Consider the following 72089-nt stretch of genomic DNA (forward strand, 5'->3'; position numbering starts at 1 on the left):
ATGTTAACTGGCTGGATACTGGTATAACCACATTGCTGTATACACCAGGAACAACTGGTTTTTCAGTCAAAATGGCATGCCAGAAACTGTGCCTGGCCCTTGTGAAATTGACATAAAGTAAAATGTATTTTCCATTTATAAAAATTTAATTTTTTTGAATGAATGAACAGAAACACAAGTACACAAGATATACAGATAAATACATAAAAATGGCAGGGGGGTACAATTATAGTGCTATCCTATACCTGTCTCCTCAGAAGTAGGTCCCATTATGTTCAATAGGATTTACATATGTATGTATACATTTGCAGACTTAATTACTAAAGAAAAGAAAATATGACTATGCTGTCCCAGTATCCATTTAGTGAGAGGAACAAGTAGCCTTACATACAAATAAATATCTCTGGGTCCTTTGAGAAACTTAGTAACTCAGAGTTGCATCCCTAGCTGTCCATCCATGAGTAGAATTGGCTTCCACTCACACAAGGGGCCTGCCTTCTTCCTCCTGCAGCCCTCTGTGAGCCATCAAAATCTTCTCTGGAGGCTTGGGAGGAAATCTCGGTGACAAGTGGGAGGAGGAAAGGAAGGTGAAGTCCTGTTTATTTATTTATTTATTTATTAAATTTCTATACCGCCCCATAGCCGAAGCTCTCTGGGCGGCTCACAACAAGCAAGACAACAAAATACAATTAAAACCACTTATAGAACAATTTAAACATACTAAAATACAAATGTACTAGCATACTAAGATGCTAAAATAAGTTGAGATGTTAAAATGTTAAAATTAAAATTATTAAATTATTAAATTTATTAAAATGCCTGGGAGAAAAGGAATGTTTTAACCTGGCGTCAAAAAGATAATAATGTTGGCACCAGGCGTACCTCCACAGGGAGATCGTTCCATAATTCGGGGGCCACCACTGAGAAAGCCCTTTTTCTGGTTACCATCCTCCGGGCTTCCCTCTGAACGAAGTGTACGGGTAGGTTCGTATTGGGAGAGACGTTCCATCAGGCATTGTGGTCCCAGGCCGTGTAAGGCTTTATAGGTTAAAACCAGCACCTTGAATCGGGCCCAGAAACATATAGGCAGCCAGTGCAAGCGGGCCAGAATCGGTGTTATATGTTTGGACCGCCGGGCCCCTGTTAACAATCTGGCTGCTGCATTTTGCATAAGCTGCAGTTTCCGAACCGTCTTCAAAGGCAGCCCCACGTAGAGCGCATTACAGTAATCTAATTTAGAGGTTACCAGAGCATGAACAACTGAAGCGAGATTGTCTCTATCCAGATAGGGACGTAGCTGGGCCACCAACCGAAGTTGATAGAAAGCGTTCTGTGCCACCGAGGCTACCTGAGCCTCAAGTGACAAGGACGGTTCTAAAAGAACGCCCAAACTACGAACCTGCTCCTTCAGGGGGAGTGCAACCCCATCCAGGACAGGATGAACATCCACCATCTGGTCAGAAGAACTAACCACTAGCAGCATTTCAGTCTTGTCTGGATTAAGCCTCAGTTTGTTAGCTCTCATCCAGTCCATTGTCGCGATCAGGCACCGGTTCAGCACATTGACAGCCTCACCTGAAAAGGACGAAAAGGAGAAGTAGAGCTGCGTGTCATCAGCATACTGATGACAACACACTCCAAAACTCCTGATGACCGCACCTAGTGGCTTCATGTAGATGTTAAAAAGCATGGGGGATAGAACTGACCCCTGCGGAACTCCATACTGGAGAGCCCAGGGTGCCGAGCAATATTCCCCATGCACTACCTTCTGGAGCCGACCCGCCAAGTAGGAGCAGAACCACTGCCAAGCAGTACCTCCAACTCCCAGATCAGCGAGTCTCCCCAGAAGGATACCATGGTCGATGGTATCAAAGGCTGCAGATAAATCAAGGAGAATCAACAGAGTTACACTCCCCCTGTCTTTCTCCCGACAAAGGTCATCGTACAGGGTGACCAAGGTTGTCTCTGTGCCGAACCCGGGCCTGAAACCCGATTGAAATGGATCCAGATAATCGGTTTCATCCAAGAGTGTCTGGAGCTGGTCCGCAACCACTCGTTCCAGGACCTTGCCCAAGAATGGAACATTTGCTACCGGCCTATAATTGTTAAAGTTTTCTGTGTCCAGGGAAAATTGTCTGAGTGGAAGTCCCCTCGTGCAATATTGCATTCCGCCTTCAACTTGCCAAAATATCAGTGTGCCAAATCCACGGGTCTATAAACTGTACAAAGATCTATAGATCTGCTTCTCCCCACAGGTATTTGAAGCTCATAAATCTTACTTGTAAACATTTTAGCACATCCTCCTTGTTCATTGACCTAGAATTGCTACTAAAATACAGACTATGGTTAACAGGTCGGTAACTAATACTGCATTTTGTTTAACTTGTATCTTTATTGCGTTGTTTAAGGGTTAATTTGGATCTCATACCCAAATATATATTTAATATACCTTTTGCAATGTCTAACCAACATTGTCTTACCCACCAAAAGTGACTAAAAGTATTATTTCACCTCCAAAATATTTTAGAGATATTTGGTTATTTTTTTTGCTATTTTTACTGATGTATGATATCACTGATACAATATTTTATAGGAATTCTCTCTTGAGGCCACAAGGTTTTTTCCCCATGTATGCATATTTCCCATTTGCCTCTGTCAGGGTAATTCTAAATTATTTTCCCAGTTATGGCTCACAAGATTATTCACATGGTATATGGCAAGCAATATTTTATAGACAATAATCCATTACTTTTTTCCTTGCATAACAATCTTCTCAAAAAATGTCAGTGACCTATTTATGTTCCTTCCTCTTGTGGCATTCTGAATAAAGTTTCTGATTTGTAGGCACTGGGGGGGGGAAGGAAATAAATGCACGTTGGGCCATCTTTCTTTCAGTACCTAAAAAAAACACTTTTAAAATATTTGATCCAACACTCTTGGTAAATATTGGATAAGAAGGAAAGAACTGATGAGATCTCATTGTTTGTTTCTCATTTCCCTTATGAAAGGGAATATGTCGGTTTAAACTACTCCAGTGAGCGAAGGAAAATAGCTAGCAGTGCTGTTTGACTAAATTTGCACAGATGTTGATGGAAGAATTCATTCAGTGCAATTAATAGGTAGATTCTATAGCAGTCCTGATGCTGTCATTTGAGTTTTGTACAAGCTCTTGCACAAGCGGAAGAACATTTTTTAGATGTAGTATCAATCAATCGATCAATCTTTATTGCCTAGCCATAGGCCATTGCAAGTTGCACAATTACAAAAGTTATATAAAACAATGATTTAAAACATACAACGATAAGTTTCGTGAGATATACAAGATGGCTGTCTTAAAACTCCCCTAAAGATTACTGAAGCAGTTGGGCTACCTGTGTCGCCCGAATCTTTTGCGCCGCACAGGCAAAAAGAGCAACCCTGTATGTGACCATAGGGTCTTCATCGGCTAAGAGAAAGACAATGGTATCCTGCAAAGACCTCCCCCTTGCCATCAATTCGCTCAGTATATTGGTCCACAGATGTGCATATAGGGGGCATTCTAGCAAATAGTGAGAAAGGTCCTCCACCTTATTAGCATCAGCTTTTATCGTGCAATTCTCTAGTACCCTTTCATCAATGGAAAACAACTTCTTTACGTGTAGAAGGACATCTTTGAATGCAACACTATATTTTTTAAAGCAACCCACTTTTTCTCCGTCTAAGGTTTAGATTTTATAGCACGGGCCACAAACTATTGCCTGAGTAGAAGTGAAACTGCTTAAGTGATATTATGAAGCATTTGCAGAAAGAGTGGTAGGTTTCCCATGGGCATCTGGCTGACCACTGTGAGAACGATGCTGGACTAGTTGGGCCACTGGCCTGATCCAGCAGGCTCTTCTTGTGTTCCTTTTTATGCACCTTCATTGTTTTCTTTTAAAGACGTAATGGGTTGTGAGTCCAAATATTAGGCTTGCATGTCCGGGTTTCTCACACCCCTCCTTCCCCCTGCAGCCCCCTCCCCTGAATATGAGGTCACATTCTTTCATGCTACTTTTTTGTTCATGTTCTACAAAACTCTGAGGGGTTGACAAACGTCTGCTTAGGTCTTATTTTTGCACCTTGGAACATCAAGTTCATGATATACTGTTGGGTTCTAGTTTCATGAAAATTATAATCCATTTTTCTTTTTTAAAAAAATCAAAGAGGCAAGAAGTAAACTTTGCAATGTCACCCTTCAGGTAATTCCAAACTTTGTCTACTTGCTGAGCTTACCTACTCATTATTATACAATTAAGCCTTCTGGCAGTGGGCCTTGCTTTTTAAATTGCAAAGAATCTCCACTTTCTTGTTTTCATTTAAAAGAACCTTTGATCATGCTGCTTTCACAGGTGTTCAGATGCAATCTTTTTAGGGGGTGGGGTGGGGAAACTTTCATTTCAAACTGGGGTGTCTACTCCTGTCTTTGGTGGTGGAATGTTAATATCTGGCATTATGGGAGCTGAGCAGTATAGATCATGTATTTGCTGGAGAGATATTAGATCTATTCATGGCATCCATGCTATTACTCATGAATTCAATTTTCCACTCTCAGGAGTTTGTATCTCACATATATGTCTATACAACTCTTCTTTTTCAATGATGATCAGTTTTGTTAGTGGATGCACAAAATGGCTGGCACATCTCACGCTGGATCGCAATTTCGCCTTGCACTGAAGGTGATAGTTAATTGACTTGGAATTAAATGTGTGGTGTGAAATCAGGTGGTGCCTTTTTTTAATGGAAGGATTTTTTAAATTCTACTATCGGTCTTTTGCAGTTGGAACAGAATATTTTACCTCACATTCCTAGCATTTTGCTTAGCAAGTATGTTCTTAGGGATCTGCTGTTGATCTTTAATGCATTTCCTGCTGTTCAGCTGGAGAAATCTGAGATGTTGGAAAGGTATGTTTGTGTGTGAAAGGAAAGCATGAGATAGCCTGTGCTATTGTGGATAAAGTTCGTGTGAATCCTCCACTCCCTGCATATATATACACTGACATAAGGATAAGCCATTGGCTGGAATCTCACTGTGGGGTGGTTTCCCAGCATCCCATAATTTCATTTATATAGAGTTGTCATGCATACGAATGGGGTGACATCAGTCTTTCAAATAAAGTATGTAAACCTTTTATTTGGATTTGCAAAAGCTTTTGAGGAGTGTGCGTGCACATGCTTGCATTTGTGACCATACATATAACTTTGAAATTGAGGAACATAGTGAGCCAAAATGAATTGACTCTCGGCTGAACATCAGGAAAAACCTCCTAACTGTTAGAGCGGTATGACAATGGAACGAATTACCTAGGGAGGTGGTGGGCTCTCCAACACTGGCGACATTCAAGAGGCAGCTGGCATCTGTCAGGTATGGATTCCTGCACTGAGCAGGGAATTGGACTGGATGGCATTTATAGGCTCCTTCCAACTCTACTATTCCATGATTCTGTAACTCCTTGTATGGAATGAAAACAGTTATTTGCCTTGAAGTTATGAACTACTGCCTTTCAATAATGTTTTGTTTTTATGATGTATTATGTTGTTAGCCACTGTGGGCTCCCTTATGGCAGGAAGGATGCTTATCAATAAAATAAAGGAGAGGCTACATCTGAATATAAAATCTCTTGGCCCTCAGAACTCGCATGACTGTGCATGTTCCCAGAAGTTGCTCTAACAGTGTAATATGCTGAAGGGATAAATTTTGTAGAGGATTATTATTTAATATTTCTCTAACTGAAAATGGAGACTGGCTATAAGAGATCCTCTTATAACCACTCATCATTTAGATCACGGAATCCTTTTCGGCTATATGTGGAATTTGTTGCTCTCTGGAGAACCAGGACAAATGCTATTAATCTGCATTTGCTGTTATATTACTGGCTAACTTGTACATGTCCTCTTAACCTTCTGTACCATAATAAAGCTGTGGCTTGCTTATCACCCAATAAACTGTATCTGTCTTCCATTCAGCTTGTCTAGCAAATACTTTTATTGGTTTATCCTCTGAATTGTATAGTCCATCACACTCAATAAGTACCCCACAACCTAGATGTTTTAACAACATTATTGGCCTGAAGAGATAGGAAAATTTGTTGAAGCTGGAAAGACCCGAGAAAGAATGGAAGTCTAAGAAATGCACATACTGTCCTAAGCAATCTCTCCAAGATCAGCTCCTATTTTGAGGAGAAATAGCTGGTGGTAGTACACTCATTTGCTGGTAAATTCAAGTTGTGGTGTGTGTGTGTGTGTGTGTGTGTGCATGTTTTTAAGTTAAAGCCTACAAAATTCCTCTTAATGGAGGCTAGGAGTAGTAAACTCCCTCAAATGAGCTGATGGATGAGTCCACATTAGATCTCTGGAGAACACTGTTTGGACTGAACCATCCAAACAGCAAGGTCACATAGCATGTGCACACTGAGAAGTGTTTTTGTGGATTCCACAGCAGTGGAAACCTGTTCTTTAGGAAATCTGATCATTAGGAATGAGACTCTTCTGGATGAGTACCACTGTGCTGGTCTATGCTATCACACAAAAGGAAGAGGCAAGTGCCAAGGCTTCGGGTAGAGGATCAGAAGGACTGAGGAGAGATCTTCTCCCATTATGGATTGCTTGATACCTGGACCATCTGTCCAATTTGACAGGTATATTGCTAGCCTCTGGGTTAGCCAATGTGGAGCCCTCCAGATGCTGTTGGACTCCAACTCCCAGCAGTCCTAACAAGCAAGTCCAATGGTCAAGGATGATAGGATCTGTAGTCCAACACCATCTGGAAGGCCCCACATTGGCTGCCCCTCCTCTACCTTAAGATCCTTAAAGCTACTTTCTCTTCCATGAAATCACAGTACCTGGCTGCAGCACAAATCAGCTGGGCCTTGGCTGCTAGTGTGTGTTGGACATTTGGCAGAAATGCTATACAAGAACAGCTTTAATAATTAGTTCCTAGATCAGCCTTTCCCAACCTGGTGCCATCCTGATGTTTTTGACTATGGCTCTCATCATCTTTGACCACTGGCCATGTAGGCTGGGGATGACTAGAGTTGTAGCCTGCAGGACACTGGGTTGGGGAAGCTCACTTAGCTACCGATCCAAGTCAGACACAAATGTGAAATGTTTATCATCATGTTTTAACTCTGTTGCTCCCATCACACACCCTTCCAGCCCCTGTCCTGCTTTGGATCAGTTCAGCTCTGCTAACAAGGTTGACTGGAGCAGCATTTTTAAGATTGTTTCTTTTTTTCCCTTAGCACTTTGATGTTCAGATGAAGTACAGGTCACTTTAACTCCTTGCCCCCTTTCCCCATCCCCATGTCTTTACTACTTTGAGTAAAACTGATTCGGAAAAACACTTACAAATAAGTAGATGTATATGTGTGTTGAGACTAAAGTCACTCATACTGTGAATACAGGAATGCAGTTTCTTTTTTAAAGGAAAGTCATGGTTCAAACTGGAGCTTAATTCTTGGGCAAAACAGTTTCAGTCAACAGATCCTTGATGGCATTTTACAGATTTGTTTGAAAAGTTATCATAACTTTAATCAGTCTACATTCCTGTGCACTTACAATTATTCTTTCAAAAGCAAAAGGGCTCCTTTCAAAATTTCAATCTTTGAAGAGATTCCAAAGTATGTTGCACCTTTTTTGCTTTTTGTCTGACAAGCCAACGTTTTCCTTGAAATGACAGAGACCAAAGATGATTGCAGCACAATAATTTCATTTAAACTAAATTACATACTTAAAAAAAGAGAAAAATAGCTGCTTTTATTAAGTAGCCAAAACATATTGTAGGAGTGCTTCATACAGGAAGCCAGATTTCGACTGGACATCAGGAAAAACTTCCTAACTGTTAGAGCCATACAACAATGAAATCAATTACCTAGAGAGGTAGTGGGCTCTCCGATACTGAAGGCATTCAAGAGGCAGCTCGACAGCCATCTGTTGGGAATGCTTTGATTTGGATTTCTGCATTGAGCAGGGGGTTGGACTTGATGGCCTTATAGGCCCCTTCCAACTCTACTATTCTGTGATTCTATGATCTGTGGAATGGTTCACACCATGCTTTCCTGTCCACTTGATAAGACTCCCAAAGTCTGTTTGCACTCATACATTTATTGATTGATGTTAAAATGTATATGCTCTATTCTTCAAATGCATAACCAGAGTGGCGTAAATACCATAATATAATGCTGCACTCCTTCCGCTTGCTGGCAGCCTTAGGGCTTGATGCAGCCAGCGTTGCATCCACAGCCCCGCTACTTGTGCCAGCTAGGGTTAAGCCGGGGACCATTAAGACTGGAACCATAGCTTTTACATGATGGCAGGAGGGCTGGGCTGGTCCTCTTGCACTGTGAACAAGTGGGAATACTGCTGATTGTAGGTGCCACGTACCATTTAGGCAGGTGTATTGGGGTGTTCTTAATCAGCATGGCTTTCTTTTAAAAAAACAAGCCAGCCAGGGACAATCAACTACACTTAATAGCCCTGGTCATAAATTTGGGTGAAGATATGTGGGCTTAACATGGGGAAGTGACAGGGGCACATACATGGGCCTCACTCCAATGTCGGTGTGCACCCTGGCTCCAGTTTTGCCCTTCTCATATTGAGCACAAAGGTCTGAAAGCAGATTCTTATTATTATTACACTTCTCTGATTGGATGGATTTATTTTGCACTACGCGCACTTAGCCCATTCTTCCATGAAAAGTACAAGGCAGTCATTCTGTAAGCATCTTGATCACAATGCAGTGATTAGTAGAAATGAGAAAGGATTTGTCAAGAAAAAATCCTGCTAGACTAATCTCTTTCTAATTGGGCTACTATATATGTGGATTGTGGGAATGTTTGTGGATGTAATTTAACTTCATTTCACCAAAGCACTTAACAAAGTGCCCCATGACATTTGGGTTAGCAAGCTGCTTAAAATGTGGACTACATGATAATGTCAGGTAGAGTCATAGCTGGTTGGAAAACTACTAAAACAGTGCTGACAAAAGCTCCTAATCAAACTGGAGGGAAGTTTCAAATGGGGTACCATAGGCTCTGTCCTGCACCTGTTTTCATCATGGACTTGGGTGTGGGGAAATCATTCCCTTCCCCAGTCAAAAATCTAATCTTATAATACAAATGACTTTTTATATATAATTAAGGTTCTGAGATTTTGGGTTTTAATGGTGAATTTCAGTTATCTTAATTTTATTATTATGAAGTCCTTGGGAATTCTTCATAAACCAAAAGAAGGAACAGAAATGGGAGAGCCCTCCAACATGAAATAAATACAAACAGGAGGGCCCCACTTTTCAGCGGCCCACTTTTTGGCGTTCCGCTAATACGGCAGCTAAAATTAGAGTAAGGCCCCACTCATACGGCGCTTGTTCCACTTTTATGATGTTTTTCGGGCATAAGGCGCCATTTTATTGATGGAGTTCCACTTTTTGGTGGGTTTCGCTTTTAGGCAGGGGTCTGGAACGTAACCCGCCATATGAGTGGGGCCCTACTGTAATATGAAAGAGTGGAAAGAGTGAGGGTGGGGGAGCCATACACATTACTTTCAATTAACCACCCCTTTCTACTCACTCCTGAAACTTATCCATGGGAGGTTACTCCCTCCTATCAACTGAAAAATTCACCCCCTTCCTCACATCAGCTTCAAAGCCTAGGTGATAATAAAGTTAACATATCTGTGAATATCAAATGACATAGAGTGATAACATTCATTTCAGCCAATGGTTTTGCTTTGCAGACTGCTGCTCGGTATTACAGTCTCCCTTCCTGACTAAACGTACGTCCTCTTCAAATTTAGTGGCTGACAGCCCGTTTGAAGAGTTGTTTTGTTGCTTTTTTCTTTATTACCAGCCTCTTTTATTTGGGTCTCTAAATCAGTAGCTCAAGAACAGTCCATTCTTCAACACTACCTGCTGGAAACATAAGAGTAAAACTGCTCTAGAGTGAGCTATTCAGTTAATCAGATTTCACTGAATATATTCACGAGGCTTTTTAAAAAATAGACTGGATATGGAAAAATCAAATAACCTGCTTGTTCTATCTCGGCTAGGCAAAATACCTAAAGGCATCCTGACCAACTCATTTTATTAAATACATTTGAAAATGCATGAGATGTTATGATCTTCAAATGTGCTCAGTGGGACAGGCCCAATTTTTATGTCTAGAGCAGACCATTAATATGAATGACCTTAGCTCACAGATCACCCCATTAATTTCAATGGAGGAAGAAATCCATACAAAAAACAAATGTACCTGCAAATCACCTTCTTACATTGAAATGACATGGGCAGCTGATGGAAATGGGGAGCTTCATGTGGGTATCAGATTTTCTGTGCTCATAAGAAATCACTGGATTGGAGGCAGAGGCGATGTTAATCATACTAATCCTTATCAACACTCGTGATATTTAAATTTCCTAGGGCTGGATCCAGATAGTCATGTTCAGATGAGACCCATTGAAATAAATCACATTTAAGTTAGGGAGCAATCTTAACTCCTATCTGGGAGTGGTGGGGCTGAACAGAGCAGTGGAGTCATCACCAGGGCAAAAGGTTTTACTGTTATTGTGCCAGCTGTAGGCTGGCTCAGAAGAGAAGCCCAATTCTGGCCCATTGACAGTAGCTGGACCATTTAGGATCCAGTGGATCCTCCTTGACTGGTTGAGCCTATCCACTCCAGTAATGCCGTTTTTGGATTTCCACAGGTGGGGATACTGCCAGTGGAAGTTTCCACCACCTGTGTTTTCAGTGGGCACAGTGAGAATATCCATGGCAGATAACTCTGCCACATCTAAAATGTCTTGCAGGAAAAGTGAAAAAGGAGTTTGAGAATTCAAAACATGTGTAGTAACAGTGCGTGCAGCCTAAATTTATGCATTCTTTCTCAGGTTTTCTAAATTAACTGGGCTTGCTGCTAATGAAAGATAACATTGCATCCCTATTGCTCAATTCTGTTCATGTTTTCTCATTAATCTTGGTCACCCTTTCAAGTCAGATTGGGGCCTTAGCTATTTTAACTATTGGGCATAAACCTTGTATTAATGGAATTTTCTTCTGTCACCAAATTTCTCAGTGCCACTTTAAAACACAGAAACATTTGCAGCACCAGGTTATGCAATAGTCAAGCATTCCCAGACAAGATTTCCAGGTGTGCAGTGGCAATGAGGGTCATTTCACAGAGGACATTTTGCTTACACAGATGAATGAACAAGCGCTAGGAATAAAGGACACTTAGAAGACAAAGGGACTCTGTCAGCATAGTGAAGAAGACAAGCTGTAGGATGAGGAACTCTTGAAGAATTTACAGAAGTGGAAAAGTATGAGAATCCAGTTTGGGGGGGAAAGCCACAGTTTTCGTTCCACAGGAAACCATACAGAGGCACAACAGAAAAAGAATTTGAGAAGCAGAACCATGCACAGTAACAACACAACGATAAACTCATTTTCCACATTTACGTTAATTTTTATTTAGGGATCTGTGTCCTGCCTTGCATTATACTAATCATTATTGTCACTATTTCATCACTTAGTTGCATGCAGCATGCTTTTCTCTGTAGTATGAAACCTTACTAATGCACCCACAGCTCCATGACTGGCTTGAATCTATTTTATTTTAGTGGGTAAGCTTTTGCATACATGTTCTTTAACATGTTGTTGCCTGTCCTGCACGTTCAGAGCCAGGAGTGTGTTATACATAAAAATAATAAATAATCTGGTATGAGAATGTGCTTGAAAACAGGACAGCTGGAATTCAGAAGACGTGATCTGTCACAGGACAATTCTATGCATATTTTCTTACGAGTAAGTCCCACTATCTCCCAATACATTTGGAACTGCAACCTAAATCATACAACATTTTGTTTCTCATCTGGATTCCTGTAGTTCTACAGCTTGTAGCTTTGTGCTGTTATAAATTCTGGACATCCTAATGGTAAGTATAGGTAAACTATAAGCAGCATCACAGCTAGAAGTCAGGGTAAGCACATTCACTGTTCTGCCAGTTCCAGTGCATCTCAACCTCTTTTGAAAATGGGGAGACACAACGCTAGTCAAATCCCACCCTTCTTTACTGTAAAACCTGGAGGAAGCAGCTCCAGTGCATTTTTTTTAAAAAAAAATGCTTCAAAGAGATTTCACAGCTGATTGGCAGATCAACCTGTTCCCCCTCCAGGTGTGGCTAATGGAAACCCTTTGATCAGGTGACTAGTATGTTTACATCCTCAGTCTCACTAGCAGAGCCTTGCAGGCAAAGAGATACTGGCAGAAAACATAGTTTAACTGAAGTGTACATCTATTGCCCCCAAGCAAGTCACCTGATATATGGTTACATAAGCGAGCCTATCACAATGAAGACTAAAGGTATTTGAGTGCATTTGAGTCCTCTTGGATTAAACTGATTTTCTGGTTCCATTTAAATTGGGGTTCAGGCCTGGTTTGGGCACCAAGACCACTTTGACTCTTGGTTTACCTGGATCTCTCAGCAGTGTTTGATATCACTGACTATGATATTTTTCTGGAATGGATGTCTGAGATAGGTGTTGGCAGCATGGTGATGCAGTAGTTCCACTCCTACCTGGACAGCTGACTTCAGAAAATTGTGCTGAGGGATTTCTGCTCAGCCCTGTGAAAATTATGCTAAGACCTTCTTCAGGGTTCTGTCTTGTTACTCAACATCCATATGAACCTGAGTGGGGTTATCTGAAGTTCTGGACTTCATCAGTATTTCCATTAATATGCAAGTAGCACACAACTCTATTTTTCCTTGTTATGTTAACCAGGTGTGGCAGTGGATATGCTGATCACGGTAATGGACTGGCTAAGCAGTAAACTGAACCTCAGTTCAGACAATTCTGAGACTCTCTTAGCAGGCAGTTCCTCTGTCTGAATAAGCGGTGCTCAGTCTTTTCAGGAGGTTCCACTCTTCTTGAAAGTTCAGATTCATAGCTTTGGAGTTCTCCTAGATCCACGTCCACCACTGGATGCATATGTGGCCTTGGTAATGCTGTGTCATCTAGCAGTTTAGGCTGATAGTCCAGTTACTCCTCTGATTGTGGCTAAACTGGCTTCTGTAGTCTATATTCTGGCATCCTCCTGTCTGCCTTATTGTAATGTGCTTTATGAGTGGCTGCCTTTGAAAATTGCCCAGAAACTTCAGCTAGTGCAGAATATGGCAGATAGAGTGTTGATAACGCACAGGCAGTTTGATCATAGTATGTTGGTCCTTGCTCCCCTGCACTAGGTTCCAACTTGTTTCTGGGTCCAGTTCAGAGTGCTGATTTTACTATATAAAAAGCTACATAGTTTGGATCCCCAGTACCTGAAGGAACACTTCTTCCCCTATGTGCCTACCTGGTCCTTGACACCATCTATAGAAATTAGGTGTGAAGGACAGTAACAAGAGAGAGAGGTTTTTCAGTGGCAGCCTCACCAGTGGAAAGTTTTCCTTGAGGAATCTCATCTGGAACCGACATTAATGCCATTCTTGTGCCAAGCAAAGACCTTTCTCTTCTCCTGGGACTTTTTAAAAAGAATTTTTAAAAATATTATTATTTTGCTCAAGTCCTCCAGAGGAGATGGGGGGGGGGGACAGCAGAGGGCTGCATGGGAGAGGGGAGGAAGGGGAATCTCAAAACTTTCACTGGTGTGAGATTAGATCTCACCCATAATAAATAATAATTAATGGGAAGGCAGCAGAGAATGCTTGTTGATTTAAAGGGAGGTGGGGTTTAGCTTTAAACAAGGTTGCTCTTTACAAAAATAGATGTTTGTTTATTTATTTATTAAATTTATATCCTGCGCTTCCTCCAAGAAGGAACCCAGGGTGGCAGATGTTGCCAACACCAGTTGTTGGTTTGGACAATGAGCTAAAACTGGCTACAAGTGAAGCAAGCATAAATGAATGTGTTAAAACAAAGTTACTTAAGCCAATAATATAGGAATACCCTTCAAGGATTTGAAAAGCCTTTGTTGTTGTTTTCTCTCTATATTTGCGCTAGATTGTTATTACACTGTGAACTGGGTCGACTAGACTGACAGCAGTGGCAGTCAATAGCAGCATGTCTCATGGCTGATTGTGCTGAGCGGGAGTGGAGGGAGGAGCTGTTGCTGTTTTGGGCCTCTGTGTGTGATAGAAGTGCTGCACCTGTGGCATTTGTCTCCCAAACATCTTTTAAAGGCTCAGAGCCAATAGGAGCAGGAGGACTCCAGGTCAGGAGACAGTGGGCATGGTAGTGGGGAGAATAAAAAGTTTGGTACCAGAGGTAGTGTATTGGGTCAGTGTTATTGTGACGGATTATGTCTGTAATCTATTGTTCTTCCATTGATTATTTAGGGCTGCCTGAGAAACAGATTCAGGCATGCCCCCTGTGGGTGTTTCTTTTCCTGTTCTTTTCCTTTCTAGGATGTTCAGTAAAAAGCAAGCAGCAGAAAACTCCACTTCTGACTCACGTGTCTTTCTGGTTAAAGGGAAGCAGGAGGATGTAACACCAGCCTATAGTGTTTGCCATCTTGGGAGGTGAGGCCTGTCAGCCCATCTCTGGCTAGCTCATCCTCAAGGTGAGGAAGGAAATGTCTGCCTGCCTGTGGTTACCTGCACATCTCAGTCAGTGCCTCTCTCAATCCAGCTCTGGCAGCAGAATTACTTTCAAATGCCCTCAGCTTCCACCTACCAACACACTTGAGTAGAGGGTGACTTTAGGGGGCTTCGTGTGAAGGAGGAGGTGTGGAATGGGCTGCTGAAAAAGATAAGTAGCTGGAGCGCAATGGATCCAAGAGGAGCTGGTAGGGGGTTTGGCGAGTGGAGCAAGTAGGAAGGGCAGAGCCCTCATAGTAGCTCTACAATGTCACAAGTAGACCTAAAACAGAGTCTTGAAGTTTTCCCTTACTTCCTAGCAGGTGGTGTTAAAGGTTTCTGCCAGTCAGCCATGCCCTCCTTCAGGAAACCTCATCCCCCCCTTTTTTTTTCCTGTTTCTACAACTGACACAAATGCAATGGTTACTGAGTGTGCTCAATCCTCATGGGACTATTTTTGTTTCCTATTCCCTAGTTTTTTATTGTTTAAAATATTTCCCTCCCTACTTCTGCAAAACTTGTTATACCAAACATGTTGATGCTTCTCTCTTTTTTGTCAGTGGCCACATTGTTGTTGGCACATGCTCTCGGAGTCTGCAAATATAAGGAGTGATGGCAAGTGCTGGATACAGTGGTCTTTTTGAAGAAAACTTCCTGCATCTCACTAACTAGCATTGCCAGGTCTCTGGGTTTCATCCAGAGACTGTTCTTTTGTGGGGGGGAGTCCTCCCTGGGTCTCTGGGTGGAGCACCCCAATTTCTGGTTTCTTGCCGACCAGAGGGTGCAACAACAGGCCCAAATCTCCAAGGAGATTAAGGCCCATTGAGGTGCCCCCCCCAGCTTTGGAGCTGGCTGCATTTGAGTGGCAGGGCAAGGAGAAACCTCCTCACCGCCCCATAGAATGCAGCTGGCTCTGAGGCCAGGGGTATGTGTGACAAAGGGCCCATATCTCCCTTCCCCAGGGAGATTTAGGCCTGTTGTCACACCCCTGTGGCTCCGAAACTGGCTGCATCCCCTCACATCCCAATGGAATGCAGCTGGATCCAGTGCCTGCCCCGTGATATCACTAGGGCCCGCCCCTGAAATCTTAGGGTTTGGGATGCTTCTGATCTGGCAACCCTATGACCCTAATGCACTCTGCTTCCAGGGCTACGAAAGAAAAAGCAGAACTAGCAAAAAGAGGCATGCATCTCAGGGAGAGTCCCCTGCAGTTCAAGATGGCTTGCAGTTCCACCAATGGTATGAATTGTAGGTATGGCTGTGGCCTGTGTCAGCTCTAACAGAAATATGCATGGAAGTGTTTCAAAGCTACAGTTGAAGGCTTGAAGACCTATCACATTGGCCATGGGGATATTGGCAAAAATGGCATCCCTGTAGTGGTTTCTTTGCATGCACACCCATCCTGAGGTAATGTTTAGAATGGGCTTTAGATGGGTGACCAGCATCATATGCACATCTATATCTGCAGCTGCCAGGAACATGGAGCAGAGGCATGGAAACTGCAATGACAACCACCTTTGCAGGCAAGCCATTCTGACTGTAACAGCAGGGTGTGTGAACAAGCCCATGTCAAAGTTGCCATAGGAATGCTATTTATGGCATAATTTGTGCTCCAGCCCTTAGTGTGGCTTTGAAAAGTGTCCACATACATTTCTGCTGGAGCTGATACAGGCCCACAGCCATGCCATGAGCAGGGGCTGAAAGCTATCTTGTACTGCAAGAGTTTCTTTTTGAACAGAGTGGCATGTTCCATCTGCTGACATTACTTTATAACTTGTCTCCCTGTTCAGGGCCGGCTCCAAGCATGCAGGGGCCCTTGGGCATCAGCTTGCCCTGGACCCCCGGTGTGTGTGTGTACATGTGTGCATGGCCTCCCCGTGTGCCCCCCACGGCCCCCCTACCTGTTTAGTCTTTACCATTGCCCTTAATGAAGATGGCGGCCGCGGTTTCCCTAAGGGGAATGAAGCCTCTGCCACCATGTTTGTTGATGGCACACATGTGTGCTATGCGCGCACATCTCTGCCATCAACTAAGATGGCGGTGGCAGCTTCAGTACCTTAGGGAAGCTGCGGCCGCCATCTTCATTAAGGGCAATGCTAAAAAGCCTGCTTACAGGTAAGTGGGGGGGGGCACGGATCGCGGAAGGGGAGCGAAGAGCCCCTCAGGGGCTCCTGTAGCTCCGGGGCCCTTGGGCCAGTGCCCAACCTGGCTGCCCTTTAGAACCGGCCCTGTCCCTGTTGACCCTAAACCCTGGAAAATGCCCACTTTGCTCAAAGGGTAGGCTAGCCTCCATCCCTACTTGTGTCTCCACCCTTTTCCTTCTATACATTTGCCCTCCAACACTGACTTCCCAGAATCAACACAGAGGATGTCTCTGCCTTCAACAGTTGTAGACAAGACAGAATTTCAGCAAGTGACATTTTTTCCCTTCCCAGAGATAGAAAAGATTTTTATGCTTCATTTTATGCCACTGTTAAAGGGACACAGGCTCTGTCTTTTACTGAAAATGGCAATCCTACCCCAAAGTCCCATTTATTTATTTCCCCCCACAACTCCAACCACTGAAAGAAATTACCCATTCTGCAAAAAAAATAAAAAAATAAATCCAGTATTTAGTTGCTAGGATGAAGAAAGTTATGTACATGGCTGCAAAAGACCTCCAGTCTACTAAATCCATCTGGGTGAGTTGTTTTTTCGAAAGAGAAATCTTGATGCTCTGCTTATAGGAGGTTGTCAGGCAAAAGAATGCCTTCCATGGTACAGTATATTATTTTGAAACACTACCTTTCTCTCCATTTTGTTTCATACACATAAAAAGATTATTTAGCAGAAGTGTGTGTGTGTGTGGGGGAGAGAAAATCTGAACCTTAAATCTTTAGTTTGGCTTTGGAGTTAGCACAGTATAGAACTGAAGTACACACTGAACTTATAAATCAGTCTTTTCTCAGCTCAGAATTTGTCCACCTAGGCCAGGCCAGTCTATCCTGATTGGCAGCAGATCTCCTAGGTTCCAGGCAGAGCTCTGCTAGCCAATTCTAACTGGAGATACTAGGAACTGATCTCAGAACCTTTTGTATGCAAACCATGTACTCTAACCGCTGGGGTCCAGTCCTATCACTTCTATCTTTAGTAACCTAGAAATCCTGTTATTAGCAGGTATGCCCTAAAAGCCTTTTCTATAGAATTATGGCTTATTTAAAAGCATACTCTCCTAAAAATACACATTAGAAGGACCAGATGAGCATATAATTTATGTACAGATTGGCAAATGTGTGACGTGGAATTACTGAATACTTTTCCACAGCTGACTCATGTGCGTTTCCTGGCAGTGCAATTTGGAAAAATATTGGCACTGGATTCTTATTAAAAGCTGGGAGGCTGCATTTATTTCTGCTTACCCACTGCCAGTTCAGATTTCCTGATCTTGGCATCCATTAAGAATATACACTGAGTGTTATTTATAATTCATTATTTACAGTTCAGGATACCAAACACTGTAGCTGAGAATGGCTGCAGATGGTAAATGGCCAGTTTTTAATGTTGCCCACTGTATATGTCTGTTCCATCTGTGCCAGTGTTATGTGCCAATGAAGCTGAGAAGACTGATGTAAATGATTTCCAGGAAACAGAAAATTAATTAATTTTTGCAACAGATTAAAAAGGGACACTTAACAATGACAACAACCGTGTCTACATTGCAGTGTTTGGTCATGTTTCAACATAAAGCAATTGCTAGTTTGTATTAAATGACAGTGTATTTTTAAAACAACAATTGCAAATGCCCTTTGTAAATGCCAATGAGATCCAGAACAGAAGTTATAGTAGTAGGCTAACCGTAAGAGTTCATCTTTAGGATGACACTCTCAGGAGGAATCTAAGGCTTGCATCCAACTCTGTCATAAAAGCAGACTAATTGAAATCAGTGGTCATCACTATCTAAATCTGTTGATTTTAACACATCTCAGAGTTGCATATGACTTAGTTGGCTACACCCAAGGGCCCATTCCAACACCCCCCCTCTAGCAGGCAGGACATTGTAGAACAAAAGGGGCACTGCCACATCCACAGCTCTGCTGCTCATGGCAAACAGCAGCTGGTGAGGGGGGGGCAGGATGATGAAGACCAATGCAATTACATAAGAGCAGCAAGAGCAGCTTGGGACCCAGCAGATCCCAGGTTGATTCAACCTCTCTCCATGTCCAGAATGCCATCTTTTGGAGCCTTCTGCTGGTTGTTGTCAGTGGGCATCCTGCCAGTGGCAATTTGGTAGGTGGAAGGAGGACTGTCACTCTGTCAGTGGTGGGTAGCTGACTTAACCGGCAGAAGAACACCTCCACCTAATCCAACCTCCTCCCGGCCTGGTGTGAAGGGGTGGTGGTGGATTGCTCTGTAAAACTACATGTTTGTAAATGTGTATCTATTAGTTAGGTAATAGGTACCTGTGAAGATGGGAAAAATCAGTCTTAAAAAATATGGCCATATGCCACATGTGTATGTTCATTGCTAATACGCAACTTTATTCAGTGATGGAACTGGTTATTTGTTTTGATATGATAAACGCATATAATATTGTTACAGTACCATGAGTTTCAATTTAACAGCTGGTTAGCAGAAGATAACTGCTGGCTAGCAACATGAGCCACAAACAGATTCCTAAGTGAGAATTTTACTACTTTCGTGCTTCTGATAAGGAAAATTCTTCACATTTCAAAAGATGAAAGACATAACAGTACACCTATTGCTTAGATATCAGCACAGCAAAAGCTTATATAAATTTACCTTTAATCCCACAATCATCTGTGAAAACATTAAATCTACAGCGGGGAAAAACCCCACATTGTTGTGTCCACAGCAATGTGGAAACTCCAATAATAACTAAGTAGTCAGTTATGCTGCAAATTGTACTCAATAATAATTCATAATCATCTATACCACTCTCTGCTTTGTGCGATACAACCATTTTTCTTCCAGCAGTGACCCAGCTGAGATGTAACTGGAAATAATGGTTTCCCACTATGTGAGCAAGCGTGCATGTGTCTTTGACAGGTCTTGTCCGCTATCCCCTTCCATCCTCCTAGTTTCTGTGCTGGAAATTTAAAATCAAATGCAGATGCTTTCAATTAATCAGTTTTCTGTGACGTCTGAATTCAGGTTTATTGAACACACCAGGATGTAGTCCAACACTCTAACCACTTGGTTTTTTCAGCAATCCAGATAACAAGATTTTTTAAAGCAACAATGGTTACTAAGCACCATTTTTACAATTCTACTTGTGTCCCTGCTATTCAGTGAGCTGTCCCACCACTATTCAGTAGCCATTGTGATTAATTAATCAGTTGTGTTAATTAATTAAGCAATGTAGGAAACTACCTGAAGGCACCAAGGTAGGATAAGTCTTGCATGGAATAACAAAACTTTGATATGAGCAGGATTTTGCTTCAGATCACAAGTTGAGGCTAGAAATAATCTATCCCCTTCCCTCACTCTCAAACTTGGGTGCTTTGTTGGTTTCACCTTTTTCTGTGGCATGTATCTTGGCCCACTCGGTTAAGAGTTCTGAGGGTATCCCTTCAACAGATGGGCAACTTAGATGCACTTTGTTCATGCTGTCTTCCTATCTGTGGCATAGACATGAGAGGAGACGTTACCTTGGAGTGCACAAAGTGATCTTCCACTCCCTTTCATGGGTTTATTAAGTCCTCCATCTACACAAAGCTCCTATTTCCGTTTCATTCAATGTATTTATCACAGAGCAGAACACACATGGTGGTAACTCAGATTGAAAATCTGTTTAATTCAGCGCGCGCACACACACACGCACACACACACACAGAGTGGCAATATTTTTTTAAACTGTAACCTTAAAGCAGAAGCTGAAAAATCAGCACCGATGCTGATATCAGTGAGTGTTGAATGCCTTTAAAGAAATGAAACCTTTAGGGAAAAGATCAGTGTATTGTCAATGAGGAAGGAAGAAACTTCATGGCCAGGTAGCGCTAAAGGCAGACTCTATTGTGAATTAGTAGTAAATCCTAAAATAAAAAGTCTTGACGTCCTTTAATCTGTATGCCCCACATATTAAAACCATAAAATCTGATTTAAAAACATGTCCTATCAACACTATAACCCTAACCTCCTTTAAATACTGTTTTTATTGTAAATCAGTGTGTTACAACTTGGGCAGTAAGAATGACTAAATGCTACACAACTTGCAACACAACTAGCACAACCCAAATGTCATAGTAAGATTGCTTAAAATGACTGTCCAATAGGGCATAATCTTTTCTTGACAAGTTTGCTTACTGCACATCAGTGTTTACCTCTCTGGTGGATTCTCAATGGTTACCTCCTTAGATATACTTGGATGGTGGGGCAGGGGTGTAGAGAAAAGGAAGAATTGCAAGATACCTGACGGATACAGACGATTTGACCAACAATTCTGTAGTTCTTCACCCAACAAAAGCCTGTACAACCTAAGCCACAAAGCCAAACAATCCACCAGGCCAGGGTCAACAGACCTTTTGCTATCAGCCTGGAACGGCATGAATAAAGTTGTCAAGCATGTGGCTATGATGATGTTGTATTATTATCATAATCATCACAGCCAAGTGCTGCTTCTGATTAATAATAATAATAATAATAGGGTTGTCAAACTCTTGGCTGTGATGATGGTGTATCATCATCATCATCACAGCCATGTGGAGCTGCTGATCATCACCATCAATTACCCACCCTTCAGCCAAAAATCCCAGGGCGGACTATAACAATTTTAAAATACAACATTATGAACAATTAAAAATCACAAAATAGGGTGGGTCCTAAAAATATATGTCTTAAGTGTGCCAAAGACCTGGGTCAAGAGGTGCGGCTTCAGCATTTGCTTAAAACTGTACCATGAAGTTGCCAGGCGCACCTTGGTGGGAATGGGGTTCCACATCTTAGGGGCAACCAGAGAATGCCCTCTCACAGGCAAGGCCGTGCCAGGCATGACTGGGCCATTGGGCACCAGCCTGCCCCAGGCCTGTGTCATCATAGTCCAACACCCCCCATACAGGTGGCGTGGGACTAATAAGCCCGCCCATGTGCCCCACCTATGTCTTGTGTCATGTAAATAATGTGCGCGCATAGGGTACATGCCTGCCATCAACCAAGATGGTGACAGGCACGTCAGTCTATTAGGGAAGCCCCTACTGATGGGAGAGGTAAGCGGAGCATGCAGATGGGCTTTCTGTCTGTATGGGGGGTACCTGGGAGTTCCTTCTCCACGATCTGCAGCAGGCATGGATTACAGGACCCAATGTTGCCACGGAACAGGAGCACCACCCTGCCACCCTGAGGGGCCCTCAGCCGGGGCCCAACCTGGCCACCCTCTGGTGCTGGCCCTGCTCTCGGGCCACCCCTAGGACTACCAAATGGGCCCCCTCTGCTGATCTCAACCCCCAAGAGGGTCTTTAGGTAAGGAGGCGGTCTTTCAGATATTTGGGACTTGGATATGGATGGTGGAAGTGATATATTGACTGGGGGATGTGTTCTGGTTGGAAGGCCACATCTATGCTATTCTCTACCATGGAATGTTCAGAAATCCCAGCTTGCTGCTTTTAGCAGCGGGCATCATTGCACTTCATGTGTGGTGAGGGGGAAAGAGCCAATCAGGCTTGTGGAGGTGCTGGGTGGTATGTTCCTTTAGCCCTGCTGGGACCCAAACTGGGGGCATGGGTTGATTTGGCAAGGACCAAACAGGGAAACCCTCTGCTTTGGGCCGCACCAAGACCATATGCCTAGAGACACTTCAGTGTCAGCAGCAACTTCCACAAAGAGGATTGGCGATGAGGACTCCAGAAAATGATGCACCAGACCAGGAAGCGGAAGAGCAGCACAGCAGCGGAGGCAACGGGACCAAGCCCTTCAAGCATCAAGATTCATGAGGTGGTGTTCAAGCAGGATCAAAGACTCCTGAGATTGTGTGAGGAGAGGGATGGGCAGCTGACAAGCAGGAGCCTGATCCGGCAAAGGAGCAGCCAGAATATAGGCTGCAGTTCCATATTGCCCCTTAGTAAAGCATTGCAACGACAGAAAAATAAAATTTTCCCCCTTTTAGAAGAGTGAGGTGGGTCTTCTTAAATATGCATGTTATTCTAGTGGAGGTAGTGGCATAAACTTAAGAGGCATGCATAAGATGCTAGGTGGCATTGAGCCCTATAGGCAGCATAGTATTACATGTTGTAGCCACCGTTACAAATCCCGGCAACCATTTTTCTGTGCTGCAGGTGGAACTCGAGTATTTGGAAAAGGGAGGTTTTTCTCATCATGGAAGTGGCCCATCCTTCAGAGGGGTTTTTTCTTGTTTTGGCTGCAGTTGGCTAGTCATGTGCAGTTTCAGTTGGCCCAACCTTGGCTCCTGGCTTAAACTTAGCACAGGGAGAATGCACACTTCACATTATCAATCTCCTTGCTTCAACCACCACCATTTTCGGGGCAAGTGTTGCAGCTCAGTGACAAAGCATTGGCTTTGCATGCAGAAGGTCCCAGGTTAAATCCCTGGCATCTCCAGGTAGGGCTGGAAAAGACTCCTTGTCTGAACCTCTAGAGAGCTGCTGCTAAGTCAGTGCAGACAATACTGAGCTAAAACATATATTGGTAGGGTTGGGGGTGGACTTTGTAACTCTGGGAGTATCTGCTCAAATCCCAGAGAGATTTGCAGGTCTGTTGAAACAGCTGCTTGGCCACAGCATACGATCAAGGAGCTGAAACGCATCAGCAGGGTCACAGACCATAATGATGAGGTTGGCGGTGATGTTATTGGTGGTGGTGATAATGATGGTGTTGAGATCCAGAGCCTCTCCTTGGGCCAACGAGTGGAAGGGATGTTTTCCTCACACCCTTTTCCCTTCACTTTTGAGTTAGGGTATTGCACCTCAGAAGAAGGCAGCTTCCCACAAGCAGCCAAGCCCTTCGCACCCACAAGGCAGAGCTAGTGACAGGAAAAATAGGAGGCCAATTGCTGTCACTGCATCACCCAAAACTTTACAAGCCTATGCATGTACAGACAGTACCTCTGTCCTCTTGGGTCTGTCTCGTGTTCTTGTTCAATGCATGGAGCTCGTGGGGTGGCAGGATGTGCAGACTCCACTTGTACTGGTGGTGCAGGCCCCCTTGAATGCCTCCCAGAAACAGGCCTGGAAGGGTGTCCATTCACCTACTAGGGGTGCTGGCAGCAATCAGCAGAAAGGAAGAGGGACTCAAAGTGTGTGTGGCAGCAAGGACCCAAGGCTGCAGAGGGAGTAGAGGAATGACAGGTGAGTCATCATCCTCTGATAAGAGGTCAACACCTTATTAGATGACACCTGCTCAGTTTCCAGAGGTGGCATTGTGCAGGAGGTGCAAGGAACAGTGGGAGGAAGAGGCTCCTCAGGAAGTTTGAGATTCCAGCCAAAGTGGATTGGTCTCCACTTTCAAGGCCCACAAGGGCCCTCCTAGGATCCACCTGCCCCAAAAGGTCAGGGAGAATATTGTTGATCTCTTTTCCCTTCTATGCTCAGAAATGGAGAAAAGCAAGAGTGAAGTAAGAAAGTGAGAAGGGGAGATAAATAAAAGGCCCATGGCAAAAATAACGTTCGACAACTGGCTGAAGGATTACAATGTGTTTGCCGGAATAGTCTTGTATGAGTATCGTGAACGTGGTTGGCACTTGCACAGTCATCAAGGGGTAGTGCTCTGGACTAGACTCCTTACAGGCGACATGGTGGCTATCACCTATGATGAAGCCATCCACTGTCGGGCCTCTCACAGTCTGAAGGCCCCTTTGGACTTCTTCCATGATAAGCTGTGGTTGGAGTTGGTGAGACCACATATTTTGGAAAGGCCCGAGAAAGATCAGACAAAGTGAGTATGCTGGGAATATAATCTGGGCAAGTACAGCCACTCCTGCTGCAGGCTTGCCCACACCTGTTTTGGCTCTCACCCAAAGTTGTCCTGTCCTTAGGATAGAGGGGGACAGGGTTCATTTCATGGAAAGCATAGCTTCATCCCCACCAGTGCCAACAAAGAACCCCAGGTCAACCCCAGTTCCTCGTAGAACCCAGTTCCTCATAGGCCACCAAAAAAATAATACCACCTCAGCTGAGGACTTGGGATTGGCCCACATGTCTGCCAGCTATATGTCCTCTACCTGGCTGGTTCTTGGTTGGGGTATCTGTCAAGTACCTGTGGGAGGGTACAGATGACATGGAATAGATATCAAATATCAGAGTTTGCTCTTTCTTTTAGAAGTTTCTCTTAAGTTACTGCACCTCTTATCATGGAATGCTTGAATATAATTGTAGTTTAATTATGTATGTATGTACTGCCTTCAAGTCGACTTATGGCGACCCTGTGAATGGGGTTTTCATGAGGCTGAGAGGCAGTGACTGGCTCAAGGTCACCCAGTGAGCTTCATGGCTATATGGGATTTGAACCCAGGTCTCCCAGGTCGTAGTCCAACACCTTAACCACTACACCGCACTGGCTCTTAATTAGTTGACTATAATTGCTCCAAGTATCATTTTCCTGACTAATCTTCCAGTTAATCCATACCCAGGAGAAGTACGCTTTCAATCAAACATGCATTGTTTGCCCCAAAGAAGTTATAGAAGTAGCATTCTTTGTGAACTGTCCAACATAATTCAGTGCAATTTCAAACATCACTATACTTCTTCATAACTGTCTTAACTAGTGTGAAATTTATGTGAGTGTTTACTAGGCAGTGATGGACAAGACGGCTGAGTACAATTTTTTTTAATAAAGATATAATTACAAAAAGGGTAAAATCAATTCAGGAAAAGGCAAATTTTAATAGATCATTAGATATCTAACATAATAACTCACATCCATGTTGAATACTATTACTTAAAGCCTGGTGGAAGGAACAAAATTTTGCATCATAATTAGAAAATTCACAATACAACTTGCCAAAAACAAAAACACAGTTGTTTAAAAATAAATACGCTCCATGCCAAATAGTACAAAATGAAAATCAACAGTCTCTTCCCATGTGAAAAGTTCCTTTTAACTTCCCCCCCCTTTCATATTGTGTCCGTTAATTGATGTGAGGCTTTACAGTCAAGGATTGCTGAGCTGTTCTGACTTTGTGCTGTTTAGAGGGGGTAAAAAGCCAACTGTTAACATGGGTCACAATTTAATGCTATTCTCTGCTTGTTTAAGAACAGTAAGGGTTGCACTGCTCACATTATAAATTTTTCATAGTACTGACACTGATTTATTGTCATCGATAATGGATAACAGGTGCATAATTACATTTCATAGTTAATGACTGTTCCAAGGCAGAAACATTATAGGATAGCCACAATTTACCTACCCTTTGGTATCTGCCTTCTCACCACTGCCATCCTTGGATTTATCTTCCTCTTTAATATCTAAAAATAATGGACAGTGGCAGGTTTACATAAATAATTTTTTCAAATGACAACTGGAAACTCAGCTGTTAACAAATTACAATGAAAATTAACACTGATATAAGGATTCCAGCAAAAATGCAGCTCTGCAAAATGTCTATTCATTTCATGATACTTTTAAATGAAGAATGAGTATTAGAAAGGTTAAACTAGGAGATATTCTAGGAAAGATAAAAATTCTCACCTACAGCCTAACCCAGAAATGCACAACTTAGACCCAAACCAAAGGCAGCCCACCAGTTATAGATAATGGCCTATGAGATGCATGACACACCAGCTGTTTAGAGCAAATGCAGGTAGTCTAACTGTGCAGGCCTGACCTAATTCTAACAATATTTAGTTGGAAGCAAATCCCACTGCTTTCAGAACAGGTTTAGACATGGACATCTTACCAGCTTTTTTGTCTTCTATCTCTTTTTTATCTTCTTCTAGTCGGGCTTTCTTTGCTCCTTTCTTGTGATCTGCAACATTTCTACGTCCACCTTCCCCTTCATCTTCAGAATCAGAAAATTCTTCATCACAGGCTATCCGCTTATCTGATGCACGAACTAGAATTAAAAGAGCAGGGTAGAAAAAAGATTCCTACAAGGTTGTCTTCTTGTGCATTGTATTTTTCTCACCATGAAGATGCTAACAAAAAAGTTATTCAGTGACAAGTTCTCTTCCCAAAATAAGTCGCTGCATTGATCACTGTCATCATGAAAAGGCTTTCCACATGACAGCAATTATCTGGAAGGAAATTCTACACTACAGACGGTGGGTGGGGAATGAACTCATCATGGGGATAAAGTTTCAACAGCATCGTTGTGGTAAGTGCAATGTGTACACTAGCTCTTATACAGGTTTGAGGCAAACGTTGCCATAATTTCACTGAGTTGGTCCAATATGCAAGGACTGTGTATGTAACTGGTGCCCTTGCCCAAGAACAAGGGAAGCATCTGCTAAAGGAGAAAAGGTGATTTTTGCCAGTTCCCCCTCCATCCTGTGCCCCCAGGACACCCCCCCAAACAAAATCTGTTCTGAAGAGTCTCTCAACACTTCAGAATCATTTTTTTTAAGTGAGGCTGGTAACTATAGGGGAAATTGGCAAAAATTACCCCCCATTCTGATAGCAGAAATCTATACTTGAAGGAGGACGAATTTAAAATCAGTCAGTGAAAGAAGTAATAATAAAAGAGGGTGGAACAGAAGTGCCTAAACAAGACAGACCGACATAAAATGACCATCCAGACCAAACAAATTAGCTCTACTGTGTTGTGAGGAAGATAGCAATAATGTATCAGGACATGAAGGCAGAGGGGCTAGGGAATAACCAGAACTGGTGACAAAATCAACAAATAAGCTGCCTCTGGGGGAAAGCTTATTATTTTTTAAAGCCAATCCTAAAATCATATGCATTTAGACAATCTTTTGCTGTGACATTTTTACAAAATTGCTTAGATTTTATACCAAGCCTTGTAATGTTAGCCCATTCTTACTAGAAATACGTTTGTCTGGATCTTCCCCATCTTCATCACCACTATCTTCATGAACAGCATCTTCAGGAATAGACTGCATCTGCACACCAGGAGCGTGGGGCAACATGCGCAAGTTCTCAAACAAACGCTGTCTGCAAAGCAAACAATCCAGGGAAAAGATGTTACAACTTTCTTCTCAATATGTTGGGAGATTTCTTAGTTCTCTTCCTCAAAAAAAATACCCAGCTACCTAATAATGGTAGGAAAATAAGGTGAAAAGTCAGTTATAAAGCAAGAGGACTAGGGTAACTTTCTTGCAAAAGGCAGGCCATGGTATCCAAAGAAAATACACAAGTGGGCATGCGTCAGATGGAATATCTATGGTTAGAGGTATGCATGTTTTAAAAAATGCAAGCTCCCAGAGCTTATTACTCTGGGAGTATTAACAATCAGCAACATAATTTTAAAGTGATAATATGATTATGTATGCTGCATATCTACTGACAAAACACTTTCCTGAGACTTAATAGCTCTTCTGCAAAAATAACTAGTTTACCTTTAAGCAAATAGGGTTTTAATGATAGACCAAATTTTGAAAAAAATAAAAAAAAATTAAAACCAATAAAACATCGAGGACTGTAGCCATCTAAATCATACTCTGAATAGACCCAATGAAATCAATGAACTTGACTAACTGAAGACCACTGATTTCAATGTGTCTATTCTAAGTAAACAGCCAATGTGGCATAGTGGTTACAGTGTTGGACTACGACCTGGGAGACCAGGGTTCAAATCCCCACACAGCCATGAAGCACACTGGGTGACCTTGGGCCAGTCACTCCTCTCAGCCTCAGAGGAAGGCAATGGTAAACCCCCTCTGAATACTGCTTACCATGAAAACCCTATTCATAGGGTCGCCATAAGTCAGAATCGACTTGAAGGCAGTCCATTTCCATTTTTCCATTTCATTCTAAGTATAACTTACAGTAGCTGAATACAACCCTGTGACAATAACAAAGAAGTCTCAGTTTTATCCAATGGTGTCCCTCTAGCGACAGAAGGTTCAATCAATGGAATGGGAAGGGTTTTTTCCCCTGATTTCCACTCTCCTCAATACCCCTCCCCCAGAAATCTGCTCCAGAGGATTGGTTCACCCTTCAGAACAACATTGGATGTGGCCCAGGGAAGCAGGGGAATTGGTGAAAATTGCCTCCTTCCCTGTTCCACTGACAGAAGCATCCACTGATCAAAGAGCCTTTCAGCAGCAAGGGGACATTAAATGAATACAATGTTTGACTTTCTAGCATCACCCCTTTTTAAGCAGTAATTCCTCCTGCTGTCCCAAGAATCCAGGACCTTATTAGTCCTCCCTTTCCAAATGCATATTTACTCATAGTTGTGTAAAATAATTGGAAAGATTCAGACCTTTATATTATCTATGTCTATATTATCTATGGCATTAATACTTACTTAATCTTCTCCATATACTCTGGAGTGTTCTGGTTTGTCATATTTGATGGACTAATATGTAGCTTGAAATCTGGTCCAAAATACTCAAAGTAGTCATTATATGGCAATTCTATTAAAACAAAATTGAGGAATAATAGCTTAAGACAACCTTGTTGTTTCTCAGATTGTGCATCATATCATATCTTATATGACACACTGCTGAAAACATTACTTTTCATTTTCTTAATGCAGAAAAAGGAACAAATTCATAACTGTGAACATGACTGTAATACATCATGTGATAGTTCTCAAAGATTCGATACACATTCAAAATAAGATTCATGAGGAGTTCTAGGCGATACTGTAGACATGTTATGACTCAGAATTATATTTTGATCCAGAATACAGAAATTAGGAAGAATCCCAATTTATCCTAAAGAATGAATACTTTTTTCAAGATTAAATGTACTACAGTTCTCTTCTATAGGAGAAACCTGTAAGTTCCACTGTCATGTAAAAATGAGGCCTCCTCAGTACATTGTACACACTACAAATTATGCTGTTAAGACCTAAAAACTTGGTATTTATTAATGTAAAGTTAAATGATGGCAGGGGAAAACCAGCCCAACACAAGGTTGTCATGACATGTGAACCAGGGCTTTGCTTCCTCAAAACAAACCATGGCAGTAAGTCATGAACATACCCTGGCATACTGGTCATGGTTGGTTTGGAGAGAAACCAACATGAGCTCCAGGTCTGCATGTTACAGCAAGCCACACTCTAGCTCCTTTCCCCTCTAATACAGCACAATCAGAAGCCAGGAGGAGCAAAATGCTTATGTGCATTAAACCACAGTTTATTTTAAACTGTATTTCAGTGTGTGTGAATCAGGCCAATGAATACCCTTACTCATACAGGGTTAATGCAGATTTCTATGCATATCATTAATGCTTTATAAAACTTCTGTGCTTCCCAAAAAGACATCCATCTAGATAGGCTATTTGAAGCTAAGAGCCTGACTAATGAGCCAGAAACCACATGGTTCAAGAGAGCTACCTGCTTCTTAATGATTTCAACCACTAGCACAAATAATGTAGATCAAATAATGACTATGATATAAGAATCTTTCTGTAAGTCACCAGGGAATCCTCTCTATAGGCCGTATGTGAAGATATACTATACTGCAATAAATATATTTGCAGCTACAGAATACTAAGGGCCCAGGGAAAAATATTTTTAAGTGCACTGATTTCAATGAGAAAGGTTTAGCACGTGCTCAACTCCTTCAATGAAATGAGCAGGACTTTGCCTGGACCATGCTTGAAGATTGTCACATTTTCTTTCTTTGTTTTAATACCCCATGTTAAATCAGCTACAAACTCCACATTTTACAAGATCTCTAATTTTCTATCTAAAAATCCATCAGTATTTGAGGGTTGTAAATTTCAAATTCACAATGATCATACATTATCTAGTAAATAATACTGCCTTGTTTAGGACATCCACGCACCAATAGCAAGACCTGAATGATTGTGGAAGATTCCAGACACTGAATGTGTCACTGCCATTCCTCATAATGAGACAATTTACACCCCTTGTATCAGCTGTGGTACTCCTTATAATATTTACCATTAGGAATTTCGCAATCTAAGGCAACAGCAGTCTCGTAAGTCCAACATCGAGCAACGTTCCGTATGGTATATCCACCTCCTCCAAGCATCAGAAGAGGCAAGTTGAAAGTCTTCACAACTTCCACACATTTAGCATGGCCTACCATAAATAAGGATAAAAAAACCCACTAAAGACATGCAATTATGTAAATTATCTTTATTTCAAGATTACACTATTAAGATGTATATACAGGAGTCTCATCTCTAAAAACTAAACTAAACACAACTGAAGGGATACAACTACAATCATCTCAATTTTGGAATCTGATTTTCTGTTTTGCATTTATGACAGTGAGATAGCCATATACAGATTTTTTTTACAGGTGTCATAAAAGCACACTGATGAAAATGCAGTTTAACCCAATAAACATAATAATTCTGTGATCTACATACAAAATCAATACACTGCATACATTATCAATGCCATTATAGCAAAACACTATCCAGAGCTTGGAAGTAACTCATTAGAAATATCGAGTCACTTGTAATTCATTACTTTTTAAAGTAACAAGTGGGTAACTTCATTACATTTTTCTAGTAATAGAACGACTAGTAATTTCCCTACCTTTTAGCAGCAACGGTAACGTTTCTGGCGTTACAATTGGACGTTACTGGGGGGGGGGAGCAGGGGAAGTCTTCTGCTCCTCTGATTGGTAGACGAAACACGTGCCTCAAACTGGGCTTCTGGACAACGTCACACTTCCTTCCCTCGTGCTCTGTGCTTAGAAGCACGAGGGAGGAAGTAGAAAGCCAGACCACACCGGAGGGCAAGAATAAAGCAGAAGGCAGCAGTAGCAAAATGGAGATGAGTGACAATGTATGTGTGTTACCCTTTCCAGCCCGCTCGTCCTGCTGCCCCTTCCACTCATCCTGTTGCCTCCTCTGCTACTCCTGTTGTCTCCTCCGCTCGTCCCACTGCCCCCCACTCGTCCTGTTGCTTCCGCTACTCCCGTTGCCTCCTCCGCTACTCCTATTGTCTCCTCCGCTCATTCCACTGCCCCCCCACTTGTCCGATTGCTTCCCCCACTACTCCCATTGCCTCCTCCGCTACTCTCGTTGTCTCCTCCGCTTGTCCCACTGTCCCCCCTATCCCACTGCCTCCCCCACTACTCCTGTTGCCTCCTCCACTCATCCCACTGCCCACCACTCGTCCCGTTGCCTTCTCCGCTCGTCCCACTGCCACCCCACTCGTCCTGACAGTACCTAGCAAATAGGGGTTTCTAATTGGCAGCAATCAATCTGCCATTTATAACATATTACCAACTATTCCAGTTCAGTTATACATCCCAACGTGATTACTTCAGGGTGCTGTGTGAGTTTATATCCAACAATATTTATCCAGAGAGCCTTAGTTTTAAAACATTTCCATTATATATGTTAAAAATCCTTTTTCCTTCCTGCATCTTCAGTAGTTTGCGTTACTCAAACAGTAAATCTGTTGTATGTTGTCTGATGTTTAATATCATTAGTATAATAATAATAATATGGGTTAGTATTATAATATGGTTTTTTTTTGTGGTACTTATATTGGGTGCAAACAACCAGGGTTGATGTGAAAATCAATGTTCATGGATTATCAGTAAGATGTTTCTGCTAGTGTCACTTTGCTGTACTGTATATAATATTGAATATGTATATACTATAATTCTTTTATAGGTTTGCAAATAGCGAAAAGTACATAGCTATCCAAAACAGAATTTTCATTTAAAAATGTGCATAGCAAAGAAATAAGCAAATTAAGGCTTCCTTTGAATCTAGAGTCTGCAAATCATGCATTTAATAGAAAAGCCCATGGAAAATGTACAGCTAGCAGTATTTGGTCCTGTCCGCTATAATTGGTGGCTGTTCTGTCTCTAGAGAACATGCTCTTAAATTATGTACAGTCCACTTATTATGGGAGCCTTCTGTTCTTGCAGTATGTTCTTTTTAACCAATTCCGTGACTAGTGTACACTTCCAGCTTTTTTCAGAATGAAACTAATACAAGCTCATAGTTTATATCTGTAACTTTTATCTTTCAATAAATAAGTTAATTTAAAAGCTACCACTAGAAGCATTTTACTTCCCTGTATGTTAAATGTATGGATGTGAAAGTTGGACAATGAAAACAGCTGATAAGAGAAAAACTCATTTGAAATGTGGTGTTGGAGGAGAGCTTTGTGCATACTATGGACTGTGAAAAAGACAAATAATTGGGTGTTAGAACAAATTAAACCAGAACTGTCACTAGAAGCCAAAATGATGAAACTGAGCTTATCATACTTTGGACACATCTGGAGAGGGGGGCGGAAATGGACCCCTTCAGGGTCCATTTCCAACACCCTATTTTGACCTAAGGTATTTAAACCTCTTCGGATTGGTCCCCTGGAGACCATGTGCTCGTAGAGGGGTCACATACCCCTATAGGGATCAGTCTGGAGAGTCTTGTGAAAACAGATTGGCAGTGGTGTTTGAGGGATGTGAGAAAGAAGAAAATCTTGCCACCTACTATAAAATGCCAGTGAACAAATCCTGAATAAATACTTCATCATTTCTAAGAAACTGTTTAAGAAACTTAAAAAAACCCAACTGTTTCCCCTCAGTGAGCATCTGGAACCCCTAATGGAGTTCTGGCTGATTCCCATATGAATTCATTCCAGTAATAACAACATAGCATAATGGTAATTTCCCATCAGCTCTTTGGAGCATAGCATTAACTTCAGGACAGAAGGACAAAAAAAAAAAAGGGCTCCATGGAGCCCTATGGGATAAGGCTGGAACATGCCAGACATTTGTTTCATTGTACATTTTAATAATCACTGTTTTTAATGTTTTGATGACATGGTGTATTTTAATTATGTGTGGATATATTTCTTATAATTAGTTTTACACTTGTAAAAATTTAATTGATTGTGTTTGATGAATGTGAGCATGTTGATCATGTAAGGGTATCTTTGAGTGAACAGAATGGTATGTCCAGCTCTAGTTAGATGAAGTTGTTATATAGGGGGCTGGGAATTTAATTGTATTGGTTTGTTTAATGGTTTGATTGATGTATGGCGGTTAGGAAGTGAGTTGATTTTCTCTTGCCTAATTGTCTATTATGCTATTTAAAAAGGTTGAATTTATACTATTTATCTGATTGTAATAAGTTGTAGCACTACTTTATATGGAACTGAGGCAGTGAGTAGAGTCACTGAGGGCCTTGTGACCACAGACAAGAACGTATGAATTGGCCCTTTTAACTTTAACTTACTTACCAGAAAGGGTATGTCTTGGGGAAATGGGTAATGAGAACTGATGCCCCATCCCTGGGCAAAGGCAGACTCATCCAAATAATCTGTAGGTAATGCCTGCAGGAGAAGGAAGAGCTAGCTTCCCATATGGTAATGTTATACAGGATCATAGAAAGCTGCTTTATACTATTGGATCTGCCAGTGACTCTCCAGGGTTCCAGGCAGCAGTCCTCCCTAGACTGCATACACACCAGTAATTTAAAGCACGTTATTTCCCTCAAAGAATCTTGAGAACTGTAATTTGTTAAGGATGCTGGCAATTGTAGCTCTGGGAGGGGTAAACTACAGTTCCTAGGATTCTTTGAGGGAAATAAGGTGTTTTAACTGTATGGTGTGTATGCAGCACTAGCCTTGCCTTCAGAATGCAAATGTGGTCCTAATTAAACCCATTTACCTGAGACTCACCTCCTTATTTCTGGTTCTGGACACAATGTCATTTCACCCTTAAAAAGTTTAGTAAATTATACTTCATTTATTTTAGAGCGGGACGTAACAGAGGCAATGGTCTCCAAGATGTGCAGTGACCATGCCATTTATTGTTGTTGTTATGTGCCTTCAAGTCAATTTCGACATATGGCGACCCTATGTATCAGCAACCTCCAAGAGCATCTGTTCAGATGTTGTAAGTTCAGGTCTGTGGTTTCCTTTATGCAATCAATCCATCTCTTGTTTGGTCTTCTTCTTTTTCTACTCCCTTCTGTTTTTCTCAGCATTATTGTTTTTTCTAGGGAATCATGTCTTCTCATGATGTCTCCAAAGTATGCTAACCTCAGTTTCAACATTTTAGCTTCTAATGATAGTTCTGGTTTAATTTGTTCTAACACCCACTTATTGGTCTTTTTTGCAGTCCATGGTATGCGCAAAGCTCTCCTCCAACACCACATTTCAAATGAGTTGATTTTTCTCTTATCTGCTTTTTTCACTGTCCAACGTTCACATCCATACACAGAGATCGGGAATACCATGGTCTGAATGATCCTGACTTTGGTGTTCAGTGATACATCTTTGCATTTGAGGACCTTTTCTAGTTCTCTCATAGCTATCCTCCCCAGTCCTAGCCTTTTGACTGTTGTCTCCATTTTGGTTAATGACTGTGCCGAGGTATTAATCCTTGACAAGTTCAATGGCCTCATTGTCAACTTTAAAATTACATAAATCTTCTGTTGTCATTATTTTAGTCTTCTTGGCATTCAGCTGTAGTCCTGCTTTTGTGCTTTCCTCTTTAACTTTCATCATCATGGTCTCTGGGTGGCTAGGAGGTGACAAGGGAGGAGGTGGAGAGTGAGACAGGGTGGAATGGAGAAAGCAATTGTTTAAAAAAATGGAGTGGAGGGAAAAAGGAGCCGGAGGGCAAGAACATGGATAAAGGAGGAGAAGGGGGCAGCAGCAGAATGGAGATAAAGAACTGTGGAGGTTAAAGATGACAACATGTGTGTGCTTGCACTTGACACACAAAGTGGCCTCCACCACCCTCTCTGGCTACTGTGCTGCATTTGCAGTATTTTAACTTTTTTGCATCTCAGGGGAAAATGTTTGCTTGAGTGAGTGTCCCTTAGTTGGTGGCAGGGCAAGGTCCGGGAGGTGGTTAAATGAGAGAGATTACACTGGCTGGCTGGCACTTGGTTTGATGTGCAAAGATCTGTATAGTGGCCTCTGCCTCCCTCCCCACCTCCCTTACCAGCGGAGAGACCATCATCGCTATCATGGATAAAAATAATTTTTCTACTACCACTGTATGTGTTTGTTTATTTTTAATGTTGTTTTAGGCTACTTAGATGTGCAGCAGCCAAGGCCAGCACCTTGTAGGTGGTTTTTTTTTAAAAAAAGTAACTGAAATGTAACTGTAGTGATTACTTTTGACAAAAAGCAAAGTAATCAGTTACTTTCAGAGCAATTGTAATTGTAACGGTAATTGCTACTTTTTTGGGCCATGTAACTGTAATTTATTACTTTTTAAAAGTAATCTTCCAAGCTCTGACACTATTCATACAGTATTTCACACATTGTGCCATCTTTAATGGCTCTTTCACATATACATCACTTGATTTCTCTACACATGATGTCTGCCTACCAAGACTTAAGTATCTTTCCTAAAATCACATAAAATCAAAGTACTGGGTATAAAGATCACTATGGGGAGCATCTTTTTCATATGTTGCTTTAGATGCAAAAGACCCAAAAGGATGCATACCTGCTCTTCACTGCTGCTGCCCAACAAAGCGTCTGAATATGTGATTACGCCATCATTTGATGGTGCAGTCATTTAGTGTAAGTTTTTTTAAAAAAATTAAGATAAAGGAAAAAATAAAAGGGGTTCAGAGCAGAAACAAAGTAAACTCTTATGAATGGGAAAGAAATATGATGAAAAATTAATGCATCCCATCAGAAGAAAAAAAAAACCAGTCGCTGTTAAGTCATATAAGGACTATAAGGAATTGCAGATGCACTGAAATGGAGGAATGTGTTTGGGTTCTCTAGGATCATATTCTAATTTGTAAAAGAGGGCTATAGCCGATGTTGCAGCTCTGCTGTTACATGGAATGTCCATGCATGGAACAGAACTTCCTCTTCCTTTCTGGTGCCCTTCAGTTTCCCACGTGCCCTTAAAATCAACTCTGGAAGGCTGGGAGAACCTTCAAAGCAGATTTGAGAGAGAGTGTGTATGTATGTGTGCACAAAGGGAAGAGAGGAAACAAACATGCTGTAGCACCATTTAATAATGGTATGAAAGCATACATAATTGTGAATCTTCTGAAAAGTTTTGTTCTCTTACCTTTGACAGTAAGATTAAAACATCCCAGCCTGTCACCAGAGAGTGAATCTGCTCCACACTGCAACACCACTGCACTAGGTTGATACATCTCCATGACTTTGGATATAATCTATAAAGAAGCATTAATGATAGTAAATTTATTCAGCCTCGCAATATGAACTTGTAAAAGGTATTCAGAATATACTTACTGGCTTAAATATCTGACCATACGATTCATCATCTATTCCATCTCTCATTGGAAAGTTGACGGCATAGTATTTGCCTTTTCCAGCACCTATGTCCTATAAGAGACCATGAACACAAGACCAAATAAAATAAGAAAAACAAACTCATATCAAAGGCAAAACAATAGCATGGTATTTTGTGTTCAGCACTGGACAACTTGTGGCCAAGATAGAGGTTTGAAAGTAGTTTAGATCCAACCTAGGCATATGAAAAATACTATGAAATGAAAGAATACCAAATCATATAGAAGAAGAGTGTCTAATAAGCTGGATATTTCAGATTAAAATCTTCAGATAATGCATTTGATCAGTGCAGCGTAATAAATCAGTGCACGAGGAATTATGTCTAGAAGAACAGGAGGATAGACATGTGACAATACAGAAAAATCAGACCCTAAAGCATAATTTGGATTTTATGACTTTATTGAATCTCACCAAAGTGTAGTTTAGAGTCATTGTAGGGGATAAAACAGAGTCTCACCAAGAGTGGGGATGGTATAAATCAGACACATACGGACAGATTAGTTTTAAAAGACAACCAATTACCTGGGGATGGGGAGTAATGTCATGGGTCTGCTCTGCCAGATCTGTAAAGTCACATGCTATTACATCTATAAGAAATGTGCCACAATTCACTAAGTGAAGCACACAAAGATTATTCCTGTTTGTCCTTGGTTCAACATTCACGATACGTAAATGGAATACAAGATCTTCAAAGTCTGTTTAGTATTTATAGTAGCTAAAAAGTACATTCCGATTCCAGTTCAAATATCTTCTTTGTATCTACCAGTATGAAGTTATACTGTATTTCCAGAGGGGAACCTGAATTACTTTTTCTGCAACAATCCCCTCCCCCCTGGGCAGTCCCGTGGCACCTTAAGGGTAAATGGGAGAAGCTTTCAGGGTCCACTTCATCAGGTGCATGAAGTTTTATTCAGCCTGGCTACAAGAACTGCACCATTACAGGACTATCTTGCAACCATTCTTTATTTTATGAGTTACAAAGTACACTACAGCAGTTCCTTCCACTTGTTGTATATGCATCCCTCCATGCTCAAAGTAAATTATATATGAAATGAAAAAGTATTGACAATAAATTAGAGCAAATACAAGAAGCATTCTGCAGTATACACCTCAAAATAATCCATTTTAACTTATTGTTTTAAAAGTCTACCTAAAGAACAACAGAATCTGTTATCTCATATGGTATTAGAAGCAAAAATTCTATATGCAAAATACTGGGGGGAAAGAGAAAGTCCACGTATTAGATAACACTATATAAAACTGCTGGAAATGACTACGAGTAAAATCACTTGGATTATATGAGATAAAAATGGGAAAAGCCAGATAAACAATTCTGTCAAAAGTTTAAGCATTAATGGAATAGTAAAGAAGGGACAATTAAACAATTTTATGAGAAAGTATGGTTTCACTCAAAATGGCCCTTCTATTTGGTCATTAGTAATTATCAGAGGCGCAAATTATCACTAAAATTTGTTGTTGCTGTTATAATATGTAATTATTCTTTAGTATAAAGGGTATTATTAATTGTAATCTATTATTATTATTACAAGTTGTACTGAAGAAAAATGAAATGTTTTCATTATATACCGGTGTAATAGGGTGCAAGAAAATGTAAATATATACACAGTGTTAGGAGTAATGTGAAATATTTGCTGAAATAATCTGTATATTTTATCTGGTGGTGAACAAAGATATGTTTGATTGAATCCTTCACTTAATGCACTCTTTATTTTTTCCTGATACAGTTATGATGTATTTGTATTTTTGCTGTATATATTTAATCTTCAAATAAACTGTCTAATCTTTTAAAAAAACAGACTTTGCCTTCATAGAATAGTAGAGTTGGAAGGGGCCTATAAGGCCATCAAGTCCAACCCCCTGCTCAGTAATCAGGATAGATTACTGAACATTTCAGGAGACTAAAGAAATTACCCTTTAATCTGCTTCACAGGTGAAAAGACTACATGAAATGCAATACTTTTGCATTTTAGAAGGAAGTCATTTCTCATGTGTTTAGCATGAAGCAATAGTACCATCTTGTGGCCAGTTAGGTTGAGATATAAAAGCTGTCTCCAGGCCAACAGATTTAATTTCTATTGAAAGGAGAAAGAAATTTGATAGCTAGCAACAACATAAATTGTTTTATTGATTGTTAAGGATAGGAATTTTTAATGCAAACAACTTTATTGGTTTTGTTCAAATGCAAGAACTTTCGCTACAGCAATGTTCTTAATTAATCAGTTTCAACTATTATTGGTAATTTTTAATGGAATTTTATTGACTATGTTGCACAGCTTTATTCAGATATGCTGATGTTCTTTAGGATACCAATCTTTTTTATTATTTATACACTTGAAAGTATTTTTAGAATAGCTTCCAGTTCAAAACAAAACAGTCCCTGCATGAAGGCTTGGATAAACGAACAAGATATGGGAAGGAAGAAAATCAGGCACCTGTTCTTAAAGGTATAGTTCTTAGCTTAGTAAAACAGAGGCCAGAGATAAGATGAGAACAATTCAGACATCACCCTAGTTACTGAAACTGCCATTCATTCAAAAGTTGCAGTACCATACCATCTAGGTGCAACTCCTGCTACTGACATAACAGCCAAATGAGTGTACTTACACTCATAAATACACCATATGAAATCAAGCTCCTCAATTTAATATTAGGCCTTTTCACCCTGATTAATTTCAAGTGTCCTTCTTGGTAAGGTAGGATAAAAACTAATTAAGGTGAAATTGTTAACTTGATCAATCAGGTTTAAATATAACATTTGCAAAATCCTAATTTAATCAAATTGTAAGCTCGTATCTGAACTTACTCTCAAATCGCCTGTGCCAGGGAAATATTCACCATATTTATGGAATGAAACGGTCATTACACGATCTGTTGTATAAAATGCTTCTTCAACACCATCACCATGATGGATATCAATATCAATGTACAGAACTCTTTGGTGATATCTGAAAGGGGGGGTGAGAGAGAGAGGACTTTACTAAAGCAGTACCAATGAAACCCACTACTTTCCTTTCAAAAAACAAAATGTATATCTGGTGCCAGATTTAGCCCTATCATTTTCCTTCCCCATACTAAATCAGGTATCTAAAGCAGCCTGACCACACATTCACAGATCTGTTCTCCCTTCCCCAATATATTTCTTAAAACTATAATGTATCATGCCATAATATCAACAACTAGGAAGGTCACTGTGCATAGCCTTACCAGCAGCTAATTAATAAACATACAATCATCCGCAAATGACAAACTGGCCCCACCTTCCGGCAGCCCCTGACATTTCTATGATTTGCATGAAGGAGGATGCATTGCCTCCTCCACACCCAGCATAGAAACCAAGGGGGCTCCCGGACAAAGCACTTTATCCCTCCTTCCCTCTACCAGCCCATTCTCTTCTTATGCCGGCATAGAGAAAGCAAAGTACCCTCCTCTATGCCCAGTATAGAAACCAAAGGTGATGGCTACTCCCATCATCCTTCAGAAATCCCCCCTGTATTTCTGTGCTAGACATGCAAGAGGGGAAGCGCCGTTCTCTATGCCCAGTGTAGAAACCAAGCCTGCACTTTGAAAAGGACTGCTTTTTGCTTTTCTGTTCACTTCAAGGAGACATCTTCAAGTGTACTAAAGATAATTTTGGAACAGAGAGTAAGTAACACGTCTTTTTAAGTTAAACCTACAGAACTAAACGCGTATTGGTGCAGCTGGAAGGGGTAGGATTCAGCAGGTATTCCTGTCTGCTAGCCTCTGCTGGAAGAAGGGAGGGTTCTGCTACCACAGAGCCCCCTGCTTTAGTTGCAGGAAGCATAGTGGAGGCAATGCTGCTGCTAGTGGTGCTCTTCATGGCAGAGGACCCCAAAACAGGCATTCTAGGTGTGGAGCTGGGCTGGCCATGGAGCTGTTGAATCCTAAACTAGTCCAGCTCCCAGAGTGGAGCCTAATTTTGACTCCTCTGCTGTGCCAGTCTCAAGCTGGTGCAGCATCCCCCCCCCCAAAAAACTCGAATCCCCCACACACTTTGTGCCCTGGACAGCATGAACAGGAGGACTTCAGACGGGCCAGTGACTTTGCTGCTCTGTTTTGTCATACTGCTTCCCAGCCAGAGTTTGGATTTATTAGTAAGTTATTTAGACCAAAAAAGGTTTTGTGCTTTACATCACACTCCTCTTTGATATTATATATACATATGTTTAAATCTTAACAAAATCCAATGATTGTTAGTCCTCTGGTCAACATATTGAACTTAAGCCCATACATCTTTTTAACATTCCTGAAGGACAAGTTGTACATATAGTGCCAATATGAACTTACTTCAGTAACTCAAGAATGGCAAGCACAATATCATTGACATAGCAGAAACCGGATGCCTCTGACTTCTTAGCATGATGAAGTCCCCCAGCCCAATTAACAGCCATGTCCGTTTGTTGTCTGTTCAGTTTCACTGCTCCAGCTAAAGAACCATTGCAGAGAAAAATGTAGTTAAAATCTTCTGTAGGGATGAAAAGGCAGACAGAAGGTACTAAAAAAAGAGTAACAGCTTCAGTATAGAACATCTAGCTCCAGCAGATGCAGTGCAGTGAACTATTCATTTTAATGAACGTTTTTGCTTTTTCTTAAGAAAAGAAGAGCCCTACTGGAAAAGACCAAAGGCCCATCTAGTCCATATTTCTGTTCTCACATTGGCTAACCAGATGTCTTGGGGATGCCAATAAGCAGGACATGAGTACAACAGGCATCTCCCACTCATGATCCCCAGCAACCGGAGTTCAGAGGCATACCAACTGTAATACTGGAGATATTACACAGCTGTCATGACTGATAGCTATCGATAGTAAAATCTTATTTCAAATAAACGCTTCACTTTGATTTTCTATTAAATTCTCCCCCTGCCCTAGATTTTCACAGCTGTAAAAACACTATCTCATGTCTTCTCAAACATTAAATATCAAAACACCTTTACACAGAGATATAAACGTTAATGTTGGCAGGGGGACTGCTACTGGTATTTAATTAACAGACGTTTAAAAATTAACAACTACGTAAGCAATCATGGAAAGGATATACTTGCCCACAGAGCCTCCTGTTGACAGCTGGCAGAACTCGAACAGTCCATCAAACACAGGACAGTCTTCCCCAACATTAACTATACAAGACAAGTTTCATTAATCCTTACATGTACGTGTTCCTTAAGTGTGTGTATAATATTTTTTAAAAAGTCTGGCATGCTGATCAATTGTCCAAATGTTCCATGAAGTGAAGAACGCCACTCTGTGGGTAGCAGTATCTCAAAAGTGGCCACACCAATATGTTTCAATGCATTTTTTACAAACCTGATTTCATTTTTTGTATTAATCTTCTTTTTTGCATTAGCATAAGTATTAAATCTGTTGCATGTATATTTTTTATCATTAGCATTATCTAACCTGTTGATATTGAATTTTTGTTATAATATAGTCCTTTCATAAATGACCATTATTTGACGGATCAAATAATTTTTGACCCATCAAATATCCAACCTTATCTTTAAAACAAAGACCAAAACCTTAAAAGAGAGATATTTTTCAAAACTTAACCTAACCATTACCATAACTGTCAAGCTTGGTACACATTTATTGTCAGTTAAGCATATTTAGACATCCTTTAAGGAATCAGAGCAGCTTGTAGCTGAGGATATGCCTTAATTTACAGTATCGCAACATGCCAAGCTATGGCTTATGATATTTTAGCAAAAGGGCAATTACCAATTCAGATACCATAGGTGATTTAAATTGAGGGAATATTTAACCAATGCAATTCTCTCTGAAGAATCAAATGTTATGCTGTCATGCAAAATTCATAATTAAATCAATGTTCAGAAATTAAAGTACAAGTTAATTGACAAGATCAACATTACAGCTTTTCCCCATGCTGTCTAGTGTTCTAAACTTTGGGACAGAATGTTACACTAGCTTAATTTCATACATGTGACCCTCCTGTTATTACAGTCCAATTCAGATACAATGTTGTCAAAGTTAGCTTTTGAAGCAGAGATAGAAATCAGAAGCCAATTTCCGTATCTAGTGTAAAGGTAACTATAGTTAGTAGCAACTGTCCTCCAGAGGAAGGAAGGAGAGATGTGTGCACGCCCAAGGGAAAGAAGCATGTGACCTATGGAGTGCACCCAATCATCAAACCATGGCTTGGCAACTGGGCAGCATTATATCTGAGTAAGTTTTGAACATTAAAAACACTACAGCAGGCAACTAAAAATTCAAAATGATAGCCTGCTAGAAGTCAGACGTAAGGGGCAATGCACATTAAAGTAAAATAGATAATATACTACTGTTCATCTTATCAGATCCAATTCCCAAGACAATACTGAGGAAAACCATTTAGTTCAGTATCAAACTTACATCTTTGCATCTGTTTGCTATATTCAGACATATTGTCAGGTCTAATGGAGCGAAGAAATTTGATGTACTCATCACTGTGATATTTGGTCATTTCTTCTGCCGTAGCTTTGTGAGGCCGCTGGAAAAAAAAGAGAAAAAAAGAAATAGGTCTGAAACAGAGTAAGAGGTGACAGTATTTCAAGTAATTTACTACAGACAAATCTGATCAGACACAAGTGACGTATGCTGAAGTGTTGTAAGAATTCCAGCTTTGGGTCAACAGTTAGTTGTATAGATTTTACTGTGACCGCATGGTTGAAACAGAGTGCAAGCCATGTAAGAATTAAACCCAACAACATGTTTTCCATCCATTATGTACTTGGACACCAAATCCTTGTGAATTTTGGTTTCTTGTGTAGCATTTTCACAGGTATTTCTCTACAGATCTTCTTCTCTGGAAGAAAAATCTTCAACCAGAACCAGTCTTAGGATTTTCCACAAAAAAATAAAGTGTTGACCTGGAATTCAAAATCTTAGGAAAGTAACATTTTATTTATAGTACTTTATTCTCTTCACTGGATATCAAATTTCAAGTGACAAAACTGTAAATGTATACTCACATAAATTTCCATTTTTCTGTACAAGCCGTAATTTAGCAACAGGTTGTGTGTCATACGAATCCTGTGAGGCTTCATTGGGTGCCCCTGTCCATAATAATAGTTCCCAATATCACCTAAAAAGCAAATTTTGAAAGTCTAATCATTATTTTTTCTAGCTTTACTTTGCTAAGTTTTCTCTTTAGAATACGGGTGCACAATACCATCACCCATCATGATGGCAGATTGCCCTTCCCCTTTGGTAAGTATTCCATCTGTGGATACTATGCCCTTCCTTTGCACCTGAGATGGCACAGCAAAGAAGTGTACTTGGTGATGACAATAAATGATGACTTCTCAATGCCATCTACAGCTACAAGGTGCTCTAAGACATGCTTGACATTTCCAGACAAGATGACTTTCCCATTCTTGCAATGGACATGTGGACTGTCCCTCCCCTGAATTGCACAGGGGAAGCTGATGTGAGCAAGTCTGATCTGCACATGAAGAGAATGGTTGAATCTTAGACAGGTATTATTAGTTCTTGGCAAAACTGTTCATTCTCATTTTGCATCTAAGGCACCTGTGCTTAAAAAAAGAAAAGCTAGTTACTTCAAATCATCAATGATCAGCTTTATATACCCCAAGTGAAAGCAGCTTGGTGAAAACAACTTGGAAAGGAGAAGCAATAGACCACATAAAGGATTGACACAGAAAGGATTAAGCACCCCCTTTCGCTTATCACCATCCCTCCAATTTACAGGGGCTTTTCCTTAAAAGTTGTAGCTGTCAAGGTTATGTTAATCTTCTGCATTGTACCATTAGATAAACCCTTAATCTTTTAAATTAAACCATTTGAGTTGAATACCATTAGCTTCACAATAGAACTATATAGTGAATTCACCTATTTTGGAAGATGTTAACAAGTCAAAATATAGTAAGTCTGTCCTACCAACTTTCTAAAGTACAATGTAACTAACTGCAACAGTTGAAATTACTGAGAATTTCCAGCAATTAATAAAAACTTTTGTGTGCTCATGTGGTGGGGCAAAGCTACCCTCCTGAAGCTTGCATCATTCCTGCTTATCTGGACAGGGCTGGGCATGGCCACACAGGTGCACTGGCAGGACCAATCTGGTCCTTCTGCCGCACAGCCCCAACTTACATAAGAAGAGCCTGCTGGATCAGGCCAGTGGCCCATCTAGTCCAGCATCCTGTTCTCACAGTGGCCAACCAGGTGCCTTTGCCACTGCCCCACTCCAGCTCTTTTCACTGAAGCATCAGCGACTCTAGTGTCAGAAGAGTAGTTCTGTTTCACCATCTGCACTGCTACCAACGTCTGCTAAAATTCAGTAACTGAACATAAAAGGTTGTAGAGCTTTTTAAATAGCTAACACAGCTCCAGCAATGTATTTTGAATCACTACCACCATGATCTAAAGTAGGCACATTATCACTCTTTAATATGTTACATTTCTTGTAACACTCGACTGTAACTCGCTAGAAGTGTCCTTGCCTGTTTTCAAACACACTTAAACCAGCCAAGGTTTTAACCCAATCATGCCTTAATCCTTACTTTAATTTAAATGTCATGTGTCCTTCATTACATTATGCAATTTATCAATATCACTGTACCAATATGTTTTGAAGATGTTCCCATGCATGTTCTTTAGATGCTGTTTATAACATCCAGTGGTGACTGGCATGTATAAGTGAGTTATCATAGTTTAATCTGGGATAATAAAAGTCATTGCTAACACTTACCTAATTTATCTTCTTGTGGAAGACATAACAAATTAAGGCCATCCATCCAAAACTCCACTTGCCAACTCACCAGGGATAAGTGCGCCCAGCCCTTGGGTAAGCCAAATACCCAGCACCACACTGATCCCCATTCCAGAGGTCTCACTGCCACTGGAATTTCTGAGCACATTAAGACATAGTAGCAGTCCCTTTCAAAGCAGTGGGAGAGACTTCCACTGTTTCTTCCCTTCTCTAGAGCCCACACAAATGGGAAATTACTCTCCCAAGCCCCCTGTGCACATCAGAGAGTGTGTGAGGAAGATTGGTGGTGACCACAAATAATAGCTAGTAAATAAAGCTAACATTTGTGGACCTTTTAGGGACCTTTATACCACAGGATAGCAGCAGGACTCAAGCCAGGTCCTGACAATTTCCTACAAAGTTAGGGAGAAGTACAATGTAGTTCACAACATGGATGGATGATGGGAGCTGAACCCCACCCAAATTTTTCCAATGAAAACTGAGCTTGTTTTCTTTTGTTTTGCTTGAAAACTTCTAGTGATTGAAATACCTATATGAAGCAATTTTGAAGGAAGAAGAGTGCAAGGGGAGAGGGTTCAGCTCTTCCCACTCTCTTTAAATCATTCCCTTGTTTTGGGGGGTTCATAGCACCTTTTGTCTTGTTTAGCCTCTAGACTAGCATTCAAAGGTATGGCTCTTCAGACAAGAGTTCACTGTTTGCCCTCGACAATCATCTGCAGAAAGACTTACAAAAGGAGTGTGTCATTGGCATGTCTGGTTTTTTTATTAGAATCGTAGAGAAGCAAGGATTGTTGGGAGTTTGCTGCTCCCAGGAAGTTTGACAAGTATGCCACTCATGCAGTTAGGGTTCAGACCTAGTTGAAGACCAAGTATGGTTTGAGTGTTCCTCGACTGTTTGTTTGCTGGCCTTGTGGATGGTTGTAGATACCTCCTCTGATTGATTTGAGTTGTGGTGGAATAATGAAAAGCCAATGTGGGCCAGTAATATCTAAAATGGGATAAGTGGTGTGAAATGTATACAAATAGATCTCGGGAACCTTAGGGTGGTCATGTGGGTGCAGCTTTTTGTATGCCAGTGTTTAGGGTTCAAAAGACTTATCAGTTGTCTGACTGGGTATCAACAGTGACTGCTGAGTTGATGGCTGTTTTGCTGTGTTTGGAATGTGTTAGGGATGTGAGGCCTGACAGGGCAGTTGTGTTCACAGACTGCCTATCAGGGTTGTTGGCTATTCAGAGGGGAGATATGAGACATAAGTGTAATCTGGTGAATGAAATATGACTTTTGAATACTGAATTATAGCTAATGGGTCTTCTGGTTCAGCTTTGTTGGGTTACAGTTCATGCAGGCATTGTTGGGAACAAGATGGCAGATCAATTGGCTACGAAGGCTTTGGCCATAGGGACACTGACCTTGTGCTGATGCTGACTGTTTTGGAAGTTAAAAGTTGGGTTAAATGGACATTGTTAGGTGACTGGCAAAGACAGCGGGAGGTGAATTCTACAGGTAGGAGGATTTACTCTTATTATTGGAGAATTTTTGAGTTTTTAAACTGAAAGTTTGTGCTGGATTATGAGGATTATTTCTGAATGTAGTGAGGCTGTGGGATGGAGGAAACAGCTGATCATGTTTTATGGGACTGTTTGCGGTATGTGGAACACAGAGAGCCTCTCCATATGTTCAGTGATTTAGGGTTTACAGACTTGTCAGTGGGGGCAGTCCTTCAGGGATGTGGTACTGAAGATTTTATGGCAGTTTGTGAAGGCTACGAGACCATATGGAAGACAGTGAAGGAAGAGGGATAATCCTGTTGCTAGTAGGTGAGAGTAATTGGGCCTTTCCTTGGCCTTGATTGACCATTAAACCTGAAAAGAGGAGGAGGCGCAACGAGCCATCCACCTTCACTTTCTACAGCACTGTAGAGCAATGGATTCTTGGCACGGGCAAACAATGGCTTCCTATTCTTCCACCAGGAGACAAAGACTCTTTTACCCAAGAAAGCAACACTCCTATCTGCAACCCTTGTGGACTAGTGAGTAGTTAAATATTCCCTACCAATTCATCTGAAAAGAGCTTTCACTTTGCCAATTCAAGCTCTCTTGTACACTGCTGTTTCAGGCACACCACACATAAAGAACATGTGGCATTGCTGCTATTTTTTATTTTATACAGACATAATCTGCAGGATAATCACTTAAGGATATTTTCCTTTCTACTTCCTAATTGTTATTTCTGCAAGAAATACCTACACTTATATTTCAACTTCAGTTTAATATCTTAAATCAAGTATTTGGACTTCAGTTTAACAACATTAGCGACAAACACAGCTTGCTTTTCTGATCCAACAACATTTAAACAAGATTATTTAATACATGCAAATACTGCCTTGAGGATACATGTACATTTTCAAAGTACCAGACATACAGCACCATTCTAACACTGACCATTTATCTTCCATAAAAGCCAAATCTCAGTTCACAAGCAGCTCTCCCTACTAGGGACCCTTTCTCCTTCTCTCAAAAACTAAACAAAGAAGAGGGCGCAACAAAGAAGGATGCTACAAACACCATTCTGCGTTTCTTGGCAGTATTATCAAAATTTATATTACTATACTAAGCTTCTGTCTCTGCAAAGCACATCAACTGTACTGTAGTCCAACTATGAAAGCCACAGCTATCTACCCCAAACCTCTCCATCCAGACTGCGCTATGTACCTCATGAAAATATCCTTTTTTAACACAGCTCCCACTGAGCATAATTATCAGATTCCTCTATTCATCCATTCACAGTGATAAAAAGCCACTTTATACATAGATGGTCATATATTTACTGTGATCCTGTGAGAGCAATTTCCCAAACAGATGTGTTGAGGAATGAAATCTTAATCTTATCATAGCTAGCACATCCATTCATTCTAATCTCTTTAAACAGAGAGGCTTTGTGAGTTCTCTTTTAATTGATAATCAAGAGAATGATCAAATTATTTTGGTATGCAAGACACAAATCTCAGTGAATGTTTTGTATACCTCACAGGTCAACTCTCTCCACAACTGAATATCCAATCCCTCTCCCAACACATAAGATGGGTACAGGAATATAAGGGGGGGATTAAATGTAAGAGTAGCTTTGTGTTCACACTACAAAACACAGACAATTCTAATGGTCCTTTGAATTCCTGGCAAGAAATCATGGTGACCCTAAAAACCTACAGCTGTGTAATTATGCTGCACAAGCTGCCATAAGCAGTTTGAATGGCAATAGCTGCTGTAGCACTGGACTTGGGATGCAATGACAATTAAAAAATGAAAGGCTGCCCTTTCACACTGACACCTTTGGGTGTTATGCCTCAGCATGGTAGTATAGTATTTTATTGATTGATTGATTGATATCCCGCCCTTCCTCCCAGCAGGAGCCCAGGGCGGCAAGCAAAAGCACTAAAAACACTTTAAACATCATAAAAACAGAATTTAAAATACATTAAAACATCTTTAAAAACATTTTTTGTATTGAGCCAATACTATCCCTCAAATATATCTGGCAACCCAAACTATTAGCCAAAGTCATAAGATAATATGTATTTTAACAAAGTTGAAATACAAGCAGTATCTGAATTACAAAAGGGACAAAGTTATAATATAATATCTGATTTTTTTTTAAAAAGAACATAATTCAATCTCTGTTGTTTATGCAGTAACATTGTAAAACCTCCTCTAGGGCAGTGGTTCTCAGGCTTTTTTGGTTCGCAGCGCACTGTAAAACATAAAAACTTTCTGGTGCACTTCATGTACAAAATTTATATATATATATATAGATATAGATCATGGATGTAATAAATCTCTGTACAAATGGGTTTCTTCTCATTTTTAAAATATACTTTCATAATATTCGCGGCACACCTAGTCACCTCTTGTGGCGCACCAGTGTGCTGCAGTGCACCGTTTGAGAATCACTGCTCTAGGGAAAGGCTATCTAAGTTTCCTACTTATCTGAATTCACCACTATGCAGGATTTATTTGATCTCTGTCATCAGCGTGTGGGAGGTTTATTGAACAAGATGCGGTATCTTTATGGTTGACCAAGAATGATCAGAATTGCCAGGTGTTCTTTGTTTGTAAGGATTGTACCGTCATGCCTAATAACGCCCAAATAGCATATGCATATGCATATGCTATTTGGGCGTTATTAGGCATGATGGTACAATCCTTACAAACAAAGAACACCTGGCAATTCTGATCATTTTATATATATATATATATATATATATATATATATATATATATATATATATATGATTTGACAGTTTAATGAATGGTAACCTTATCATCAGCTATCAGTCATTACAGGGGAATAAAACTTCAAGGTCCATGTTCAGTGAAATTATTTTTCCGCACACAATTATTTGTTAGTTACTGATTAGTTAAAATGAATTTTTCATTAAAGTGGGAATTGAGTGGATAGAGATGTGGTAGGTATGATTGTTGAATAATTGTGTATGTGGGGGTGCTGTGTGTTTAGATTAATTTTATGTAGTGTGAATGTGTAAGTGTATGATTTTGGAGATTATATTATGATGTACATAGTTTTTTGAAATATTTATGAGATTTTATGATGATGTACTATCATTATGTTGCATCTTGGTGTATTTTGATGTTTTATATATTATTTTGTGGTTTTTTATTCTTTAATTTATGTACATTGTTTAGAAATATTTGATTATGTTATTTAAAATGTGGAATTATGATGATGATTAGTAATAGCATTTGGTTTTGAATGTGGAATTTGTATTGTATCGCTGATATGGCTTTTGTTGGGATTTGTAAACTGCTTAGAGATTTCTGTTAAAATATAAAGCTATATATAAACAAAATACCAGCTACTGGGGCTGGGAACTGAAGGAGAGTGCTACTGCCCTCATTCACTGCTTTTGGGTTTCCTGGAAGCATCTGGCTGACAGATTTTAGCGTAGGATACTAGATGATGTAGATCTTTAGTCTGATCCTATAGTATTCTTATGTTCATTTAAAAAAAGATTATAAATGTAACAAAATCAATATATATGCCAATTTTACTATAAAAAGTCCTCCAAAATAACAAAACCTTAATGAATTACCAATAACTCAATCACAACTTCGTGTCAAGTCGAGACTTTAATAACAGTACTATATTCCATTAAATAATTCATTATCCTTATTTGTTAATTCATTAAGCTTAATTTAATATTTCATAAGATTAATCCAATTAAACCCAACAAAATCAGTATTTCTGCACAATACATTTTAAGTAGTCTCATCTTTTCTGTGTACTTTATCTGATCTAAACCTAAAAAAAGGCAAGTTTTTAAACTTGACTGCTTATCTATGATAATACTTAATATCTCAATGTATAATTGATGGCATTTTCTTTTTCTCCAGTGTTGGGCTATCCAGATTTTTGTAGCCATTAAATAAATGGTATTGATTCATTCTCCTGCTCTGATTCCAATTATTTGATACAACACACCACCCCCATAGGATCCCGTGGGATCACGGTCCCTAGAAGATCCCTAGTCTTTGTCAGTATTTGAATCCAGGACAAATGTGTTCATGGATTTTTCCCAAAACTTGTATCATGTCTACACTACCACACTGCCAACAAATAGAGGATGCATTGGGAATATATTGTTGGGAGCCTTCACAGTGCAAGGTGATAATTTTGTGTTAAGCTGACACAAGAGATTCAAGACCCTTCACACACAGGGCAATACCACATTGCTATCTCCTTGTTTAAATATGTGTTTATTTAACGCAATATCAATTTTGATTTTCAACTGTAACGACTTGAATAGCAGTCTTTTGGGTTGGATCCAGAGATCAATGAGCAGAACTGTGGGCATGCAACAGAACTTTTCCTGGCTCCTCATCATAGCAACTGAGAGAAATCAGAAGAACTCAGCAAGTCTCTCTTGTACAAGCAGAAGTGCCTTTTGCTTGTGCAAGACATCTCTGGATCCAAACCTTTTTTTAAAAAAAATTTGCATAGTGAGTCTTCCAAAATTTTAGTAATAGATCTTGATGTATTAACAGCTTTAACTTTGCTACATAGCGTTGAGCTCTTTTAAAATCAAGATTAAAAAGGAAGATCCCTTTGTCTGTCTTTTGAGGCTGAGAAAAAACATTCCTCCATGAAACCATACTAGCAGGCTTCTCCAACCTGATGCCCTCCAGATGTTTTAGATTACTCCCATCATTTCTCACCACCAGCCATGGTGGCTGGGGAAGACTGGTAGTTGACTACCAATCTGAAATGTGGCCCTCTTCCAATGATGTACACATGATGGCTGTAGAAAAATCTTGCATGTACTGACTTCTAACAAGTTGCTCATGTGTATCTGCCACTATCTGCAGTGTGGTAAGCATAATGACTTGTGCACATGTACAGTTTGTAACAGGTGTGGGGGTGAACAGAGAGCAACTCAGCAGACTACTCAAGTGCTTTCCCCAAGCCAGATGCACTGTGAGGTGAAAATGCACCTACATGGTGTGGGGGAAGGAGTGGAATCAGACAAGTATCATCACCACTTCTTTAAGCACCATCCATAGGAATTCTTACAGTAACCCTTGGGATCCCAAAACTTGCTACTAGGCATAAGCAACATTTACAACACTTGTAGTCTTGATCACCATACATATTAAATAATCCAGGAGAATAACCATTAGTTCTAAAGCAAAAAAGGGGGAAATGCACACATGCTAGACAAAATATATATAAAGATATTTGAAATTTGATCTTTGGAGAACGCTGAGAATCGAACAATTGACTTCTCCATTACACACACACATACACACAGAGATTGGATGCTTTAGTTGTTTGTATTTCTTTCAACTGATCCACTTTCTTCTCTGTTTATTTGCTGATAGCCTAGTCAAGCAAAAACAAAGTTCTCCCACACTGTCTTTATTTTTGCAGCTTGGAAGGCTAACAGTAAATAAACTGAGAAGAAAACTTAGTCATTGCTAGTAACTCAAACAACTGAAGCATACAACCCAATTTTGTTAAAGAACTAGGTAATAAGCCAATTAAGTATTGTTTAAATTGCTTGTTGCGTTTACTTAGGTACCCCTTTAGAAGAACCTGCTCAAAACTTTTACATGTTGCATTTGAAGTTTAATAAATGTTTGTCTTATACCCATGAGCTGGTTACACACACACACACACACACACACACACACACACACGTGCTTCTTGGTGATTGTGCTAATTCATGTTCTCCTGAACTTATAGAGTAGAATCTCCACTTTACCTACATAATTTGAAAACCCTAAATCCTCACCATTCTTTGGCTACCATGATTTAGTATAACAGAGTTTAAAAGCACAGCCCTATTGAATGATGCAGAATACAAATCCATAACTAAAATTAAAATAACTTCCTGAACCAGTGATGTCTAGGGTTTTATTGGCGGGGGGAGAACTGATGACTAACTGCATGCATGTACCTGCAAGGGAAGGATACAAGAGATAGTCTATTATGCTGCGAAGAAGCGATATAATGGTTATTTCCTGAGACCCAATGTGGTCTAGTGAAGCGTTAAGCTTTGATCGGAGCGTCAGTCTCACTTCTTTCAATGACTGACTGTGCGGCAAGCCCCACTGATTTAGTTCTAACCGTGGTTAGGATGGCAAAGCAAGGCTCAAATCCCTAAATGCACCGTTCGGGGGGGCGGCAACAGCCAACCTTCCAAACAGATTTGTTACGAGGTCAAGCGCTCAACCCCCTTGCAAAACCCTTTGGAAAGTGTTGGTTAACAGATGCGTGCACATTCGAAAGGAGATGAAAGAGTGAGTGCAGCCGATACAAATGTGGTTAAGAAACGGGATCAGACCTTCCTTCCAGATGCAGTCCCTGCCGACACAATAGGTAAAAGCAGAGGAGGGAGAGAGGAAGGGGAGTGGGCGGCGCTGCAGGCGGCGCGTGCGCCAGAACAAGAAAACACGCGAGAACAGAGGGACTAGGGGGAAAGGGCGCGCGTGTGCGCGCGAGAACACTGAGCCAACGAACATGCCCAACGAAGAAAATGTGAGTAGAGGGGAAAATACACAGGCGAACGACTGCTCTTCCACACACACCTCCGACACAAGCATAACAAAAAAAACCCTAATGCCCCACCCCTCAGCCCCTCCCTCACCGTCATAGTAGTAACAGACTTTCTTCTTGCCGCCTCCCTGACTGTACGCCATGAAACCGTCCGAGCGAAGTCCCGAGGCCGGGCTAGACTAAGCTGAACTGGCAAAAAATACAGGGAACGATGGTGGTGGTGGCGGCTTCAGGGACGCCGGAGCCGGGGGCAGCGCCAGGAAAACCTAGTCCCGCCTCCTCCAGCAGTGACTGGTGCCACTCGAAGGAACTACCGTGAAGGGGGGGAAAGACAAAATCCTGTAGCCCTTTTCACTGCTAAGGTCTTCTATAACAAAAATTCCTACCCTTTAGCTTTGATTCGCCCTATAAGTCGGCACGTTATTTTTCGTGGGAGCTACGGATTCTAAGACGAGAAGCCTTGAGGTCAATAAGAGAAAACGTAAACCTGCTATCCCCCTCTGCTGAGTCACATAGTGGTACAGACTGGCGTAAAGAGCGGACTGTATTTTCTCTGCTCCGCCCATCCTAGGCAGAATCCATATAGGGCGCATGCGCAGAAGCTTATGTTCTGTTCTTGTGTGATTGAAACCGCTTTGGGCTATGGCCATGATGAGTGTTGGCTCCGCCCCTATTCCTTTTCTTAATTCCCCCCAACCTTCCACTCTTCCCTCCTCCCGCTTTTACCAATAGAGTGGGACATATTAACTTTAGTGAGAAAAAATCTTGCTTGCAAACTATTTATCCTTGTAAAAAAGTTCTACAACGGTTCTTTGTCTTTGGGGCACTCGCGTCAAAACTTTGAAGAAGGCAGCTGTGGACTGAAGGACCAACAGATGCATTAGACTAGCTTCATTCTGATTAAGTAATTACCCACAGATGTTCTAGCAAACGAATGCTTGTCTTTGTGGCCAGCCATTTTAAGATAAGTTTAAATTCGACTGCTTGTCTGCCCAAAAGGTGCCTTTCAGAGTCAGCCCGCGCATCCTGAACCGATGGGCGCTTAAGCACCTGTAAATATCTACAGGTTTTTTTTATTTCATTAGGGAAAACTTGCCTGCAAAGAAAGACATTGACTGTGACAATCTAGTTAATATTAGCAACGCTGTGACCCTTTACACATTTACCTGCTAGTAAATGCAGTGGGGCTTGCTAGTGAGTAGACATGTTTAGGATTGCCCTGTGTGCAGATAAGATGGGGGGGGAGATGAAAGCTGCAGAGTTTTTCTCAAGTTGTTCAAAACAGTTTTCCTAAAGCTTTTAGTAGTGCAGAAAATACAAGAGTGCAATGAAAGAGCCATAGAATAGTGTGCAAATGGCTACAGTGGAGGAGGAGTGTAACAGTGTATTTATTTTTACATTGTAAAACATGGGGCTATGTGTAAAAGTGTTTATATCAATCTTATTACTAATATGGAGGAAAAAAATAAAAAACAGCCTGTAAATGCTGAAAACAATAGTAAAAATCAATAGAAACAACAGAAGTCCTCAGGAAAATTTGCATGCCAGCTAAAAAGTAATGTACAATAATGTCATTCTGTGGTTAGAGCAAGGCTAGGAGACTGAATCTGGCCACTGTAGCAATTTTACTCTGGCATTTGCCAATTTTTATCCAGGGTGAAAAGAGTTATTTCATATATTAATACCGTTTTTTGTTTGAACTTCTTTATTTCTATGATTTGGTGTGTCCAGCTGTGCCTGAGTACATGCACCATTATTGCTAGGTTGTACCAGCCTTATTGTGAACAATGGCTATTTGTGAGGAGGTTAGTTTGTGTGGCAAAATAGCCTTCAGAGTGACCTCTTAGACATTGCTGGTCTAGATATTTTTGGATATTGGGTAATTCTGGATATTTTTACGTGTGAGATATATATTAACTATAGTAAAATGATCACTTAATGGACTTTCAGGTGATTTTTAGTACAAAAATGTGTAGTTGCTAATTTAGGTTATCTTTCCTCACGGTAACACTTCTGTTGAGGGGTAACACAGACTTCTTTTTATCCCATCCAGAAAAGAAACTTGATTGCTATTATGAGTTTTTTAAGGACTGAGGTCACATAATATCCTAGGCACTTAATAGATATTGTGCATGACATTGCTAGCAATGAACAATATAACCTTTGCCCCACCCATGCATGTGCTGTTTTGCACTTTTAGAATCCTTAATGCTTCTTCCCACCCCCATGCATTCATTTTTACCATCTGAACAGTTGCTTACTGTATGCTATTCAATCAGGGGAGTGCTTGTTTAGTCCTTTAAACAAATATGGCAAAGTGTTTCAAATATTTTATATGCTTTTATTTGTTATTTGACTTTGACAATGAGGACATTGAACTTGTCAAGCATTATTAATACCTTGGCACAGTCATTAACCAAAATGGAGACAATAGTCAAGAAATCAGAAGAAGGCTAGGACTGGGGAGGGCAGCTGTGAGAGAACTAGAAAAGGTCCTGGAATGCAAAGATATATCACTGAACACTAAAGTCAGGATCATTCAGACCATGGTATTCCCGATCTCTATGTATGGATGTGAAAGTTGGGCAGTGAAAAAGGCGGATAAGAGAAAAATCAACTCATTTGAAATGTGCTGGAGGAGAGCTTTGCACATACCACGGACTGCAAAAAAGACCAATAATTGGGTGTTAGAACAAATTAAACCAGAACTGTCACTAGAAGCTAAAATGATGAAACTGAGGTTATCCTACTTTGGACACATCATGAGAAGACATGATTCACTAGAAAAGACAATAATGCTGGGAAAAACAGAAGGGAGTAGAAAAAGAGAAAGGCCAACCAAGAGATGGATTGATTCCATCAAGGAAGCCACAGACCTGAACTTACAAGATCTGAACAGGGTGGTTCATGACAGATGCTGTTGGAGGTCACTGATTCAGAGGGTCACCATAAGTCGTAATCGACTTGAAGGCACATAACAACAACAAACTGTTTTGAAGAATACATGGGGCAAAAGTGATCTGCAAATGTAAGAATTTGTATGCCAATTCCCAATATATTCATACTGATTCTAGCATGACCAAGAGACAGAACCAAAAGTGAGGCTCAATAATCAAGACTTTATTCTTAATGGCTGGGACCACTGGTGCAGGAACACGTTTAGGCTTACAACAATGATGTCATTGACTGCACTCTTTTATTTTCTCCTGTTTAGTGCAGCATCATAAACTTTTCTCAGCAACTGTGCAGCACCAAATTTATAGCATTTCTGAATTAATACATAGTGATCATTTTCAGGTATTGGGACTTGCATATGTGTATGCATGCATAGCATATTAAGAATGATACACACACTGGCTCAAATAACAATTGTGCATTTTTTCAGAAATGCACCAAGTTTATGAAAAAGTGCACAATTAGTTGGCTATGCCACTGTAGCTGCCACTGAGTCTTATGGAGAAAATTAAACATCTTCACAGTATAGCAGCAAAACAAGTCAGAAATTAAAGGTAGCACAGCAATGATGGAAACCCTCCACCACCATGGAATTCTACATTGCAGCAGTTTGGCACACATTTAAAAAACAAACAAACTGCCTAACATTTTCTATGTGGTATGCTGGTTGTCTGTATTCACCCTCTATACAGTGATGAACAGGTTTTGTGGGAGAATTACGCATAGAAAAATGGTAACTGGGCATCCTCTGTGTGATTACATGGATGCCTCAAATACAGGTATTTCACATAGAAAAGTTGCAGTTTTGCTTTTTCAGAAAAGGGCAGTGTTTAGCTTCAGTATGGATAGATACAAGAGGGTCAGTCTCTTCTAAGGGCTATTAGATAGACTCCAACATGGGAGGCAGCTGTTCCCATGCATGACTAGTAGCACTGACATCCATGATCAAATGCAGAAATGAGTTGAAGGATAAGAGGTCATGCAGTAAGAGTCACAGTGATTGGGGCGGGAACTCAAAATTATGATTCTGTAGCATACCATGTCAATTCTATTTAATTTGTTGACAGTAGCATGCTATCCAATGCTCAGGGTGTACAAATATATTCACTTGTACTGAGTAGTACAAATTCTTTGGAACACCAGGTTAATTTCTGAGCCTCCAGTTTACAGACTAGATCAGGATTCACACAGCTTTACCATAATGATGGCTCTAAACTGCAGGTAATATGATAAAAAGATCAGGAAACTGACTGAATTTTATCAAAAAGAGATTACAGTTGAATGGTCAGGAACGTATCATCACACATTCTGGTGAAGCTGAGCAGGTCTGGCCTTGTACATTGTCTGGATGGGAGACTGTATGGAATGAAACCATGTGGTAAGCTGCTCAGACCTTGATGGTAAGAAATAAATAAATGTAGGTGTTTTTTATTTAATATTTTCTATACTGCATTTAAAAATAAATCCCAAGGAAGTTTACAACAATAAAATAACAATACTAAAATATATTAATAAGATGGTAAAACATAATAATTATAGTACCAGGGTAGTTAACAATCAGCATAAATGGTTGGAAAATGTTTGTCAAAACAATATTGTTTGCATCCAATCTCTGAGCAGTGAGACTGCTTCCCCAAAGTTTGGTTTCCTTGGAATGAAGGTCACGAGACTGTGGTATGTTTAGGACGTATGGCTTTATTTACACATACATACAACCTGAGCATAAGATGGAAGGGCTCACAGCATTAACACTCCAATAGATTTTGTTTCTTCATTCGGTTTCTAGAGGAGTCCTCAAAGCCACAGCTTTGGATTCAGCACAGAGAGCAAGGCAGGACTCTTGTCTCTTGCCAGCTCCAGAGCAGACTAGCCAAGGCTAGCACCTGGCTCTAGGTGAGGTGGTCTACCTCTCCTAAAAGAGCATCATCAGCCAATTGTTCGTATGGGAACACATCTATTCTTGACCAACTCTTTAGGCATATAAATGAGGTGCTTAATAGGTCCAGCTAGGCTCATTAACTTAAACTGGCTTGACCAGTTTAGCAGGTTCCTTCTACCACAGATCCCATCCTTATTCTGTAGATACAGAATTACAGGCTTGGAGGGAACCCAAAGATATCATCCAGCTCAAACCCCCAATCCTATAATGATATATATTTAGTGAACAACAGAAGCACATCATTGTTGGAACCTGCCATATTTCAAATAGCTGTTTTCAAATAGTTAGTAGGAATGTGAGAAGTACATCTAAGTGGTTCTGCATACCACTGAATTCTTAGGACAAGAAATGAGGCTGCTAAGTTAGAGATAAGTTTGGATTAAACATTTAAGAAAATATAAGTGCTATTAAGAAATAAAATAAATTGCTTACTAAGGTACACATTCCTTTTTTTAAAAAGGGTTTTCAAGTAGTGGCTGGGCATTCATTGTGGGGGATGTCCTAGGTTTTGGATATCCTGCTCTATTTGGGCAGGGAGCAAGGGCAGATAATCCTGAGGACGTTTTCTAGTTCCATAACTACACAAAGTTAACGTACATAATATGAGTTCAAATAAACAACTAAAGGTATAATATTGCCAGGAAGTGATGGACAGAGAACTTTTTGGCAATTAGTTTAAATGCTGTGACATGTTGTTAGGTAACAGTAATTTCATAATTTAGTAGCTCGTATGAAATCTTATTTAAAAACAGTATGTGCATGTTAGATTCTTGTATGGTAAGCCATGCCCCCCATTACTAATTAGAAGAGGAACAAATGCATAATGTTAGTTATACATATATATACCTTTTCATATTTAATGTCTGTTTACTTCGTCCTCCATTCCTGTGCATCTGGCACCGGTCTGTGTAATTCCTTAAAAGTGCAACAGACTGGTCTTTTATTAAACAGCTGAGGTATATTTGAAAACTGCAGTTATCTATATGTATATAGCATATGCTGTGTTACAAAATAAACAAAACAACAATAAATAATAAAATAATGGATCAAAATTGTGTTTTTTGTTAGTTACACACAATGGACCACAAAGGCATGGCATGAGTGGGGGGTCTTGAGTTAATGGTTTAACATTCCACAGCTGGCACCTTGAGCCCATCCTTGATAGACAACAATATTCAGTGATATCAATCAGTACAGTGGGTTTTATTCAACATTTATGTTCTTGTGGTGAACCAAAACAGTTTAGTACCACTCCCAGCACTTTCTCATCACTGAGCATTATGCTTCTAGGCTGCATGTAGAGCACTGTGGCACATAAATGTGGGAAACAGGAGCACCATATAGACTTCTGCCCTTGTTGTGCCTGTTGACACGTCTGGACCAGTGATGAGCGCATGGCACACAAATGAGGCCACCAGGACCACAAAACACACTTTGATTCTAGTCACCATACGTGTGCGCCACTGAGTTCTGTGGGGCACCGCAACATGGCATACATCAAGGTAGCAGCAAGAACCATGTGTGCCATTGTCTACGGACAGTATCCAACAGAACTTGTTATATATTCCTTTTTTGAGAAACATTCAACTGGTTGATTTAATACTGTAACAAATAGGTTTTGCAAATTCAGAAGCAGAAACAATGTTAAAGGACTATATGAAAGAGAATGCATATTTAGAGTGTAACTCCAAACCAGTTGTGTTGTCTATTGGCAACAGTGTGTCATACAGAGCTATGATCTATTGGCAACACTGTGTCATACAGTGCTTTGAACTGTATGGTACCTGTTTTTGAATGTGACGCAAAGAGTGGGACAGTGTCTATATTGAACACAGTGGCCCCCTTGAGGATGCTGCAATATTTGATGAGCACCAGGTGTTGTCAGCTGCCATTTGTGATTTGTGTGTGTGTCTGAAATTGGGCTGGGTAGCACTGTGCAGTATGTGATGTAAACAAACTCTGAAGATATCTTCCTGAGGGCAATGCCACCCAGAAGTCTCTGTGAAGATGTGGACATTTCTTCCCCATCATCTAAAATAGCCATATCTGTGTCTATCAGCAGCTTCCCATTCTCATTGTTGCTCATTGTTCTGGGAGACTTGAGTGAGCACTGGGGTCTACAGTTTGTCACCTGAACTTGACAAATAGCCCTTTGTTTGGATGGAGGAGTCAAAAGGTCTGAATACTGTGAAACAAGTCATCCATATTTAATGAATAAAGATGTTACATTTAGTACTAGGATTGTCCATAAGAACAAGTAAAAATGGGTTATGACAAGGATAGTACAATTCACAAGGCCATGTTTGATTACAGTGGAAGAATGTTGGTCTATATTGAACTCAGTTCTTGGAACAGCATGGTCCCCAGCACTAAGAAGGGTGGGCACATCTCCTGCGTCAGTAAGAGGTGAATGTTTTACTTTGAGATAATGTTAGAAGTGTTACTTTGAGATAACATTAAAGGGTTAAAATGCAAGGCCATACGCTGAAGCTTATGCTTTTCTGAAAATGTTTTCACTTCTGAGATTGGCAATGGTAAGGAAATCTGGAGAAAAATCCTACCTCTTCTGCCTCAACATGGAAGCATGGTTGGTATTGTCAGGCCATAGCCATAATGGACTCTTCACCCTGGAAAATTGTGCCCTAACTGCCCATTGCCCTTCAAGGGATATGTGTAGTTGAGGGAATGCACAAAGAATAGGGATGGGGGAAGCAGGCTACCTGCACATTGTCAATTGTGTTGAGGAGCAATGAAGCAATAGGCTTTCCACCACAGGCCTAATGACTGCCTTGCCAGGGAAAGGTGGCACCAAAGGATTTTGTAAAGTCATTTCCCCTCAAGGAATGCAAACGTACAGATTTACAGAGAAACACTCAATTCATGTATACACATAAATACTTAGAGGAGGGTGCATTATGAAAGGGGTGAATGCTACTTAGTTTGCCAATCTTTTCAAGGGATATGAGGCAACAGATTTTATCCTGGTATGCCGTAGTCATACTGGGTGACCCAAACTGGAAAATGGCATTGGTGTGATCCCCTCAGATATGTTCTGAGTGTTTCTGAAGCAATTTACTATGGAGAGGTGCTGATGTACAGATTTGTAGAGGAATGCAAAACCAAGTACACACTACATACAAATCAGTGTGCAGAGGGGTTGCATAAGGAGACGGGAATGTGTTAAAGAGAGATGAGGCAGTAAGCATTTCCTATGCCATGCCATAGGCAGAATGGCTGCCCAGTCATGAACAATGGCACCAAAAGTGATTGTAAAGCCATTTCCATTTGAGTTTTACAGATTTATAAAGACACACAAACATGGCTATGCATAAGTATATGTCTAGTTGATGGGGATACATAATGACATCTCCAATTTGTTGCCTGTGTCAAAGAAACATGATGCAGTAGGCCCTTAAGTGGCCTCTCTTGTTGGGCTGGGTGTGGTGGTATGGCCCCAGTTTTGCAATGTTACCTCAAAAACCTTTTAAAGGTATTTTCCATTGTGGTACACAGCTGTGCAGATTTACAGATTTACACTGGAACGCGAGTCCACAAAACACAAATAGGCATTCTATTGAGCAGCAGAATCTGGATATGCAGAGTGAAAAGTGGGGGGGATCTTACCTTCTACATGTATTTCTGCAAGGCACTCCTCAATATCTACCATGCCGAAGCCTTTTGAACTGATATCTCAGAAGTGGGCATGCCTAGCAGAGGGCAGTGATGGAAGCCATGGGGAAGGCTGGCTCCTCTGGAATGTGATTTATGTTCAAGCTTCTTGAAACCTTTTTCACTCGGGGGATGCTATGCAGTTCCCAATAGAATAGGTATGTCGCCTGGCTGTTCCCAGAACTGTTGTATGCCAGTACTGTATTCAGCTCGGAGAGCCTTCGTTTTGTTTCAGCACTCCGAGTGGTCCTGTCATGTCTTCCACTGCACATCTACCTTGTAATGGTGGTTTATTTTATTTGTTTATAAATATATTTGTATACCGTTATTTCATTTAAAAGCATTAAAACTGTTTACCAGGAAAACAGTACAGTAAAAACCATTAATAATTCAGTAAAAACAATGGTCAATTATTGTAAAAAGACATCTTCTTAAATGTCTGCATAAGTCTGGTGGAACAGAAAGGTTTTCAGGAAGCATTTAAAAGTTAAAACAGAAAGCACCAGTACCAATATACCAGGCTCTCTCTCTCTCTCTCTATATATATATATATATAGAGCCTGGTATATTGGTACTGGTGCTTTCTGTTTTAACAGAAAGAAAGAAAGAAAGAAAGAAAGAAAGAAAGAAAGAAAGAAAGAAAGAAAGAAAGAAATATTTCTTTCTTTCTTTCTTTCTTTCTTTCTTTCTTTCTTTCTTTCTTTCTTTCTTTCTTTCTTTCTATATATATATCTCCACTGTCCAGCAAAGGGAACAAAACAAGTAAGTAGGCGTCCCACCCCATGTCTCACTTCTCTACCCCTGTCTCTAACCCAGGGGTTTTAAACTCTCTGGGACACACCAGTCCCTCACACCGGGCACCCCAAAAAGCATCAGAACTATGTGTATCATGCAATTCCCCTCCCACACACCCCAAATGCATGCTACATACAATAGAAAGGACAGAATACTCACAGGTGGGAAAAGAAAGCGGGGGGGGGGGACCAAGATACCAAAGTGGGGTTGTGCCCTCACCCTCATCCCAACCCTGAAGTGATGACCCCAAAGGAATGATCCCCTTTGGTATCCCTTTGGGGTTGGTCCACCAGGTGGTGGCCCAGGTTGTAGGATGAGACTCTGCTATGTGGCTCTGCTTGCTGATAGTAGTTAATTGGCAGCACATGCAGAGTCCTAAATCCTACTGTTCTCAGCTGTTTTCAGATGTTTCAATGTTTCTGTGTCTGGCCTTCAGCATGTCCTGTATCTTAGCTTCCCCTCATTTATCAAGAAGATCCATGACCTCTTTATAATGCAAGGATACCCCGCAAACTGTTTTTCTCAAGACTGATTGTTTTCTGTGCCATTATTTTTAAAAAGTAGCAATGAGAATATTAGGCAGAAGAGAAAAATGAGTGCAGTGTGAAGAGATGTGATGCTTAATCCACAGTACCCACACACACACAAAAAGCGGGCAAAAGGGGCCATGGAAAAAGTGCACCCATGCCATTCCTCCATTTATATCCATGAAATGCAATCAGGGTTGTTTCTGTTTACATCAGCCAACAGATTGTTATGCTTACATCACAGAATTGACCATGGGAGGAGAACACTAAAAAGATTTTGTACTAGACTCCCCTCACCCCAAAAGAGAGCCACCTCAAAAGCTGAATGGATTGAAAGAACAAAGGTCCATTTCTGAGCACATCGTAAGCAAAAAAGCAAAAAATAAGACTGCTGTAGTTGACTTTTTTACAAGGGGCTTGTAATGAGATCAGGGAACACACTTCCACGACAATGGTAAACCACACAGAGAGCTTCGGCTGTGGGGCGGTATATAAATGTAATAAAGAAATAGCTATACAAAGCAGTTTCAGTCCAGTTTATGTCAAGTTAATAAAGTACAGAGCTTTGTCTGAATATGATTGCACAAAAGTTTGACAAAAGTTAAGAGGTTAAAGGGAATGATGAGTGTTCCTCTGCTGTGAAGTGCGCTGAAAGCAGTTTGTAAGAGCACTGGAAACAAGTGAAAGACATGATGGAAGTAGTGGCCATGGAAAGGGGAGTAGGACAAAGTGAGAAGTGATCCACCCACCCCAAAACACTGAAACAAATGGTCTGCAACCACAAGTGGAGTGGTGTAGATCCTGATTTTCCTCAATTTGACCAGATGATCCCCATATTGGATAAAACCTAATGTAGATGGGCAAACCATCAAAGTAGGGTCTTTATGAGGGGAGTGTCACATGTACAATGCAAATATAATAGAAACACAAACAGGTGCAAGCACTCAGTAAACTCTGGTGTGGATAAGCCCTAAGAGATTCCTTTCTTAGCTCTCTTTTGTAGGAGAGAGTATACAAGTAGGAGGGGCATGCTTAACCCTTCCTGCACCTGTTCATTCTCCAGTGTAAATGCCTCCGTCAATTACATAATCTCCCCCCCCCCTCCAGTTCTAGCTATTTGTGGTCTCAGAGCCTGGCTATGCAAATAAATCAGCCTGGAGCTATTTGCAGGGAAGCTCCCCAAATTCTTGCCTAATGTGTTTGGAGTATATCATATATCACCATCCCTTGTCTCCTGAATAAGGAAGGTTAACTGCTATAACTGTAATGCCTCCTGCCCTCTTTTAATACTGTTGTTGCAGATTTATTGATTTTACACTGTTTTATATTGTATCACTATTTTATTAATTGTATTTTAATGATTTTGTACGTCGCCTAGAGTGGCCATTGGCCAGATAGGCGACACAGAAATTAAATTTATTTATTATTATTATTATTTCTTTATCTTTAAGAAGAACACATTCTTTCAGGAATGATGGTCTATTCTCTGCCTGCCAATTCTTTATTAAAAAATCTCTCCACTACCATAATGAAGCAAATATTTCAGTTATTTATTTATTAAAGTGTGTATCCCATCTTTTAATAAAAAAAGAATAATCTTCAAAATTGCTAACAATATTAATTAAGAATAAAGTCTCCCAGTAAGCCCAAAGACAGACCAGCAATACCAGCACGAACCAGCAGTAAAATTAGGCAGCCGCCTTCCCATTTAAATAAAAATGTCGAGGACTTCTCATAAGCATTCCAGAAGAAAGACTGATTCCTAAACACCACTAGGGTCAGAACAAGGTAGACCTAACCCCCTAGGAAAGGAATGGGTGCTACTGCAGATGCGATTCACAGATCCACCATGTGCCTCATCAATCCATTGTGGAAGATGCAACAAGGCCACATATTCTTGAGGAGCTCTATGTTTACCTCGTTAACATGACATTCTTCCCTTAGTGATGATGCTATACTGTCTCCTAAACTTTTTTTTAAGTAGTGCTACAAAGAGTTGGCATTCATGGCTATCTGTCCCAAGTCCCCTTTCCTTGAAGATGCAATGCTCAGAAATAAGGATCTGATTATTAACAGTATCTTCTTCTAGTTTCTGATCATGCCAACATGTATAACACACTGCTTTTGATCTCATTGGTGCAACCCATAATAATAAAATTAAAGATGACTTAAGGTGCAATGTTTGTTATACCATTATAATAAAAATAGCTTTAAGAACCAAGAGACTTTCCTGTCATCTTTTGCTTGAAAGAAGAAATGCATGAAAATAATCACCATATGAGACATCCAAGGCAGAAGCAATGGACTTTGCAATACATTTAGTCCTTTTAGTCTCCTTTTAAATACATACTTGTGTTGGTTGAGCTAAATCCTCACACGTAATACACATGTAACCTTTCTAGGCTGTAAGACTCTGCCCTCTCCCTTGTCTGACTCCGTTAAACAGCCAGATTGAAGGACCAACTTCTGTAGAGGTTCACTGCTGCTTGGTGAAATGCATTTCTTTCATGTGAAATGCCAGATACCAATAGATTTATCACATTTAAGGGCATTTTCAGACAACTTGTAGATTAACAGATGTCAGTAGTTCTGAAATTTCAGTAATTTGGTAACATTTGTCAACCTTATGTCAAATAAACATTTACGTTTATAAAATGAGGCAAATTAATCTAATTAAGGAACATCAAAAATCACTGTGAGAATGTACAAAGAAACATAATGAAAATGGTCAGCTTATGGCAATGTGGGGTTGTCTTTGAAGATTTTCCAGAAGCTTCCATTTCTTCAGAATGCAGGTGCAAGGATTTTGATAGGCTCGACTACACTACATCAGTTCACTGGTTGCAAATTTGCTTCCAGATTTCATTCATGGTTTAGGGCTTAAGGCAGCAATACTATACCCATCTCCCTGGTAATAAACCCCACTGAATTCCCTCATTCTGCCTAGACAGATATAGGACTGTACTGATAAAGTCCTCCCTAGAAGCCATTGGTCAGCCCTGGGTGAGTGGATCCTGGTCAGATCTAGAAGATTATTCCTTGACAGCCTGAAGTTGCATGGCTTACCTCTCCACATGGGACAGCAGTCAGCAGTACCTGACACAGATAGGTGGTTTCTCAGAAATGTTGAGCCAAAGCCAGAAGTGTAGTCTGTAGTGTCAAATTCAGAAGTGCAGGGTCCCTTTATGATAGTCACACCATGCCCCCTCACAGCCATACAGCCTTTTCCATTTTCTCTCCCTTGCTGTCTATGTCATCTCTGAGTCCACACTCCACTACAACAGACATCCCTAGGAGCCAATCGGCATGAAAAGGGAGATTGTGTGTTAGCTGCTGAGAAGATCCTTCTCAGTGGCTAATGTGCTCCCCTTTCATGCTAATTGGCTCATACATAGAGACATGGCTGGGACCCTGCTCCCCAAAATAAGGGGTCTGTGACCCTGGACAACTACCCTCCTGACCAAAACTGTTTACTTTTTATAGTCGAAGACCGGTACTTTTGCTCAGAAGGCTGCAGAGAATGAGTGCAGACTCTCAAGTTCTCTGTGATGTGCTTCTTGCAACCTTCCACAAGAGGTTGGCTGCTATGTTCTGTTTGATGTAGAATTCATATATTATTTAATGCAGGGGTGAGGGACCTTTTTGGTCCAGCAGGCCAGATCCTTATCTCCCCCCACCCCATGGGCCAACTTTGTCAAGTGGGCAGGACAACCCACCTGTCAATCAGCTGACATCATAAAAATGCCAGGTGATTTTCACCTGTCAAAGTCCCTTGCACAACGTTTCCCAAATGCCTGACAACCAGCTGGATTTGCTGTGCAAAAGCTTTGCAAGCCTTATGCTCACTGCTTGGGAAGTTCAGGACACAGGGATGGCAAAATGCTTTGCGCTATGGTTCCCAAACAGCCACATCAGCTGGCTGTCAGGCATTTGGGAAGCATTGCACAATGCACTGGACCATTCCTGGGACTGATGGTTCCCAAGTGCTGAGCACAGGGCTGGCTGAGTGCTTTGTGTGGTTTCTAAACACCTAACAACCAGCTTGGGAAGCACTGAGCCATTTGGCACTGCCTGCAAAGTCCTGCCTTTGCCTGCCCCGTATCTGACAGGATATATGAGGTCAAGAGTAGGGCAGAGGAGCATGGCTTGCCTGAAACAGCCTGGTGGGCTGATTAATGCAAGCTCTAGCCTCTTCACATTATTCAGCTTTGGAGAGCAGAGATGGCAATGGAGTGTTACTTCTAACTTTTCCAAAATGAAAAGTAGGAGGGGAAATGGTCACGTTTGCTTGAAGCCTTTAGGGGAAAATAAAAAAAGAATTGCATCATACTTTGAAGTGCATAAAGACAAGGTCAGTTTTTATTCAAGTATTTGCTTTCCAAGCTTTGAAATGATTTAAATTCTTTTTAAATTCAGCTGTTCAGAGACCAATTGGAATGAAATGGAAGAGTCTTTGTGTGTTTTTTAAAAAAGCTAGATGAGCAGCACAACCGTTCTCATGTCTGATAACCTCTATTGACTCCAATGGGGCATGCTCCCAGGTAAGTGGGGTTAAGACTGCAGCCTGTATTCTGATATTGGTAAACATCTGTCCCTGATAAACTTTTAAGTAGCTAACACAGCAGGGAAACTATATCACATCAAGCAGTTTAGCAAATTAACTGAAGCAAAATAAATTCATGCTTCTTTCAGGGTGCTCCTTTCTGTACTGGTATACAAAAAGGACCTTATTCTGAGCTGATGCCGTTGTTTCACAATATTCACTCTAAAACTATTCACAATATTATTTTTTGTAAACCACTTGGAGGTTTTTACAATCAATTTGTAATCAATTATTTATTTTTTAAACAACAATAGTCACAATAATAATATTCATAATAACACAATAAGAGCTCATCCAGATGACTGTATAATGTGTGACATGATCGCTTTGTGTTCTCATTATTTTTCGGTCATCCAGATGACCTCATGCGCTTTTGCGCATTTTTGCGCGGTTAAATCTGCTTTGGCATAAATGTGAAAAATGCGATTTGCTTTTTAAAATCGGGAATCATCCACTGTGCCTTCAGCTGCTCAGATGCAATTCCGCGGACTTTACAGCTGTGGGGGGTTCTTGGGCGTTTCATTCCCTCATTCCCAGCCAATCACGTATTTCCACTTCTGTGCATGTGCGTGAATGTCCCAGGAAAGCCAGGAAAAAGGGAACCAATCAGAGCAATGGTCCAGTGTTGGGAGGGCTCTGCAACTTCTACTGCACAGATACAGGAAATACTGGCACAGGAATACCTCACATTAACGTACTCAATGGGACCAGAGCTGTAGGTAAACTGAAAATGTCCTTAAAGTAAAGCACTACCTTTTAAAACTTTTTTTTACCTCTCCTTCATGCAGAGCCTCAAAGCCCCACGCTAACGCCTCTGCTGCTGCACTGCCACGCCTCTCAGCTGATCGTGCCTCCCAGCTGATTTGTGGTGGCGTGATTGCGTCTATTTCCACCCCCACGTGCTAAAGCCTCTGCTGCTGTGCTGCCGCGCCTCTCAGCTGATCGTGCCTCCCAGCTGATTTGTGGTGGCGTGATTGCGTCTATTTCCACCCCCACGTGCTAAAGCCTCTGCTGCTGTGCTGCCGCGCCTCTCAGCTGATCGCGATCGCACCTCCCAGCTGATTTGTGTATGTTAAGTGAAGGTCCGTATAGCGGGGTATTCCTGTAAGTGGTTTGCTAGAGCATCCTGCTGAGTTTCTGGAGAAGTAAGTGGAATTACCAGCCATGTGTATCTCCAGAAATGTTAATATGCGTAAAGGTGGAAACTCATACAGTCGATTTTGCGAAATATTGCAAATACAAACTAACAGAAATACATGTATTATTGGCATATAAGTGGTTTGCACGTTTCTTTTATCAGTGGCAACACCGCAAAGCGTGTGCTGGCCACTTCAGCGCAGCTTTGCATGGCAGCGCGCAGGGCTCTTTTCTGCAATTTTAATATGGATTTATGGATGGGGGGAGCGAGTTGTGTAACTAGGGCTCCCTCATCACCTGCAGGGATGTTTTGAGACCCCCTCGTGTGAAACTGACTAGCCTGTTCCCTGCTTTCTTGTCAATTTCAGAGGGGAGATTTTTTTTTTTGTTTTAAAAAAATCCCTTTTAAAAATCAGCACGTTCACCCCATGCAAAGTCGACATGACGATGGCTTGCCCCATTCTCTCTCTAACCCCCCCCTCAATACCTCGCAGAATTGCCTGGATCTCTCAGACTTTGCACAGCAGCACGCAGGGCTCTTTGCCCGCATTCCCTGCCCGAGCCAAGAGCGGCCACCCATGGGGGGGTGCTGCTTGCTTCCTTCAGGGGCAGCATTCCTGGGGAGGAGCTGGGAGCCGCAGCCGAGCACTGCACTGTAGAAAAGCTCAGCAAAAACACATACATTCGTTTTTGCGTAATATCGAAAATACAAGAGTGGCGAGCTTCAAGGAACTCCATTACTGAAACAGGAAATTCAAACTTTCGCACTCTTACGTTCAAGCGCATTTGTGTTGCTGATTGTGGGTGAATGGGCAGAAGAGAACATGTCAGATTTTGCGCACCAATTGGCTGGTAGTGGGTTGTGTCGGAGGCGGAGCTGGGAAAAAGCGAAAAGAATGTGGGGGTCCTCCCGCTGCGTGTGCGTGTGTGAAAAAAGCGGTTTTTTTACATCAGGAAAGAGCGAACAAACAGGTGAGTGGGGACTGTCAGATGACAAAGCGGATATGAAAAACATGGATTACCCCGCTCTGTTTGGATGAGCCCTTGGACTGTTAATTAACTGTTTCACAATATTCACCATAACTCTAATCGAATTGCAGCATTCACAGTAATGAATGCTACAGGATTTCATAGAATTATAGGGCTGGAAAGGACCTTGGAAGTCATCTGGCCTAACCCCCTGCTGAATGCATAATATAGAGTGCATCATGCCACTACAATGTTCATGACATTCAGCCTTTAGTTAAATACATCCAACAAAGGAGAGCCCATCACTTGCCAACGCAGTGTCTTCCACTGTCAAACAGCTCATACTGTTAGGAAGTTTCTTGTAATGTTTAACTGAAATCAAATTTCCTGCACTTTCTGTCCACTGGTTCTAGTCTTTCCCTCTGAGCAACAGAGAACAAGTCTTCCCCATTTTTAGATACTTGAAGATTGCCATTACCATTCCTCTTACCTCTTCTCTTCTCCAGACTATCCAGCTCTTTCAACCATTCCTCATAGGACATGGTTTCCAGAAACCCCCCCCCCCATCCTGGTCATTATCCTCTGGATGTGTTCCAGTCTGTCAGTGTTATTCTTAAAGAACTCTTAGAGTTCTTAGCATTGGACATGCTACTTCAGCTACAGCCCAACCAGTGCAGAACAGCTTAGAATATTTGTCATGATTGAATAATAGAAATTGGTTCTGTAATTTCCAGTCTCTGTCCTCACTGGATTGATAAGTCTATGAATGGGCTGTAGGTAGACCTTATATGATTGATGCCTCCTCTTTAAAAAAAAATTCAGCACATCGAAAACTAGCCTTGTACTCTTTTAATTGCTATCTAGGTTTCTATGTGCTGAGGTGTTTTTCTTTTCTTTTGTATGAAAGAATATTCATTCATGTGAGCTCCCACATGCATTCTGAAGTGGTGCAGCCCAGATTTACTGCCTGAGTGAGAAGTAGGCCTCTGTGACATTACAGGAGCAAATTCTTACTCCTCTGTTCTTTAGTGTCTCTGGTCCCATGCTGTGGAATGCTCTTGGAGTGGAGATTTTGACTTTTAACCATCTCTTGAAGTTTAAATTGATTAGTCAATCCCTCCGTGGTGCAGAGTGGTAAGCGGCGGTAATGCAGCCGAAGCTCTGCTCACGGCCGGAGTTCGATTCCAACGGAAGGAGGAGGTCGAATCTCCGGTAAAAGGGGTCGAGGTCCACTCAGCCTTCCATCCATCCGTGGTCCGTAAAATGAGTACCTGGCATATGCTGGGGGGTAAAGAAAGGCCAGGGAAGGAACTGGCAATCCCACCCCATATATATGGTCTGCCTAGTAAACGTTGCAAGGCGTCACCCTAAAAGTCGGAAATGACTCACACTATAAGTGCCGGGACACCTTTACCTTTTTTGTTTTTAATGGTGTTTTATGTTTTATTGCTGTATATTGCCGATATTTTATGAAATGGCAGTGAAGAAATGTTTTTATAAATAAATATATTTATTTCTTATTGATGCTTTCCTGAACCAATAATGTGATATGGGCAAGAATATTTTCTTGCCCACTGCCTGGACTTGGTACTGGGCTGGATGAGGGTCAATAAACTGAGTCTGAAATCCTAGCAAGATGGAGATGCTGTGGGTTGGTGGCTCCCAGGTTCGGATAATTGGTCCGTTGCCTGCTTTGGATGGCGTCGTACTCACTCTCAAAGAGCAGGTCCGTAGTCTGCTCCAGGGTGATCTGGGATT

At 40.9% G+C, this 72089-nt stretch overlaps 1 protein-coding gene across 2 annotated transcripts; it reads right to left on the reverse strand.

The window, feature by feature from the left end:
• Positions 1 to 25388: 25388 nt before the first annotated feature.
• Positions 25389 to 54287, reverse strand: HDAC2 (histone deacetylase 2). Of its 2 annotated transcripts, none has more exons than XM_061623656.1 (14): positions 54124 to 54287; positions 43907 to 44019; positions 43308 to 43425; positions 41984 to 42058; positions 41227 to 41365; positions 39725 to 39866; positions 36841 to 36933; positions 36653 to 36761; positions 30565 to 30705; positions 28957 to 29065; positions 27508 to 27638; positions 26422 to 26577; positions 25933 to 25990; positions 25389 to 25707 (listed from the first exon to the last, which is right to left on the reverse strand). In XM_061623656.1, exons 2-14 carry the CDS (start codon positions 43979 to 43981, stop codon positions 25677 to 25679), a joined length of 1377 nt encoding a protein of 458 aa, XP_061479640.1. In that variant the 5' UTR covers positions 43982 to 44019; positions 54124 to 54287; the 3' UTR covers positions 25389 to 25676. The 2 variants fall into 2 exon arrangements, with proteins under 2 accessions (XP_061479640.1, XP_061479639.1); XM_061623655.1 differs by lacking the exon at positions 54124 to 54287 and adding an exon at positions 53829 to 54089.
• Between the last annotated feature and the right edge of the window lie 17802 nt (positions 54288 to 72089).

This window comes from Rhineura floridana, chromosome 4 (genome assembly GCF_030035675.1).
Source record: "Rhineura floridana isolate rRhiFlo1 chromosome 4, rRhiFlo1.hap2, whole genome shotgun sequence".
NCBI classification, from domain to species: Eukaryota; Metazoa; Chordata; class Lepidosauria; order Squamata; family Rhineuridae; genus Rhineura; species Rhineura floridana.

What these genes read in the sequence shown, in the direction of transcription:
- HDAC2 (XM_061623655.1), bottom strand. Translation starts at nt 53,880, where the DNA reads ATGGCGTACAGTCAGGGAGGCGGCAAGAAGAAAGTCTGTTACTACTAT. An exon ending in ACAGAAAAATGGAAATTTAT is followed by an intron (nt 43,426 to 43,906) that starts GTGAGTATACAT and finishes TTTTTTTTCCAG; the next exon opens with CGGCCTCACAAAGCTACGGC. An exon ending in TCCAGACAAACGTATTTCTA is followed by an intron (nt 26,578 to 27,507) that starts GTAAGAATGGGC and finishes TTTTAATTCTAG; the next exon opens with TTCGTGCATCAGATAAGCGG.